This window comes from Lolium perenne, chromosome 1, assembly GCF_019359855.2.
Source record: "Lolium perenne isolate Kyuss_39 chromosome 1, Kyuss_2.0, whole genome shotgun sequence".
Lineage (NCBI taxonomy): Eukaryota > Viridiplantae > Streptophyta > Magnoliopsida > Poales > Poaceae > Lolium > Lolium perenne.
In genome coordinates this window covers 40873382-40944515 of record NC_067244.2, presented here as the reverse complement: position 1 = coordinate 40944515, position 71134 = coordinate 40873382, and the positions used below count along the sequence as shown (strand labels likewise).

The 71134-nt window shown below is 42.4% G+C and overlaps 5 protein-coding genes and 1 long non-coding RNA gene across 7 annotated transcripts; 3 read left to right on the top strand and 3 right to left on the bottom strand.

Moving 5' to 3' along the window:
* Nucleotides 1–19864: 19864 nt before the first annotated feature.
* Nucleotides 19865–23734, top strand: LOC127347588 (SUN domain-containing protein 1). The gene is made up of 3 exons (XM_051373758.1): nt 19865–20053; nt 21380–22452; nt 23199–23734. The coding sequence occupies exons 2-3, from the start codon at nt 21394–21396 to the stop codon at nt 23505–23507; spliced, it is 1368 nt and encodes a 455-aa protein (XP_051229718.1). The 5' UTR covers nt 19865–20053; nt 21380–21393; the 3' UTR covers nt 23508–23734.
* Nucleotides 23735–25748: 2014 nt separating this feature from the next.
* On the top strand, nt 25749–29778 carry LOC127347580 (protein FAR1-RELATED SEQUENCE 5-like). Its single transcript, XM_051373749.2, has 9 exons — nt 25749–26154; nt 26234–26328; nt 26547–26642; nt 26730–26915; nt 26994–27219; nt 27307–27996; nt 28094–28550; nt 28637–28924; nt 29014–29778. The coding sequence occupies exons 7-9, from the start codon at nt 28398–28400 to the stop codon at nt 29668–29670; spliced, it is 1098 nt and encodes a 365-aa protein (XP_051229709.1). The 5' UTR covers nt 25749–26154; nt 26234–26328; nt 26547–26642; nt 26730–26915; nt 26994–27219; nt 27307–27996; nt 28094–28397; the 3' UTR covers nt 29671–29778.
* A 9909-nt stretch (nt 29779–39687) lies between these two features.
* Nucleotides 39688–46283, top strand: LOC127347571 (uncharacterized). The gene is made up of 10 exons (XM_051373741.2): nt 39688–40325; nt 40443–40595; nt 40675–40829; nt 41856–42131; nt 42253–42380; nt 42739–42856; nt 42954–43046; nt 43154–43222; nt 43328–43418; nt 45839–46283. Exons 1-10 carry the CDS (start codon nt 39854–39856, stop codon nt 45958–45960), a joined length of 1677 nt encoding a protein of 558 aa, XP_051229701.1. The 5' UTR covers nt 39688–39853; the 3' UTR covers nt 45961–46283.
* Nucleotides 46284–46734: 451 nt separating this feature from the next.
* LOC127347564 (uncharacterized) lies at nt 46735–49178 on the bottom strand. Its single transcript, XM_071821413.1, has 2 exons — nt 48168–49178; nt 46735–47826 (listed from the first exon to the last, which is right to left on the bottom strand). Exon 1 carries the CDS (start codon nt 49176–49178, stop codon nt 48336–48338), a length of 843 nt encoding a protein of 280 aa, XP_071677514.1. The 3' UTR covers nt 46735–47826; nt 48168–48335.
* A 624-nt stretch (nt 49179–49802) lies between these two features.
* Nucleotides 49803–50566, bottom strand: LOC127334906 (uncharacterized). Of its 2 annotated transcripts, none has more exons than XR_007872531.1 (4): nt 50425–50566; nt 50184–50312; nt 49965–50094; nt 49803–49849 (listed from the first exon to the last, which is right to left on the bottom strand). It is a non-coding gene; the product is annotated as an uncharacterized lncRNA (long non-coding RNA). The 2 variants fall into 2 exon arrangements; XR_007872544.1 differs by having other exon boundaries at nt 50430–50566.
* A 5740-nt stretch (nt 50567–56306) lies between these two features.
* Nucleotides 56307–65058, bottom strand: LOC127347542 (putative protease Do-like 14). Its single transcript, XM_051373720.2, has 10 exons — nt 64477–65058; nt 63677–63829; nt 63440–63594; nt 62247–62522; nt 61999–62126; nt 60291–60408; nt 60101–60193; nt 59926–59994; nt 59729–59819; nt 56307–56588 (listed from the first exon to the last, which is right to left on the bottom strand). Exons 1-10 carry the CDS (start codon nt 64901–64903, stop codon nt 56500–56502), a joined length of 1599 nt encoding a protein of 532 aa, XP_051229680.1. The 5' UTR covers nt 64904–65058; the 3' UTR covers nt 56307–56499.
* Between the last annotated feature and the right edge of the window lie 6076 nt (nt 65059–71134).

The window sequence follows — 71134 nt, the reverse complement described above, 5'->3', positions numbered from 1 at the left end:
CAACAATATAACTATCACATAAATCATTCTTATCATGAGTCTCATGCATAAAATTATTACTCTCCACATAAGCATAATCAATTTTATTAGTTGTAGTGGGAGCAAATTCAACAAAGTAGCTATCATTATTATTCTCATCTTCAAATATAGGAGGCATATTGTAATCATAATCAAATTTACTCTCCATAACAGGCGGTACTAAAAGGCTACTATCATTATAATCATCATAAATAGGAGGTAAAGTATCATCGAAGTAAATTTTCTCCTCCATGCCCGGGGGACTAAAAAGATCATGCTCATCAAAACCAGCTTCCGCAAGCTTAGAATTTTCCATATCATTAGCAACAACGGTGTTCAAAGTATTCATACTAATATGTTCCATGGGTTTTTTAATTTTCGGATCAAACCATCCATGTCTTAAATCAGGAAATAGAATAAGAAGCTCATTGTTGTCCATTATGCCTTACTAGTGTAAACAAGAAACAAAAAGATGCAATTGCAGGATCTAAAGGAAATAGTTTCGAACACTCACACAATGGCGCCAGGAAAGTACTGTTACCTCGAACCGGAGTATGAGTGCCTTTTACCTTTCCTCCCCGGCAACGGCGCCAGAAAAGTGCTTGATGTCTACAGGAGCTTCTATTCTTGTAGACAGTGTTGGGCCTCCAAGAGCAGAGGTTTGTAGAACAGCAGCAAGTTTCCCTTAAGTGGATCACCCAAGGTTTATCGATCTCAGGGAGGAAGAGGTCAAAGATATCCCTCTCATGCAACCCTGCAACCACAAAGCAAGAAGTCTCTTGTGTCCCCAACACACCTAATAGGTGCACTAGTTCGGCGAAGAGATAGTGAAATACAGGTGGTATGAATGTATATAAGCAGTAGCAACGGCGCCAGAAAAGTGCTTTGCTGTCCAGGACTGGCGTGTAGTTGATGGTGGTAATATTGCAGACAGTACAAATCCAGTAAAACAGTAAACAAGCCGCGATAGCAGTATTTAGGAGCAAGGCCTAGGGATTATACTTTCACTAGTGGACACTCTCAACATTGATCACATAACAGAATAAATAAATAGATGCTAGACTCTACACCCTCTTGTTGGATGATGAACACCACTAACTGTGTAGGATTACACGAACCCTCAATGCCGGAGTTAACAAGCTCCACAATATTCGATGTTCATATTTAAATAACCTTAGAGTGCACGACAGATCAACATAACCAAACCAAGTACTAACATAGCATGCACACTGTCACCTTCACACTACGAAAGGAGGCATAGATCACATCAATACTATCATAGCAATAGTTAACTTCATAATCTACAAGAGATCACAATCATAGCCTACGCCAAGTACTACACGATGCACACACTGTCACCATTACACCGTGTAGGAGGAATAAACTACTTTAATAACATCACTAGAGTAGCACACAGATAAATTGTGATACAAAACACATTGCAATCATAAAGAGATATAAATAAGCACTTCACTATGCCATTCATAACAGTGAATAAGTATTCTATGAAATATAGCCTAAGAGACCCACACGGTGCACACACTGTCACCTTTACACACGCGGGACAAGGAGTCTCCGGAGATCACATAAGTAAAATCCACTTGACTAGCACAATGACATCTAGATTACAAGCATCATCATATGAATCTCAATCATGTAAGGCAGCTCATGAGATTATTGTATTGAAGTACATAGGGAGAGAGATGAACCACATAGCTACCGGTATAGCCCTTAGCCTCGATGGAGAACTACTCCCTCCTCATGGGAGACAACAGCGCTGATGAAGATGGCGGTGGTGTCGATGGAGGAGCCTTCCGGGGGCACTTCCCCGTCCCGGCGGCGTGCCGGAACAGAGACTCCTGTCCCCCAGATCTTGGCTTCGCGATGGCGGCGGCTCTTGAAGGTTTCTCGTACCGTGGCTTTTCCGTATCGAGGTTTTAGGTCGAGGGGCTTCTTATAGGCGAAGAGGCGGCGTCAGAAGGTCAACGAGGCGACGACACGCTAGGGGGGCGCGGGCCACCCCCAGGCCGCGCCGGACTACCTCCTGGGCCCCCTGTGGGTCCACTCTGGCGACTCTCGGGTGTTCTGGATGCTTCCGGGGATTCTAAGATGCTGGGCGTTGATTTCGTCCGATTCCGAGAATATTTCCTTACTAGGATTTCTGAAACCAAAAACAGCAGAAACAAGAACTGCCCTTCGGCATCTCGTCAATAGGTTAGTTCCGGAAAACGCATAAATATGACATAAAGTATGCATAAAACATGTAGATATCATCAATAATGTGGCATGGAACATAAGAAATTATCGATACATCGGAGACGTATCAGTAGGGCTTGTGTTGAAGGCAAAATGCATGACTCTCCGCACCCAAGCAAGACCATCATCTCTTCCAAGAGGATCTTGGAGCTCCTTCATGTGGATCTCTTTGGTCCCGTTACTCATGCAAGTCTTGGTGCGAAGAAACATTGCTTGGTGATTGTTGATGACTACTCAAGATACACTTGGGTCTACTTTCTCAAGACGAAAGATGAGACTCAACAAATATTCATTGACTTTGCTACCGAGGTGCAACGCCAACACAACCTCCTCATTATGGCAATAAAAGTGACAACGGCTTCGAGTTCAAGAACTACACACTCAATGATTTTCTTAGTGATGAGGGGATTCGTCATCAATATTTCCGCTGCTTACACCCCTCAATAAAATGGTGTTGCGGAGAGGAAGAACCGGACTCTTATGGATATGGCAAGGTCTATGATGGCGGAGTATAAATCCCGCTATAACTTTTGGGCCGAAGCCATTGATGACCCACAAGTATAGGGGATCGCAACAGTCTTCGAGGGAAGTAAAACCCAATTTATTGATTCGACACAAGGGGAGACAAAGAACACTTGGAAGCCTTAACAACGGAGTTGTCAATTCAGTTGCACCTGGAAACAGACTTGCTCGCAAGGGTTTATCAAGAGGTAACAGGTTTATAGCAAGTAGCAGTAGTGAAATAACAAACAGCAGAGTAACAGAGACAGCAGTAGTGATTTTAGTAAACAGCAGGATTAAAATACGCAGAGGCACGGGGACGGATGACGGGCGTTGCATGGATGAGAGAAACTCATGTAACAATCATAGCAGGGCATTTGCAGATAATAATAAAACGGTGTCCAAGTACAAAGCAATCAATAGGCATGTGTTCCATATATAGTCGTGCGTGCTCGCAATGAGAAACTTGCACAACATCTTTTGTCCTACTAGCCGGTGGCAGCCGGGCCTCAAGGGAAACTACTGGATATTAAGGTACTCCTTTTAATAGAGTACCGGAGCAAAGCATTAACACTCCGTGAACACATGTGATCCTCACATCGCTACCATTCCCTCCGGTTGTCCCGATTTCTGTCACTTCGGGGCCATCGGTTCCGGACAGCGACATGTGTATACAACTTATAGGTAAGACCATAAACAATGATTATCTTGATGAAACAATAACATGTTCAGATCTGAGATCATGGCACTCGGGCCCTAGTGACAAGCATTAAGCATAACAAGTTGCAACAATATCATCAAAGTACCAACTACGGACACTAGGCACTATGCCCTAACAATCTTATGCTATTACATGACCAATCTCATCCAATCCCTACCATCCCCTTCGGCCTACAGCGGGGGAATTACTCACACATGGGTGGGGGAAACATGGCTGGTTGATGTAGAGGCGTTGGCGGTGATGGCGGCGATGATCTCCTCCAATTCCCCGTCCGGCGGAGTGCCGTAACGGAGACTTCGGCTCCCGCGACGGAGTTTCACGATGTGGCGGCGTTCTGGAGGGTTTCTGGCGACTTCGACTTCTCCCTGTGCGTTTTTAGGTCGAGGCCGATAAATAGTCCGAAGGAGGGCGTCGGAGGCCGGCCGAGGGGGCCACACCACAGGGCCACGCGGGCCCCCCCTGGGCCGCGCCGCCCTATGGTGTGGGGCCCTCGGGCCTCCACTTCAATTGCCCTTCTGGCTCCGTTAGTTTCCTGGGAAAATAGGGCCTTCTGCATAAATTCCGAGGTTTTTCCCGAAAGTTGGATTTCTGCACAAAACGAGACACCAGAGCGATTCTGGAAAACAGCGTTAGTCCGTGTTAGTTGCATCCAAAACACACAAATTAGAGGCAAAACAATAGCAAAAGTGTTCGGGAAAGTAGATACGTTTTGGACGTATCAACTCCCCCCAAGCTTAGCTTATTGCTTGTCCTCAAGCAATTCAGTTAACAACTGAGCGATAAAAGAACTTTCACGAACACATTTGCTCATATGATGTATATATTCTCATGCTATGGCTAATACTCGAGCAGTTCATAATGAGATACATGCAAATAAGATCATCTAACAGCTATGTCAATCATGGAGAGGTACCAACAATTAATAAGAAGCATCATGAATCATGTATATAAGCAAGATTGCAATGTTCATAAGAGAGTATGATAAAGTGGTATCTCGCTGGCCTGTATTTGGTTGGCAAAACATAAATGCCCGGGCACCTCTGGAGTTCATAGAAAGACTAGAAGTAGTGATTGTCAAAAGATAAATGCATCAAAGTTATACCACAATCAATCATATTTTGAGACAAGCATATTGTACTAAGAATGACAGTTGTGCTCTCAAGATAGTGCTCAAAGAAATAATGGAGACACAACATAAAAGTAAAAGATTGACCCTTCGCAGAGGGAAGCAGGGATTAACATGCGCTAGAGCTTTTCATTTTTATAAAGACACGAGTAAAATTATTTTGAGAGGTGTTTGTTGTTGTCAACGAATGGTAATGGGTACACTAACTACCTCGCCAACCGGACTTTCAAGAGCGGCTCCCATGAATTATTGCATATTTATTTGGCACTCCTTCCAACCTTTCTTTCACAAACCATGGCTAACCGAATCCTCGGGTGCCTGCCGACAATCTCATACCATGAAGGAGTGCCTTTTTATTTAGTTTTATTATGATGATGACACTCCCCCCAACCTTTGCTTACACAAGCCATGGCTAACCGAGTCCTTCGGGTGCCGTCCAACAATCACAAACCATGGAGGAGTGTCTATTTAAGTTAATTAATTCGGGACTGGGAATCCCATTGCCAGCTCTTTTTTGCAAAATTATTGGATAAGCGGATGTGCCACTAGTCCATATGAGAGTCCGTCAAAAGTAAATGACAAGGTTGAAAGTTAAACACCACATACTTCCTCATGAGCTATGAAACATAAACACAAATTGAGAAGCATTTTGAAGGGTTTAAAGGTAGCGCATGAGAATTTACTTGGAATGGTTTGAAATGCCATGCATAGGTATTTATGGTGGACACTCTGGAATAACTTGGTTTTCATGTGTTTGGAAGTACGAGCAGCGTTCCCGCTCAAGACAAGTGAAGGCTAGCAATAGACTAGGAGCGACAAATCAAGAGAGCAGAATCGTCATAATCATGCTTGCGGCAAAATAAATTAACGGAGGCATAAAAGTGATACAAGAACTCTGAAGCAATATAGATCATCGAGGCTTAATTGACCTTTTTGTTCAGTCATATGCATGCGTGAGCATGTGCCAAGTCGATATAAATGAATTATTCAGAGGAGGATACCACAATGCCATACTTACTTATGAATAAAACAATGCAAACAAACATACATTACATGCTACTCATATTAATAAATTGGAGCTAAACATGAGAGATCATGAACTACTAGACTTTCTCAAATAACATATACCTCACACGAACCAACTAAGCATGCTCACATGGATGAGTATATGTGCAAAAATGAAAGCAAATAGAGTTCATACCAGCCTCTCACCACAATCAGATTGTCGTAGATCGTCATTATTGCCTTTTCACTTGTGTAGCTTGGATAATATGAAATGAAAACCACGCTCCAGCCACCGAAGACCATTGAATTCATAAAGAACTTTATAAACTAGAGAAGAACAGCAAATATTTTTGGTGTTTTCGAATTGCAAATAAGAACAAGAGGGAACGAACAAACAAAACAAAATCTTTTTGGGTTTTATTATAACAAACTAGCAATAGCAAATAAAGTGAAACAAATGCAAGAAACCAAAGCAAACAAATGGTGAAGAGAAACAACAGAAATATTTTTGGTCTTTTTGTGTTTTGGGAAGGAAACAAAGCGAAATCAAGAAATAGCAAACTAAAAGAAACACAGAAAAGCGAGATGGCAGAAATCTGCCAAAACCTGACAGCAGTACAGAAATCGATTTTTAAAAAAATCTTACGTTGCTCAGATTGAAAAGTGTTCAACTAATGAAAGTTAGATAACAACCTGGGGAACCTGCACAAAAATTTGCAGCTCAAAATGACGTTCTGGCTATTTTTGACAATTTTTACGGTAACGTTCCAGAATCTGTTTTCAGGCAGCATTTCCCCAAATATCATCTTCCTCTCATTAGAAAACCACTCAAACGAACAAAACAAGTATGTGCGAGTATCCAGCAACCATAATATGCAAAGAATGAGTGATGCCGGTATACCTCCCCCCAAGCTTAGGCTTTTGGCCTAAGTGGAGTTCAACCCCAACGAGGGTCGTTGTTCCTCGCCGGTGGGTAGTCCATGGAGTAGTCATAGTAAAGCTCCTGTGCAGAAGAAAAGCGTGGAGGCTCCGCATATCCACCATGTTGATGTGAGGAACTTGCTGCATCGGATGATGAGTCGAGGTGCTCCTCGACCTCTATGTCGTCTCTTGCATGATGGCCTCCTCTCTCTATGTGTGCATCCAGTGCACCTTCTGTGACCGACCAATCTCCCCTGGAATCAAGGTTAGACAGAACAGGCGCAGGCAATCTGACTAGTTTCTTAGTTTTCTTAGTTATTCTCCAAACTTTCTTATAAAATATTATCTTATAATACAGGTTACCCAAGTTGGAGGAATCTGAAATAAATTCATGTTTAATCATAGAGGCTATGTCAAGTTTTTCTATGGGGAACGGAATATCAAAATGATGAGGTTCTACATTATGAAAAGCTAGTAAACGAGAGGCGATGAGACCTCCACAAATTCCACCTTTCTCACGGTTAGTAGCAAGTCTATAAGCTATTAATGCCCCCAAATTATAAGACCTACTATTTTGCAGTGCTGCAGCTAGAAAAGCCAAATCCGGGATAGAAAGTTTACCACCAATCCTTTTAGCGAGAACGCACTTGGTAATAAAATAGGCAAAGTAGCGGATAGCCGGGAGTTGAATACTAGTGATTTTACCACTTTCACCTGAGAAACTCCTTCCATTGCAAATCATCTTGTAGAGATCCGAGAGTTCTTGCGGCGATCCCTTTATCTTCTCACATGATCCCCATTGCGGTACTCTAATTGCTTTGCCTGAAAGCACTAAATGGCAAGTTGACAGCTTTATTGTAAATTTTATACTGGACCGTGGGGTTAGATCGCGACCAATTGAACTTGAAGTCCTGCACAAAATACATAGTTAATTTCACATATTGTCTTGGCTCTCCTTCAACAAAGTCACTCAGCCCTGCACGAGAAATTAGAGTTTGAACATCTTCAAATATCCCCGCGCTTCTCATGAAATCCGCGCACGGGTAGTAAGAGGGGTAAACTCCCTCTTCACGATTGACTATCATAACTTGTTGGACTTCCAATTCTTGCTGGTTCAAGTGATATCTATTCCACTCCATTTTCTGAAATTTCAACAACCAATATAGAAATTTGATTTGGTGACATATAATTGAGGGAAACTACCATAGGAACTTGCTAGAGTACTAATCATGCATCAAAACTAGTTTCTACCACTTAGAACAAGCATGCAAGCTCACTAAACATGTTACCTACAGCAGCAAAATATTCAAGATATACTCAACCAAACGAAATTCTACTTGGATGGGTGGAGGAGTCACATACCGAAGAGCAAATGTGCCAAATTTCAGACAGAAATCTGGGCTGAGCAAAGAGATCGAAAAATCTGGAGTTCTGAAGCAAAAACGCGAGAGAGAGGAACTTGGTACGAGTTTTTTCGGGAGAGAGACTGTTCTGGGCGAAAGAGATGACAAAGTGGGGCAGAGGGGGACCCACACCACATGGTGGCGCGGCCACCTCCTTGGCCACGCCGGCCTGTGGTCTGGCCCTCTCGGTGCCCCACAGTCATCCTCTGGTGCTCCCAGTGCCTCGTCGAAAAATAGGACCAACGGTATAATTTTTGTGAATTTTTGAAAACTTTGAAAAACGCACATTTCTGGGTATTTAGTTTATTATTACTGGCCAGGAAATTTTTTGAAATCTTCAAATAACTAAAGAACTTTGCAAATTAAAAGTGCTACAGCAACTAGAGCAAGTGGAGGAAGAAAGAGATGTTGTTTACCCTCTCTATGCATACAAAAAGTATTTGTTAACAAGGTTGATCAAGTCTTGCCACCAAATAAATTTTACATAGCATAAGAAGAAATAAACCTCAAATCAATCATGTTACCTTGAATTGTATTGATATGGATCCAATCACGAGAGTTTGATATTCTTCCTTAGGCTCATATATAGGACAATCAATAGTTCCCACTTTGATAGTTCTCACATTAGAAATAGTATTGACTCCACATACTTTATCAATCTTCTTGGGGAAATAAACGGTATGCTCCCTATCATCAACATTGAAAGTAACATTTCCTTTATTGCAATCAATAACAGCCCCTGCGGTGTTAAGAAAAGGTCTCCCAAGAATAATAGACATATTATCATCTTCAGGCATTTCCAACACAACAAAATCAGTTAATATCAAGCAGTTAGTAGTAACTTGAACAGGAACATTCTCACATATACCAACAGGAATAGCAGTAGATTTATCAGCCATTTGCAAAGATATATCAGTAGGTATCAACTTATCTAAGTAAAGTCTCTTATAAAGAGAAAAAGGCATAACACTAACACCAGCTCCCAAATCACATAGAGCAGTTTTAACATAATTATTCTTAATAGAACAAGGAATAGTAGGTATACCTGGGTCGCCCAACTTCTTCAGAACTTTGCCATTGAAAGAGTAATTAGCAAGCATAGTGGAAATTTCCTCATTGGGGATTTTCCTTTTGTTAGTAACAATATCTTTCATATACTTTGAATAAGGTGGCAATTTAATAGCATCAGTCAAAGGGATTTGCAAGAATAAAGGTTTCATCCAATCGCAAAATTTATTATAGTGTTCTTCTTCCTTTGATTTTAATTTCTTAGCAGGAAAAGGCATTTGCTTTTGCACCCAAGGTTCTCTTTCATTACCATGTTTCTCAGCAATAAAATCTTCTTTAGTGTACTTTTTATTTTTAGCATGCTTTTCAGGTTCTTCTTCAACCTCTTCTTTATCAGGAGTATCATTCTTATCATTATCATTATCATTATCATGTTCATTACCACTTTCGGTTTCAGCATCAGTAAATAGAAATACTATTAGGATCATTAACAGGTTCAGAGGATTCTACAACATTTTTATGTTTCTTCTTCGTTTTCTTCCTAGAATGAGCACTAGGTTCAATGCGTTGAGAATCTTGTTCAAGTCTTTTGGGATGCCCTTCAGGATATAGAGGATCCTGGGTAGAGACACCACCTCTAGTTGTTACTTCATAAGCATGTTTCTCTTTAGAATTATTCCCTAACAAGTCATTTTGCACTTTAGTGAGTTGATCAATTTGAGTTTGAATCATTTGAAAATGTTTAACAAGCATCTTAACATCATTGGAGGTTCTCTCCACAATATCATGCAATTCACTAATAGCTTGAGAATTTTCCATTAAATGATTCTCTACTCTCATATTAAAATTTTCTTGCTTAACAATATAATTATCAAACTCATCTAAGCATTGTGCAGGAGGTTTCGAATACGGAATATCTTCCCTAGTAAAGCGTTGAAGGGAGTTTACCTCAATCATGGATGAAGGGGGAATTATCTCACATATATCTTCAATAGGAGGTAGATTCTTCACATCTTCAGATTTAATACCTTTCTCCTTGAGAGACTTCTTGGCTTCCCTCATATCTTCATCATTCAATTTAATTAAACCCCGCTTCTTCAATATTGGAGTTGGAGTCGGTTCAGGCGTAGTCCAATCATCATGATTCCGGCTTATTTTAGCCAATAATTCTTCAAATATTGCCTGGAGTTCTTTTCCGAAAACACAACCAGCACAACTATCCAGGTATGCCCTAGACTCAATGGTTAGTCCACTATAAAATATATCAAGTAAATCATGCTTTTCCAAATCATGCTCAGGTCGAGCTCTAATAAGAGAGCAGAATCTCGACCAAGCCTCAGGCACTTTCTCTTCATCTCCCACGATTAAAATTATAAATTCTCTGCAAAGCAATATGTTGAGCACTAGCAGGAAAGTATTTGCGGAAGAAAACATCAAGCAATTCTTTTGGACTTTTAATAGAATTAGGTGGCAAATTATTATACCAAGTTTTAGCGTCATCCTTTAATGAGAATGGAAATATTTTAGCAACAAAGTAAGTACGCATCTTAACATCATCAGAAAACAAGCTACTAAGAGTAGATAGCTCAGTCATGTGTTCAACAACACTTTCTTTTTCAGTACCACAAAAGGGTGTTTTCTCAACAATAGCTATATGAGATAGATCAAGAGAAAAATCATAATCTTTATCCCTAATGTTTATAGGAGATGTGGCAAACTTAGGATCAGGAGACAGTTTATATCTAACAAAGATGTTCTGCAAGCAACTTTTTAATTTTTCTTGCATCAGTAGTAGCATTGCATTTTTCAATAAAATCATCATTAAGCTCCACATAATCTTCCTCAGGATCATCACTAAAATAACCAAGTTCATGTGAACTAACAGGTGTAGTAGCATTAGGAGTTTCAGTATTTTCAATTTGTCTAGACCTAGCAATTGTAGCATCTAGAAAAGATCCCAATGAACCACTATCATCAAGCACAGCAGAAACATTATCAATATTATGAGAGTGTTCAGATTCAGCAGATGTACCCGCATGCGAAGCATGTGGCGGTGAAACAAGTTTATCAATCACAGATGGTGAATCAAGAGCAGCAGAGGTATTCAGAATTGTACCTTTTCTTGTAGTGGATGGTAATATGGCGATCTTAGTATCGCGAGGTTTACCCATGATGGAGAATTTGCAGCGAACAATATTAATCCAAGTGAACTTCCAAATAAAGCTATGCTCCCGGCAACGGCGCTTAGAAAATAGTCTTGATGACCCACAAGTATAGGGGATCGCAACAGTCTTCGAGGGAAGTAAAACCCAATTTATTGATTCGACACAAGGGGAGACAAAGAACACTTGGAAGCCTTAACAACGGAGTTGTCAATTCAGTTGCACCTGGAAACAGACTTGCTCGCAAGGGTTTATCAGTAGTAACAGGTTTATAGCGATGAGTGATAGTGAAATAACAAAGCAGAGTAACGAGATAGCAAAGTAGTGATTTTAGTAAACAGCAGGATTAAAATACTGTAGGCACGGGGACAGATGACGGGCGTTGCATGGATGAGAGAAACTCATGTAACAATCATAGCAGGGCATTTGCAGATAATAATAAAACGGTGTCCAAGTACAAAGCAATCAATAGGCATGTGTTCCATATATAGTCGTGCGTGCTCGCAATGAGAAACTTGCACAACATCTTTTGTCCTACCAGCCGGTGGCAGCCGGGCCTCAAGGGAAACTACTGGATATTAAGGTACTCCTTTTAATAGAGTACCGGAGCAAAGCATTAACACGCCGTGACCACATGTGATCCTCACATCACTACCATTCCCTCCGGTTGTCCCGATTCTGTCACTTAGGGCCATCGGTTCCTGGACAACGACATGTGTATACAACTTATAGGTAAGACCATAAACAATGATTATCTTGATGAAACAATAACATGTTCAGATCTGAGATCATGGCACTCGGGCCCTAGTGACAAGCATTAAGCATAACAAGTTGCAACAATATCATCAAAGTACCAACTACGGACACTAGGCACTATGCCCTAACAATCTTATGCTATTACATGACCAATCTCATCCAATCCCTACCATCCCCTTCGGCCTACAGCGGGGGAATTACTCACACATGGGTGGGGGAAACATGGCTGGTTGATGTAGAGGCGTTGGCGGTGATGGCGGCGATGATCTCCTCCAATTCCCCGTCCCGGCGGAGTGCCAGAACGGAGACTTCTGGCTCCCGCGACGGAGTTTCGCGATGTGGCAGCGTTCTGGAGGGTTTCTGGCGACTTCGACTTCTCCCCGTGCGTTTTTAGGTCGAGGCCGATAAATAGTCCGAAGGCGGGCGTCGGAGGCCGGCCGAGGGGGCCACACCACAGGGCCGCGCGGGCCCCCCCTGGGCCGCGCCGCCCTATGGTGTGGGGCCCTCGGGCCTCCACTTCAATTGCCCTTCTGGCTCCGTTAGTTTCCTGGGAAAATAGGGCCTTCTGCATAAATTCCGAGGTTTTTCCCGAAAGTTGGATTTCTGCACAAAAACGAGACACCAGAGCAGTTCTGCTGAAAACAGCGTTAGTCCGTGTTAGTTGCATCCAAAACACACAAATTAGAGGCAAAACAATAGCAAAAGTGTTCGGGAAAGTAGATACGTTTTGGACGTATCAGCCATCTCCACCGCTTGTCACTCCTCCAACCGGCTCTATCTCCGCAAGGGCTTGAACAAGACTCCATATGAAATACTCACCGGGAACAAGCCTAATATCTCATACTTCAAGGTGTTCGGGTGTAAGTGTTTCTACAAAATCAAAGGGGTCCGTTTATCTAAATTTGCTCCTAAAGCTTTGGAGGGTATATTTGTTGGTTACGGTGCCGAGTCTCACACTTATAGAATCTTTGATATAGCCTCCGGGATTATCATTGAATCTTGTAGTGTGAGGTTCGAAGAAAATGATGGCTCCCAAGTGGGGCAAGTTGATGTATGTGCAGGTGATGAAATACCTCAATATGCCATAGTAAGAATGGGTGTGGGATTTTTCCGCCCCGTTGAGGGACACGGTGTGGCGTCTCGGGAAGGACTATGCTCTACCACGGTGGAGCCCTGATCTTCTCAACATCAACAAACCCCATCAAGTGAAGCAAATGATGCACCAACCCAAGAACAAGAACAAAACCCTCCCTCTAGTGTGCAAGATCAAGGACAAGATCAAGGGCAAGATCAAGGACAAGATCAAGGACAAGATCAAGGTCAAGATCAACCAAGAATTCATGATGGTTCCGGCGAGTATCCATTTGATATTTGTTCCGCACCAAATGATGTCCAAGATCAAGCACATGATGTTGAGCACTCACAAGAAATTGTAGTTGCTCAAGTTGAAGGTCAAGACGGGGACCCAAATGATCAAGTTGATCAAGTGACACCTCCAAGGCCAAGAAGAACCAAGGAGGAGATCGAGGCCCGTCGTCTAGCAAGAAGAGAAAGGTAACTTGAGCGTCTTGAACACACACATGACAAGGTTCTTGGTGATGTAAGGGCAAAGGTTTCCACAAGAAGGCAATTGGCTAATTTTAGCAACCATCATGCTTATATCTCCTTAGTGGAACCCAAGAAAGTATTTGAAGCCCTTGAAGATTCGGATTGGATGGAAGCTATGCACGAAGAACTCAACAACTTCAAGCGCAACAAAGTGTGGACCTTAGTAGAGAAGCCAAAGGAGTGCCGCAATGTTATTGGCACTAAATGGATATTCAAGAACAAGCAAGATGAGTTTGGCAATGTTGTGAGGAACAAGGCAAGATTGGTGGCTCAAGGGTTCTCTCAAGTTGAGGGAATTGACTTTGGAGAAACCTATGCTCCCGTGGCTCGCCTTGAGTCCATCCGTATCCTTCTTGCTTATGCATCGCATCATAACTTTAAGTTACAACAAATGGATGTGAAAAGTGCATTTCTTAATGGTCATTTGCATGAAGAGGTTTATGTTAAGCAACCCCCGGGGTTCGAGGATCTCAACTTCCCTAACCATGTCTACAAGCTCGATAAAGCTCTTTATGGTCTCAAACAAGCTCCTAGAGCTTGGTATGAGCACCTTAAGGAATTATTGGTAGACCGTGGGTTTGATGTTGGGCTAATCGATCCCACTCTTTTTACTAAGAGGGTCAATGGGGAGCTTTTCGTTTGCCAATTATATGTTGATGATATTATCTTTGGCTCTACTAACAAAGCTTTCAATGATGAATTCTCAAAGCTTATGACCGATAGGTTTAAGATGTCTATGATGGGAGAGATGAAGTTCTTCCTTGGTTTTGAGATCAAGCAATTGAGAGGAGGAACCTTCATCAACCAAGCAAAATATCTCCAAGACATGCTCAAGAGGTTCAAGATGACCGAGATGAAAGGTGTTGCCACTCCTATGGTTACCAAATGTCATCTTGCACTTGATCCCAATGGTAAAGAGGTGGATCAAAAGGTATATCGCTCCATGATTGGATCCTTGCTTTACCTTTGTGCATCTAGACCGGACATAGTGTTGAGTGTTGGTGTGTGTGCAAGGTATCAAGCTTCTCCTAAGGAGAGCCACATGATAGCTCTCAAGAGAATCTTTCGATATTTGGTTGATACCCCAAGATATGGTATTTGGTACCCCAAAGGCTCAAGTTTTATTCTCAATGGATACACCGATGCGGATTGGGCGGGAGACAAGGATGATAGGAAATCAACCTCCGGGGCTTGCCAATTTCTTGGTAGGTCCTTGGTGTGTTGGTCATCTAGGAAGCAAAATTGTATATCTCTCTCCACCGCCGAAGCCGAATATGTTGCCGCCGCAAGTGGATGCACTCAATTGTTATGGATGAGGCAAACTTTAAAGGAATACGGTGTCATTTGTGACAAAGTGCCTCTATTATGTGACAATGAAAGTGCTATCAAGATTGCCTATAATCCGGTGCAACATTCAAGAACGAAGCATATTGAGATCCGGAATCATTTCATTAGGGATCATGTTGCCCGTGGTGATATTGAGCTTATCTATGTTCCTACCAAAGATCAACTTGCCGATATATTCACGAAGCCTCTTGATGAAGCAAGGTTCACTTATTTGAGGAATGAGCTAAATATCATTGATTCAAGGAGTATAGCTTGACCATCTTGCAAACACACCTTCGTCTCAAAACTTTATTTGGTTTAGATGTGGGCATGGAAATAGGGGGAGTGCGGTTTAAATTATTGAGCTATCCCTCCCCCCATAATGCCAACATTAAGAAATCATTCTCTTTATATCATATGTTGATATGTGAGCTTCAATGATGAGTAGTGGCTTGGGCCCAAGATATATCTTCGCGGTGCCATGCCACAACACTCATATATGGTGGCCTAGGCCACCACACTCTTCTTTGTGAAGAGTTGGAGTTATTTGGATCTTATCGCCTTTTATTTGACAACTCCATGTTCTTATGGGAAATCACTCTAGTTTGGCCTTATTTGCTCATATCTTGCAAACTTGAGTGATCATGTACCATTAACAGTTTGTATCTTCTAAACCTAAGCCTACTCTCCCCTATAAGCCACTTCCATCTTGCTCATTTGTCATGTTTGGTAAAAACTTGGAGTTTTAGGTTTTTCGGTCGGATGATCTAGGTTGCCCCATCTTATTGCTAATATGCATCTTATATGTGACGTGATACATTATTGCATCACATATGGGTTTTGGCAAATAACCAACTAAAGATAGGCAGGATTTCTGGTGTTCTGGAAAATTCCAGAAAACCGGATAATCCGGCCCCCTGGCACCCCGGATAATCTGGCCCGGCCGGATTATCCGCCCTAAACTAGGGCCGGAATATCCGGCCTGGGCAGGTCTTGAAGGGGTTGAGGACGAGGCCGCGGGGGCAAACGGTTCAGAACCAGCCCCCACGCGCCACTCTCTCCTCTCTCTCCCCTCAAGGTCGCCGGAACTCCTCCTCCTCGCCGGAGACGCTCCGTCCGGTCCCTCTCGGAGTTTTTGGGTGGATCGGGTGCCTCTCCTCCCTAGCTACCTTCTCCTCCAAGCGGTTTCCACAATGGATGTGGGTATGATTCACAATCTCTAACCCTAGATGTTGTGTTTTATATGTGCTATTTTCTTGGTGGAATTGGTGTCTAGTTGTTCCAAATCAAGTGTAGTGTACTCATCTTGCATGCTATGAGGCCGATCTGGTCTTAGACAAGTTTTTGATTGGAAAACTGCAAGTTTCGCAGGGCCGGATTATCCGGCCCCCGCGCAGGCCGGATTATCCGGCCAGGCCGGATTATCCGCCCCCAGGGGACACCGGATTATCCGGCCTGGAGCTTCATCGCCGCTGCAGTTTTGTTTAAATCTATCATGTCTAGATTTGTACCGACTTATAGTATGTTTCTAGAGTATATTACTGTATCTTACATGACTTATGAGCATTACCTTCTCTTTGCTACCCGCCTTTGCTTCTCACAGGTGGTGCTTCTCGGGGTGGCCGGAGACGCCCTAGGCATGATCGCTCAAGTGATGAGTTCGCATCCAATGCACCTCGCAAGTCCGTCGCTTCAAGGCGGAAGAACAAGGAAGTGAGGGAGAACTACAAGACCATGGACATTATCTCTTATTCCGCTATCCGCATGAAGAACTGGTATGAAGACCTCCCAAGAGATGAAGAGATTGAGGGCAGGAGATACTGGTGCATGGAGCAGGAGTTCATCTACAAGGACATCTATGAGCCCATGAAGAATCCGAGACCCATGCAAGCTATAGATGTGGACCTTCTGGCAGTCAACAATCACTTTGAAGATGCAATCTGGGTAGCTGGCAGGATGGGCTTGAAGGATATCATGAAGATTCAATGTGACTATAGCCCAGAGTTGGTGAAGCAATTCTTTGCCACATTGGCAATCAAGAAAGATGATGACCGCACTATGGAATGGATGACGGGCTCCACTCACTGTAGTGCCACTCTGCGCCGATTTGCTGGTTTTCTTGGAGTTCCTGCAGAAGGTGGTCGTCGCCTTCATGGACCACAGAAGACAGATAAGAATGCACTGGTTCATCTCTATACCTCAGCGGGAACAGTTGGTTCTGCCAAGGGACTGCTTCCTATCTACAGTCAGTTGCTCCGGTTCTTTCGGGCCACCATTTGTCCAAGTGGTGGTAACAATGATGCTCTCCGGGGAACTCTTGTGGATCTTATGCACCTCAGCTTTGGGTGTGCTCGTGATGTCGATGAGGAACGGGACTTCACTCTTGATGTCATGGACTTCATCTTCCATGAGATCCATGATGCCATGGTCTCCCGGACCACCATACCTTATGCACCCTACATCCAGCTTCTCATCAACAACTCTGTGACTTTGGGTGGTGAAGACTTGAGTGGGTACCCTTTGGTGAAGCACAATGTCAAAAGGCCTACAGGCTTAAGCCAGTCTCTTCTGCTGTACCTGCACCTGACTCTTTCATGGGTGATGCTCGTTCTAGTGGTTTTGCTCCTGCTCGCCATCCTGATGTCCCGGCTATGAGGAAGCAAGTGAGCCGTCTTAGTTGGTTTCAGCGTCACATCCTTTGCATGAACATTGAGATCCATAAGGAGAACTATGCGGCCAGCCGAGAGCGTTCTGAGATTAAGCATACTCAGGCGGTTATTCTACACAAGCTCAGTGGTGATCAAGGACCCCGCCTCAGCCTCCAGCTCACCAAGGTTACAGTGGATGGCATTCTGCACAGGTTCCATGGAGTGATCTTGATGATTGCCTTCAAAGGTCCAACCTCACTCGCCGCTCTCCGGATGCACCTGACACTGAAGATGAAGATGAGGAAGCGGCATACCAGTCCGATGATGAAGATGCCTCCGAGTGATTCCCATGGGACGTGTAGCATCGCGCTTGTCCCCTTTTTGGCGTCTCGATGCCAAAGGGGGAGAAGTGTTCTATTAGGACTCTCGGGGATTTGCATGGTTTGGGCACAAGCATATGCGTTTATCATTCTTCTATTGCTTGTGTTCCCTCTTATTTGAACTATTTGGTTTGCTTGTGTGTTCCGTTCAAAACTATATGCTATGTGGTGTGAGACATTGTTATGGTTTTCGGATTTCTATTTGTTGAGATCAAGGCTATTATGCTATGTGTGATGCTATATCTCCGTATTATATATCTACACATGGGTATGATTTCTTGCATCCTATCTCAACTTCATATTTGTCGATGTCTATTGTTAGAGCTCATGTTGGATACCTCTTGTGTTGAGGCACCTCACTCCTATGTGTTGTGTATTTGTATTCAAATGCAAATTACTTATATGCACACATGTAGGGGGAGTGCCTCTATGTTTTGCCATCATGCTTGTCTCTATAGTGATTCTCTTGCAAATCCGTATATTGTCATCAAACACCAAAAAGGGGGAGATTGAAAGAACATCTCTCACATTATGTTTTGTGTGTTTGATGTCAATATATGTGATACACTAATGTTTGTTTAAGTGGTACAGAGATTTCATATATGTCAAAAGGAAGCAGTAAAAAGTTGGTCAGGCCGGATAATCCGGGCCGGATATTGTGGAAATATCCGGCCCCCAGTTTTCGGCTAAGTCTTTGAGGAAAAACAAGTCAGTATAGGGGCCGGACATTTGCCCGGATATTGTCCCGGTTTTGTCCCAGGGCCGGAATATCCGGGCCGGACATTTCGGAAATATCCGGCCCCCTCGATTTTGGCTAAGGACCTGAAGAAAAACAAGTCTGGCATGGGGCCGGACATTTGGCCGGATTATGTCATAGTTTTGTCCCTGAGGCCGGATTATCCGGGGGGGGGGGGGGGGCGGATTATCCGGCCCTTACTTAGGCCGGAATATCCGGCCCCCCGGAAGCTGCAACGACTCATTTTCTGGGGGGGGGGGGGGTATAAATATCCCCCTTCTTCTACCTTGGTTGCTTGCTCAATCATTGGACAAGAAATCTGCCAAGCCACCTCCATTAGAGCCACCTCAAGAAACACAAGATTTGCAAGATCTCCTTCCTCTCCCAACCAAAGCTCTTGATCTTTGGAGATTCGAAGGAGAAGACACCGATCTACATCCTCACCGAAGCGTTCTTCATTTCCCCCTCTCTTGTTTGAGAGATCTCATGCTAGTGTTCCTATTTGGTTCCCTAGTTGATTTGTGTTGATGTGTTGTTGTTGATTGTTGTATTGTTACAGATTTGGGAGCCTCCAATTCAGTTGTGGATGTGTGCCCCAATAACCTTGTAAAGGCCCGGTTTCCGCCTCGAGGAAATCCCTTAGTGGAAGTGGGCTAGGCCTTCGTGGCGTTGCTCACCGGAGATCTGAGTGAAGCCTTCGTGGCTGTTGGTTTGGCTTTCGTAGCAACCACACTCCTCCAAACGTAGACGTACCTTTTGCAAAGGAAGGGAACTACGGAAATCATCTCCGTGTCATCGCGTGCTCCACTCTCGGTTACCTCTATCCTATTCTATCTCTTATATTGCTTAGCTATATCTTGTTTAGTTGATAGCCTTGTCATATAGGTAAATTCACTTAGTTGCATATCTAGAGAATTTACCTTTGTGTCAAGCCTAAATTGAAAAAGAACTAAAAATTGGTTAGCACCTATTCACCCCCCCCTCTAGGTGCGGCATACGATCCTTTCACACCGGTTGCCGACTGATTATTTGATCTAGTTCTCGAGCCAGCCCGTTACAATCCATCATAGATACACGAAACCGTAGGAGCGATAGGGGCTCCCTCCCTTGTAGCGTCCGCTAGCCCATCGGCAGGTGTACCCGTTGATATGCGAGAGGGAAAAGAACAGCTGACTACTCCATCCCACTCCAGATCTTATGGTAAACACGAGTATTACCGATGCGAGCCAAGGCGAGACCAGGCTACCAAACGGCCATCTTATTTCGAGGAGCACGGTCATCTTCCTCCCTCCCACGCACCATACCCGTCGCCGTCGGCCGCCACTCGCCTCGTCTTCCTCCTCTCTTCCGATTCCCTCCTCCACCCAAATTCCGCCCGCTCGCAACTCTCGCCCCCTCGCTCCCCACAGTCCGCCGAGCCGGCGGCGGCGGCCACACCCGCCAGGCACCGTGACGCCGACCGGTTCCTTCCTCTGCCGGTAAGGAACCAACCAACCAATCCCCCTACTTGGATTGCTGCGAGAGTAGGTTTTGCTCCACGGATTCTCCACGTTGCTGCTCCAGCGAGCAACCGAGATCCGTACCTGTCTGTCGCCGACTCATTTGCCTCGGGGCTGATCCAACCCCTCACGTTTCGGGTGGTTCAGTTAGGCCGTTCTCCCTCTCCAGGGATCTATTCTGGGTTTGGCCGTATCAGCAGCGCAGGCGCCGGCGGGGATTGTTTACGGAAATTTAGGTGGTTCTCTTGTCTTCCCGTGGTGAGAGGAACTTCTTGAAAATTGGGGAATTAGGGTTTGCGTCGTGTGGAACTGTAAGGCAGACTCTGCTGAACTAGGTCGCTCTAGGTTAATTTTGTACGGAGTACTTCTTTTATGGTGTCTCTTACTTCTTTTTTGGTGTGGCTACTGGGTAGCACTTCGAAATTTGCCGCAGAACGTTGGTGGAGGATGCCACAGTTTACTACAGTACATTTCTTCAAATTTTACTGCTGGGTTTATTTCTTGTCTGATAGGATGTTCAAGAATATTTTCTTCACATTCTGCCTTTAGGGCATGTACAACGGGGACGTTTAGAGGGGACGCTAGGATCTCTATCCCGTCCGTTTTGGCTGATTCCCGGTCGATTTCAGGAATTTTCTTTGCGTCGACGCAAAACAGAACGTCGAGCGCTTAACAATTCGTTTTTTCTCCACTTGATTTCCGCGAAGTACGGTCTCTAATTTTGCTAATATTGTAGCGCAGAATCTGTTAAGTTTTTACGTGCGCTTGGTGTCCTGGCGTTGTACGGCTAGGGTGCTAGCTCTTTTCCTTTAATCTTGCAAGCGTCGATCCGTAGCTTTTAGCGTTGGAGGCACAGGCTCTTGCACGGATGCTAAGCATTAATTTTTCCTCAAGCGCCTTGCGCTGTACATGCCCTTATGTGTGATAGCGTAGTCTGTTCCGACTTCACCATTGGCTCTGTTCTGCACATATTTAATTGCTGGATCTACAAAGAGAAAATTAAGGGAATGCTGCTATCTCTAAGAATTCATGTTATGCATGTGAATACCAGCTTTCGTTTTGGGCTGACTATATATGTACACACACTTAGCAGCAGATAGATTATTCCCCCATTATTCATAAATTGCCAACAAAGAAATATATGGGAAGGCTGGCTATAGGATCGATCCTTTGGCTGTATCCTTCATGTTACTCTGCACTGATGAATGGACAACTTTCTTCATGCAATAGCACCATTTTTCTGTTGCCTTGCATTCCATTTGCATTATCATTTCGAGTTTTTAATCTAGCTATGTTCTGCTGCAGTGTAACAAACAGCAATGTCGGCTTCAACTGCTGCGATACCGGCTGCAGATACAAATGGAAACCATGCACTAAGTGTGGATTCACATTCCAGCCAAGATGTTAGGCGGCGAACGGTTGTTGCAAAGAAGGTAGCCGCGCCTGAGGTTCTTTCTGAAGGTGGAGTTAATGGGGTCTCGGGTGAGAAGACCGCTAGCAAGAAGGATGTTGCTCATGCGGTCCGTGGGGAGTCAGCTGTTGACAAGCCAAAGTATTCATCCGAGGCAAGGAAAGCTGCATTTCCTTCAGCAGCTACTCCTGAGCATCGAAGGAAAAGCGCTAGTAAACAAGGAAATGCCAAGTGGGAAACTGCCCTAAGTGTGCTTATGAAGCTTTGCCTTCTTATTACTGCAATTGCTTGGATTGGGCAGGTTCTCTGGAGATGGCAGAATGGAGATTTATCATTTGCCACACTTGATATGGAGAGCAGGCTATCCAAGGTGGAGGGGTTCAAGAAGACAACCAAGATGCTTCAGGTACAACTGGACATTTTAGATAAGAAGCTAGGAGATGAGATCGGCAAAGCAAAGATGGATATCACAAAGCAATTTGAAGACAAGGGCAATAAGTTAGAGACAAAGATGAAAGCGTTGGAAGGCAAGACTGACATGTTGGATAAGTCACTTGCTGAACTGAGAGACATGGGTTTTGTCTCTAAGAAAGAATTCGATGAGATTGTGAACCAGGTAAACAAAAAAGGGGGTTTAGATGGTACTGGTACTGAGATAACCTTGGACGATATAAGGTTATTTGCCAAGGAGATAGTGGAAATGGAGATAGCAAGGCATGCAGCAGATGGCCTTGGAATGGTTGATTATGCATTAGGATCTGGTGGCGGTAAAGTCGTCAAGCATTCAGAACCTTTCAAGAAAGCTAAGAGCATTCTTCCTCGTCGTAGTGAAGCTTACAAAATGCTGGAGCCAAGTTTTGGGCAGCCAGGAGAATGTTTTGCACTGGAAGGAAGTAGTGGATTTGTGGAAATCAAGCTCAGGACAGGAATCATTCCTGAGGCAGTCACTATAGAGCATGTTGATAAGGTAAGGTTATTTATCGTATTACCATAATCCACACAGTGTAGCTCACTATTTTCCATGTGACATACATCAGTTTCACTTTTGATGCCATGAATCGACTATTAGAAAGTTTCGGAAAATCTCATTATTTTTTGATTTCATCATCAGATAACATTACATTTAGCTTGGTCCTGATAGGGTCTAGGAACAAGTAGACTGAGATTATACAAAACAAAAGTATGAAAACTAGTTTGCATTTTATGAAATTAACTATTAGGAATAATCTGGTAGACTATGCAGGGAATATATATGTTACACTGGGAGCTGTGTAGTGTGAGGTTCTTGAATTAACGTGTGCTAGCAGTGTAACTGTTCTGTATCTATAAGAGTGGTTAAATACTTCTCGTGTTGAATGCACTGCTTGGTTATTTACTCTTCTTTTTAAGAATATAATTTTGATAATCTTCTTTGCTCAATGGCTATCTAGCTTGAATATCGTTATTTCTAGTTTCACTTTGAAAGTATAATCCTACCGTTCATTAAGAAACTGACTGATTTACAAGCCATGCGAGAAAGAAATCATAGTAAAAACAAAGCATGCTTAATTTGTCGTGTTTCAGTTTACATGGCTTCCACTTTGTTGGTTTGTTTCCTTTCTGGCCTTATTACTGAACAATTATTATTTCTGCCCTGTCTTTTACTCCTTTGAATCAGTTTTCTTCTTCATTCTGTTTGTAATATCTTATCGGGATCTTGAATTGTGCATCCAGAGTGTGGCCTATGACCTGTCTAGTGCTCCCAAAGATTTCCAAGTCAGCGGATGGTACCAAGGACTAGGCGATGATTCAGATAAGCAACAACCTACGGCTACAAATTTAGGAGAGTTTACTTATGACATTGAGAAGAGCAATGCCCAGACCTTCCAACTAGACAAAACCACCACTGATGCACAGGTCATCAACACGGTTCGGCTTGACTTCTTCTCGAACCACGGGCAGCCAGATCTTACATGCATCTATCGCTTCAGGGTGCACGGCAGCGAGCCTGGCTCTCTTGGTACCACGGCATCGAAGGCTTGATCTAGGTTGTAGGAACTACATGCCTGAGGCCATGTGACCTTTCCCTTAAATTTGAGTACTTCAAACCCATGTAATGTATACTAGGTTATGGTTGATGTTAATCTGTAGTGTAGTGGCATTATGCTAGCTAGACGGCCTATTTGTTCGTATCAGGCAATTGTGGTTGCTATTTGCGCTGCAATTGTTAGCAATATTGTAATTTAGCAATTGTGGAGTTTTATTTGTAATTTTCTGTGTTGTATATCTTGATGTACTACCTCCATATCGGTTTACAGGGAAATTATGTATTTCAAGAAAAAAAGTTGGCTACTAATTTGATCAACAAAATATAAGATATATATCAAAAAGTTAAATTATATTATTAAAAACCTTTTTTGAATACGAATTTAATGAAATAATTTTTATGATATATATTTTATATTTCGTTGATCAAATTTATAGTTAAATTTGTTTCTCAAAATACGGAATTGCCATGTAAATTGGTATGGAGGGAGTAATCCTTTTATCTGCTCCCTCCATTCCAATAAATAAGATGTTCTTATTTTCCATGTATTTTCTTTAACTAAGAATTTCTCAGCTGGACCCCAAGGTGTGGGACCTCAAATAGGTGTGGGACCTTAAATAGCGCGGAGTGAACCTTGAGAGCATCTCCACCGGTGACCCCAATAGCATTTTGGGTGACCCGATAGGATTTTGGGGGCTGACATCGAAACTGAGCTCGCACCGGCGCGCCTCAAAAAGCGCTAGCGTTTTTATCGAGTTCAATAGAAGCGCCAGCAACCCAGTGTCGGCCCCTTCACGAAGGGTGCGAATCGGGCGCGTCGATGACTCGCGACATGATGGTTTTGCCCCTTGTCAGTGAGAGAACGCGGCGGTTCACATCGGAAACCACACGAGAATGTTGGTTGTCGGCGTTAATGGCCTCCGGCACGGAAACCGAAGCGATGACTGGCCACGCAATGTCCACCCACCTTCCCCACGCGCCTTCAATGTGCGTCCGTCGCCTCCCTTAAAACCCCACCGGCGCGTACTTCCCTTCTTCCCCTTCTTGCAACCCTAGCCGCATTGTCGCAGACGCCGCGCAAACAACCACCTCTCCCACGCACCCCACCGACGCCATGTCGTACAACGATGAGGCCGGCGGCAGCGGCGTGCTCCGCTCGCTGCAACTCACCTACGATGAGGCAGATGTACTGTACTAGCAGCGCATCCCCGTGCCAGTATAGTATAAGCTGCCGCACGGTTGGCACGTCTCCAACGCTGGCTTCGCCGTGCCACCGCCGGCAGGACCAGAGATGCGCGCCCTCATCAAGGAGCGGCGGAACCATCTGACGCCGGTGGAGAGGAACCTACCGCGCGAACGACCGCTTCAACAACGTCGGCCGTCGTGCCTGGTGGCCCGGTCGCGACGTCGACGCCATGCTGCAGCAATATGGCTTCCGCCAACGCACCCGCGGCGATCCGCCGCGCGTCCCATTGTACTTCCCGTAGGCGGAGCGCATGGCGTCAGAGGCACCGCCTTTGCAGAGCACCGACAAGGACTACGACGTCCGGGAGCTCGCGCACCGGATCATTAGCAGCCGGCGACCGCATGCGATCAGCCGCGCCCGTGCCTCCTTCCGGAGGAGGAGGAGGAGGAGGACGACGACTGGTCCTTCGGGACATCCAGCGACGACAGCGATGACAACAACAACCTCGACTTCAACTCCTTCGACGCACGGTGCCGCTAGATTTTCGTTTTAGTTTTTTTAGTTTAAATTCAAGTTACTTTTGTATAAATTTTGTTCGAATTTTGTATGAATATCGTTTTCAAAATGTCATTTTAAGTTGAATTTCTACTGGGGCTGCCGTATGGGGGCAAGTGGCGCCCCCCATACGGTAGTACCACCGCCACTGCTGGCGCCTATTTGGAGGACCCCTTTTCTGTCAACTCTCATTCCTATCTCATTTTATCTCTCTTTGAACTTGTTCCTCCCTTTCTACCTCAACTATCAAACTCTAACTCAGACACTCAGTTGTATAGTTGAGGTTTGAATCAATGAGAGAACTAAGGAGAGCGGCGATTTTACCGGCGCCTGTAGGTGTAGTAGTGACATCAACCATTGAGCGATTGCTTTTTGATTCGTGCTCTAATTCCCGGGCCCAGACCCTTTGTTTGGCTTACCGTTTCGGAACCCGGAGTAGGAATCGTAGAATACGGCTGGGCGGCCGGACGCAAGTCAGATACATCCACTTACCTGGTCCATCCCCAACACACCGGCTTTCTCTTCCCCAAGATCCTCTTTCTCTTCCCCGGCGGTTCCTCGGTCAGAGGGCGACGCGGTGGAGGTTGGCGGCGGCGCCCCGTTCTAAGGGCGGCGAGGGTGAAGGTCGGCGGCGGCGCCCCGGTCAGAGGGCGACGCGGTGGAGGTTGGCGGCGGCGCCCCGGTCTGAGGGCGGCGAGGGTGAAGGTCGGCGGCGGCGCCCCGGTCAGAGGGCGACGCGGTGGAGGTTGGCGGCGGCGCCCCGGTGGAGGTTTGACTGCCTCAATCGATCTCGCACAAATCTTCAGTCAACCTAAACGTAGTTTCTCAAGCTTTAGCAATCGGTCCTAATAGTAATTTTTGGGGATTCACTGCCAACCTGATTCGGCACCGCGTTAAAAATGGTAAGTTATAAGCTTTAGATTCATAGATCAATTTGGTGCTTTGTTTCCTAGACAGTAGATAACAAAATTTACTACCCAGGAGGATTGTATGGAGACAGAGTTTGTGCCCCAGCCAGGATATTTCCTGGGCCTGCTAAACAGTGTACAGAATACTTGTAATCCAGAAATTAATGGGTAAGTAATTAACTAACCATTACTAAAAATCGAAATTAGCCTATTGGCCAACTCGGTCATAATTTTGTTTTACATATGTTGTAAGATTAAGTAGTTAGAGAATACTATAATCCAGTTCTTTTAATTTTCTGTTTACATTGCAACTTGAAGCTTCGCATTTATTTTTCCTTTCCCTTAATGTTTGTTCTGTTTTTTTTCCGATGCTACATATGTCTTAGAGAGGTATGCACTAATCCAGCGGATAATGAATGTCCAAGCACCGAACGAAATGAATCTTCTGATATCAACGAGGTTTTGTCGCTACCTAATATGAGGTACATGAAAGTGTCAATGTGGAACAAATAAGTAGATATGAACTTATTAATGAAATGCATGGATCTTATAATGTTCGTTTCTTGAAGGGTTTCAATTGATGATCTAAACGATGCCGAAAATGAAGTCCAATCAGAACCTGCTGTCATAAGATCCACCAATGAACAAACTGGTGAATGCTCAGAACAGTACGAACAAAACGATGAAAATATTTTCTCCTCTTTCAAGCAGATGGACACCGGGGAAGTGTCCTCCGCAAATTCATGTCTAATGGAGTAAGATGAATACGATCATTTTGTTCAAAGTTTCATCGGCTAGACTATCTTTCTAATTCAGTTATCAAACTATTGCAGAGGCGAGACGTCTGGACCCATGGAACAATCTATGAGAGAGTACTGTGCCGATAAGACCACTCAAATGTTTAAGCCTAGGATTGGAATGACATTCGATTCGTTGACAGAAGCATACCAATTCTACAACTCGTATTCATGGGTTGTGGGATTTAGTATTAGGTATGGCGACAGCTATACCTCAACCAAAAAAGTGAAGACCATGCAGGAATTAGTCTGCCAGCGTTCTGTGAGTTCGAATCCATACTGTTAGTGCTTTTATTTGCTGATAATCTATATATCAGCATCTGACTAATAGTAAGTAACCTAAATGCAGGGGAAACCAAGAACGCTAAGCAGTCAACCACCCGGTGTGGCTGCAAAGCTCGTTTCAAAGTTTGCTGTAATGAGCAATCAAAATGGTATGTGAAGTCCTTTTCAGAGGACCACAACCATGATTTAGTGGATAGTTGTGGTGAAAAGAAACATCTTTTTTCACATCAACACATTGACAAGCACACAAAGGATATGATTAGGTATCTTAGGGAGAACAATGTATCATTGAGTCGTGTAGACTCCATTATGGGTAGCTGGTTTGGTTCAGCGGAGAAAGTTCCTTTCTCAAAGAAGACCCTTCGTACTGTTTGTTCTCAGATTGCGAAAGAGTCCCTTCAGGATGATATTACGAAGACAATGGAGAGTTTCCGGGCTATGATATCAAAGGATGATAAATTTGTTTTTTCTGCTCAAGTTGATGATGACAACCGTCTTCGGTCATTAATGTGGACAAGTGGCAGGAGCAGGTCTTTGTACGAGCACTTCGGTGATGCAATTACATTTGATACTACTTATGAAACAAATATATATAAGATGCCTTTTGGCATGTTTGTGGGAGTTAGCAACCATTTTGAGAGTGTTATATTTGCTGGTGTTTTGCTTACAAATGAGAGGGCAGCGGATTTCAAATGGGCATTCAGCGAATTTGTTACAATGATGGGTGGCAAGGCTCCTGTGACAATGTTAACAGGTATGCATACCCCATATCAATTCTACTGTAATGATCATCCATCCAGTGTCTACGCAGACTAAATAACAATGTTAAAAGAATAATTATTTAACTGCAGACCAAGCAAGAGCAATGGCGATTGCTATTAAAGATGTTCTGCCTAAAACCAATCATAGATGGTGCAAATGGCATGTCCTCCGAAAGGCCCAAGAGGTCCTTGGGCATGTTTACAAGAAGCATCTTACATTCAGTGATGATTTCCACAAGTTGGTCAATCATATGCTCACGATAGAAGAGTTTGAGGCTGGTTGGCATGCCATATCCGAGAAGTACGACCTGCAGAAGAACCCTTTCATGATTAGAGCTTTCGAGTGTCGTGAAAAATGGGCTAAACCATATTTCAAAGGATTTTTTGTGCAAGGATGACTAGCACCCAGCGCAGCGAGAGTGCTAATCATGTGTTGAAAATTTATATTCCATGCAATTCTTCTATTAACAGATTTGTGGCTCAGTATTCAAAACTTATAAACGATCGAGAAAGTTCAGATCATGAGTGCGAGAAGAATACGAAACAGGTATAGATTATTGCTTTGCTAATCATAAAAACATCCAGATTACTGTATTTCGATCTTTAATCTAATTCTGTGTACTGTTTTTGTAGAAATCCATCGAGCTGCAGGTTGGGTATCCTATTGAGAAACATGCATCACTAATATACACAAGGAAGGTGTACCAACTTTTCAAGATGGAATTGTTGAAATCTACCAAATATGTTATTGTTCCCAGGAAAGAGAATAATATATTCGAGGTCAAACATGTTCAGGCTGAGCTTAGAGATTCTTGGTGCAAAGTAAACTACGTGATTGATGTGCAAGATCCAGTTGGTTTTTATAAATGTGAATGCGGTCTGTATGAACATTTTGGAATTGTATGCAGCCACATCATAGCGGTAAACCCTTTTTTTGTATCTAATATAATTGGCAGACAATGATATAAAAAAAATGTATTCACTACATTGTGAACTTCTTTTATTTTCAGGTTTTCATTCATAGAGGAGTGTGCAGTATTCCTGATTGCCACATCATGAAGCGCTGGACAAGGCAAGCTCGTATGTCAAAGTATAATCCCAATCTTAGGAATCTTGCCAAGGACAGGATAATGGAGAGTAGGTCTTTTCGCCACAAGGTTGTTTATATGTCAGCAATGGAGCTAGTAAATCAAGCAGAGGTGGATGAGAAATCTTGTGAAATCGCGAACCGAAATATTGAGCGAGGGAAGAAGGAAATTGAGGAATATAGGCTGTCAAAGTTGAGAACTTGCCAGGTTGGTTATGGTGACTGTTCAGGGACTTCCAATGCAGCAGACGCAAATGGAGCTGATGATACAATGGATTGTACCGAAGTAGGTAATCCGGGGCTGGAGATATTTGACAGGTCAAAGAATATAGGCATTCCTGTATGTTCAATCAAGGCTCCTTTGATAAAGAAGAAGGATGGTAGGCCGACTAACCGTAGATTTCTGTCTCGCCTTGATGCCAACATTAAAAAGAAGAAACCCGCTGGCAAGGCGAAGAGATCAAAAGATCCTGGTGGTCTATCAGGAGTAGTCCAGTCAAGGTTCTGCAGCAAATGTAAATCGCTGGCGCACAACATAACAGGCTGCCCCAAGATGATGCTAGAAGATGGTCCTAACTAGAACCTGGTTATGTTAACTACTAAATAGATCAGATGTCCCAGTATACTTATCGAAAGCTTTGTTGGAAGTGTTGATGTATGTTATTTAGTATCAGTCTGTTCAGACTTTTGGGCTCCTCTCTTTTCTGTTTATGTTCACTAATATTGTGGTAGCAAATTCTCTCTATTTTTGGTGGCATGGTAAGAGTATCTATGTATGGCTACTCTAAGTTTATATGTATTGTGATTTATAAGTATGTATATTAATCCTTATATTGGACTTTCTTAATATCAATTTTTGTTACTCTCATTACTTTTGTATGTTGTTGATATTGTTTGGCTGTATGGGCAGACAAATATTTGTTGTGTCCTACCACTATAATTTTGTGTATGCAAGGCCCACATATCTTGAACTATACATTTGCATCGAAATAAGACTAATTCATATTGTTTCACGTAGAAGCAAGTTAACATCCATTTGTAAGTTATGTGTACAATGACTGAAGAACTCAAATACTAGTCTAGTTACATGGTGATTTATTGAAATACCTGAAAAATTACCTGCTCAACTTGTGAAACATAATGAAATAGACCATGCATTTGAAACTAAATGTCGAAGATGCAAGGTGAACTAAAGCAGTTGAAGGATAGCATGTTGAATTTGAGAAACATGATGTTGTACCTAACACATTTTTTTCATAATTTGTAAAACAATAGGAAAGTTGGTAAAATGGAAGTACTAGAATATTTAAATTGTTATCCATGTTGTGAAACAAAGCAAATAAGGAAATTTAATTATTGAAATATTGAGAATCCATTTGGAACTTTTGCGAAGCATGTGAGACGAAATGAAACAATAGAATGATTCCGTTGATAACTTGTGAAAAAACAGCCTATGTCCAATGCATGAAAGACAGTGCATCCATTTGTAAGTAATGTGAAACATGTCGGATTATATGAAACAATATCCTATAATGGTAAACTTTTGAAACCATTGAATGATCACATGTTAAACTTGTGATACACATTTCAATATGTCACATTATTGAAAAACCCTACATTTTAGTTGTAATATATGATACCTCGACGGTGAACTGAAAGACTACAAGGTTTGCGTGGTGAATTTGTGAAACAAGATGAAAAAAGAGATCCATCACGTTGATGTTGTGAAACACGAACTAAGACATCCCTTTTTGAATTGATACAATACAAAGTTGAACGGTCAACTTTGGGGAATATTTAAATGATTACATGTTAAACTTGTGTAAGACATTCAAATAGCCCATGCATCATTGAAAGATATTAAATTCATTTATAAAATTGGGTGTGAAACTTGGATTTTGAAGTGAAACATTGTAGGATACCATAGTGAATTTGTGAAACACCATGTTAAATAAGCCATACATCATTAAAAATAATAAATGGACATCCATTTATTGAAACACAAGTGTACTGACCATGCAATGTGAAATGATAGTCCCATGGTGAGGTTCTGAAACACATGTCTAGTGCCCATGCATTGTAAAACAGAACAATAAAGTGCCATGCATTTTATAAACTCCGTTGATCCATTGTTGAAAATGAAGTAAATAGATTTTTGAAATGATCATCCATGAAACAAGGTATAAAACCCAATTCAATAATGATCCACAGTCGAGCCATTTGCAATTATCGTGTAAGAGCCCATTAATTTCCACATTTATGGTGTTGCTTCAGAAGTGTTTCTCAAAACTTTCATAAATGGAATGTTTGAGTTCAATACTGCAAGACCTATTTGAAGGTGTGTGAATATTGCATTAACAGCGAATTGTTTGATTTAGTTGCACATGTTTTAGAAATGAACAGAATTCATGTTTTTGTTGCACTGCATGGGTGACGATTAGAATAATCGACTTGTATAATTTCCACAATTATGTTCTTGGTTCACAAATATTTCAAAGATGGATGACATTTTCGATAGTTTCAGTGCAACTTCTAGGTTTCACATAACTTATAACTAAATTTAGGTTGTTTCACATAAGTTACATAAGTTAAACATTTTAACATGTAATCGTTTAAAGGGTGCAGAAGATGACGATTCATCCATGTATTGTATCAATTCATAAATGTATTGTCTGTGTTTCAATAATGCATGGCCTAATTTAATGTTTTCACATATTTAACATGTAATCCTTTAATGGTTTTAGAAAGATGACAATTGATCCTTCTATTGTATTAATTCAGCACGCATTTTTTCTCAATGCATTGGTGATCATTTGAAATTTCGACTTGGGAAATTAGCACAATTAGGTTGTTGATTCGCAAAAATTTCAATGCTGGATGAGATTTTCGAAAGCATGTTTCACCTTTGTTCCAATTTGAAGGGCGGTGTTTCAATAATGCATGCTTAATCGGATGTTGTTTCATAAATGCACCATCGGATCCATCAACCGTTCCAGTTAAACTTCGAGGTTTCACATTAATTTCGTAAAATGTATTGATTGTGTATCATTAGTGCATGGGCCAACAGAATGTGTTTCAGTTAACTACGACGTTTCACATTAATTTCACTAATGTATTGAATAAGTTTTAATAGTGCATTGGCTATTGTATCAATCCATCTATTGTATCAATTCGGCAAGCATGTTTCACGTTTCTTTCAAATTGAAGGGCAATGTTTCACTAATGCATGCATAAATATTATGGTGTTTCAACAAAGAACCATCGAATCCTTGCACTCTTCCAGTTAAACGCAGATGTTTCACAATAATTTCAGGAATGTATTGTTTGTGTTTCAATAGTGCATTGGCTATTTCAAATTGTTTCACAAATTAAACATGTAATCAGTTAAAAGTTTCACAAGATGACCATTCAGCCTTCTGTAGTATCAATAGTATGAATTCGGCAAGCATGTTTCACATTTGTTTAATTTTGAAGGGCATTGTTTCAATAATGCATGCATAAAAAGGGCAGTGTTGTAGTTGAACTTGGCGGTTTCACAATAATTTCAAAAATATATTGTTCATGTTTCAATACAGAATGGTCTATTTGAATGTGTTTCACAAATTTAACATGTAATATTTTTAAGGTTTGTTTCAATTTGCGAAGAATGTTACGCCTTTGTTTCAATTTAAAGGGAAGTGGTTCAATAATGCATTAACTAGTAGGATGGTGTTTAAGAAATGAACCATCGTGTCCTTCCATTGTTCAAGTTAGGTTTGATGTTTCACATTTATTTCATAAATGCATTTCTTAGGTTCCAGTAGTGCATGGTCTAATTGAATGTGTTTCAGAAGGTAAACATGTTTCAGAAGATGACAATTCATCCTTCTAGTGTATCAATTCGGCAAGCATGTTTCACATTTGTTTCAAATTGAAGTGCAATGTTCCCCTAATGCATGCATAAATAGGATGATGTTTCAGCAAAGAACCATCGAATCCTTGCACTCTTCCAGTTAAACAACGAGGTTTCACAAAAAAATCAGGAATGTATTGTTTCTGTTTCAATAGTGCATTGGCTATTTGGAATTGTTTCACAAATTAAACATGTAATCAGTTAAAGGTTTCACAAAATGACCATTCAACCTTCTGTAGTATCAATTCGGCAAGCTTGTTTCACATATGTTTGAATTTGAAGTGAAGTGTTTCAATAATACATGCATAAATAGGATGGTCTTTCAGAAATGAAACATCGTAACCTTGCAATGTTCCAGTTAACTTCAAAGTTTAACATTAATTTCATAAATGTATCAGTTATGTTTGAGAAGATGACAATTCATCCTTCGATTGTACCAATTTGGCAAGCATGTTTCACATATGTTTGAATTTGGAGGGCACTGTTTCATTAATGCATTCATTAAAAGGATGGTGTTTCACAAATGAACCATCGGATCATTGCAATGTTGGAGTTAAACTACGAGGTTTCACATTTATTTCACAAATCTTTTGAATGTGTTTCAATAGTGCAATGGCTATTTGAAATTGTTTCACAAATTTAACATGTAATCTTTTTAAGGTTTCATAAGAAGACCATTCATCCTTCTAATGTATCAATAGTGCTTGAATTTGAATGGAAGAGTTTCACAAGATGCCCATTAATCCTTCCGTTGTATCAATTGAGCATGCATGTTTCACATTTGTTTCAATTGGAAGGGTAGTGTTTCAAAACTACTTGCATAAATAGGGTAGTGTTCCAGTTGAATTTGGAGGTTTCACATTAATTTCACGAAATTATTATCTGTGTTTTAGTAGTGTATGGGCTATTTGAAATTGTTTCATAAATTTAACATGTAATATTTGTAAGGATTGTTTCAATTTTGCTAGCATGTTTCACATTTGTTTTTGTTTGAAGGGTTGTGGTTCAATAAATCATTCAGAGAATGGAAGGTGTTTCACAAATGAACCATCTGATCCTTGAACTGTTCAAGTTAAACTTCTAAGTTTCACATACATTTCATAAATGTACTGATGGTGTTTCCATATTGCATGCACTAGTTTACTTTGTTTCACAAATTTAACTGGTAATCGTGTAAAGGTTTCACAAGATGACCATTCATCCTTCTATTGTATGAGTTCGGCAAGCATGTTTCACATTTGTTTTGAAGGGCATTGTTTCAATAATGCATGCATAAAAAGGGCAGTGTTGTAGTTAAACTTGGCGGTTTCACAATAATTTTAAAAATGTATTGTACATGTTTCAATACAGAATTGTCTAATTGAATGTGTTTCACAAATTTAACATGTAATATTTTTAAGGTTTGTTTCAATTTGCGAAGAATGTTTCACATTTGTTTCAATTTGAAGGGAAGTGGTTCAATAATGCATGAACAAGTAGGACGGTGTTTCAGAAATGAACCATCGTGTCCTGTTCAAGTTAGGTTCGATGTTTCACATTTATTTCATAAATGTTTTTCTTGGGTTTCAGTAGTGCATGGTCTAATTGAATGTGTTTCACAAGTTAAACATGTTGCAGAAGATGACAATTCATCCTTCTGAATGATACAATAGAAGGATGGTGTTTCAGCAATAGAAGGATGACAGTGCATGGTCTAATAGAATGTGTTTCACAAGTTAAACACGTTTCACATTTGTTTCAAATTGAAGGGCAATATTTCACTAATGCTTGCATAAATTGGATGGTGTTTCAGCAAAGAACCATCGAATCCTTGCACTCTTCCAGTTAAACAACTAGGTTTCACAATAATTTCAGGAATGTATTGTTTGTGTTTCGATAGTGCATTGGCTATTTGAAATTGTTTTACAAATTAAACATGTAATCAGTTAAAGGTTTCACAAGATGACCATTCAGCTTTGTGTACTATCCATTCGGCAAGCTTGTTTCACGTCTGTTTAAATTTGAAGTGAAATGTTTCAATAATACATGCATAAATAGGATGGTGTTTCAAAAATGAAATATCGTAACCTTGCACTGTTCTTGTTAACTTTGAAGTTTAACATTAATTTCATAAATGTATCGGTTATATTTCAATAGTGCATGGGGTAATTGAATGTGTTTCACAAGTTTAACACGTTTCAGAAGATGACAATTCATCATTCGATTGTATCAATTCGGCAACCATGTTTAACATATGTTCCAATTTGAAGGGCACTGTTTCATTTATGCATATATTAAAAGGATGGTGTTTCACAAATGAACCATCAGATCATTGTAATGTTCGAGTTAAAATACGAGGTTTCACAAATATTTCACAAAGGTATTGTATGTGTTTCGATAGTGAAATGGCTATTTGAAATTGTTTCACAAATTTAACATGTAATCTTTTGAAGGTTTCAGAAGAAGACCATTCATCCTTCTAATGTATCAATAGTGCTCGAATTTGAATGGAAGAGTTTCACAAGATGACCATTAAAACTTCCGTTGTATCAATTCAGCACGCATGTTTCACATTTGTTTTAATTGGAAGGGCAGTGTTTCAATACTACTGGCATAAATAGGGCAGTGTTCCAGTTGAATTTGGAGGTTTCACATTAATTTCAAAAAATTATTATTGGTGTTTTAGTTATGGGCTATTTTAAATTGTTGCATAAATTTAACATGTAATATTTGGAAGGATTGTTTCATTTTTGGTAGCATGTTTCTCATTTGTTTTTGTTTGAAGGCTAGTGGTTCAATAACGCATGCATAGAATGGAAGGTGTTTCACAAATGAACCATCGGATCCTTGAACTGTTCCAGTTAAAGTTCGAAGTTTCAAATACATTTCATTAATGTATTTATGGTGTTTCAATATTGCATGCACTAGTTGAATGTGTTTCGCAAATTTAACGGGTAATCCTGTAAAGGTTTCACAAGATGACCATTCATCCTTCTATTGAATGAGTTCGGCAAGCATGTTTCACATTTGTTTAATTTTGAAGGGCATTGTTTCCATAATGCATGCATAAAAAGGGCGGTGTTGTAGTAGAACTTGGCGGTTTAACAATAATTTCAAAAATGTATTGTACATGTTACAATACAGAATGGTCTATTTGAATTTGTTTCATAAATATAACATGTAATATTTTTCAGGTTTGTTTCAATTTGCGAAGAATGTTTCACCTTTGTTTCAATTTGAAGGGAAGTGGTTCAATAATGCATTAACTAGTAGGACGGTGTTTCAGAAATGAACCATCGTGTCCTTCCATTGTTCAAGTCAGGTTTGATGTTTCACATTTATTTCATAAATGCATTGCTTAGGTTCCAGTAGTGCATGGTCTAATTGAATGTGTTTCAGAAGGTAAACATGTTTCAGAAGATGACAATTCATCCTTCGATTGTACCAATTCGGCAAGCATGTTTCACATATGTTTGAATTTGAAGGGCACCGTTTCATTAATGCATGCATTAAAAGGATAGTGTTTCACAAATGAACCATCAGATCATTGCAAATTTGGAGTTAAACTACGAGGTTTCACAATTATTTCACAAATCTGTTGAATGTGTTTCAATAGTGCAATGGCTATTTGAAATTGTTTCACAAATTTAACATGTAATCTTTTTAAGGTTTCATAAGAAGACCATTCATCCTTCTAATGTATCAATAGTGCTTGAATTTCAATGGAATAGTTTCACAAGATTAATCCTTCCGTTGTATCAATTGAGCACGCGTGTTTCACATTTGTTTCAATTGGAAGGGTAGTGTTTCAAAACTGCTTGCATAAATAGGGTAATGTTCCAGTTGAATTTGGAGGTTTCACATTAATTTCAGAAAATTATTATCTGTGTTTTAGTAGTGTATGGGCTATTTGAAATTGTTTCAGAAATTTAACATGTAATATTTGTAACGATTGTTTCAATTTTGCTAGCATGTTTCACATTTGTTTTTGTTTGAAGGGCTGTTGTTCAATAAAGCATGCAGAGAATGGAAGGTGTTTCACAAATGAACCATCTGATCCTTGAACTGTTCAAGTTAATCTTCGAAGTTTCACATACATTTCATAAATGTATTGATGGTGTTTCCATATTGCATGCACTAGTTTACTTTGTTTCACAAATTTAACTGGTAATCGTGTAGAGGTTTCTGGAATAATGTGGGGGGCACATCTGTAACCAACAACAACAACCTGGAAAGGAAGAAAAGTTGAGAAGGACAGTCTTTCGTATGGAGAAGATGCATGTTTCAGGAAATTATTGGCAAACATGGAATGTACCCTGTGAACTACTGTTGTAGTTGTTTTGGGCCTTTTGGGACTGCAGTTTTTGGCGCCGCTAATTTTCCGTTTTCTTGAATTGAGAGTCGAAGTTGACACAGCATCTGTCCCTTTTGCTGATCCTACCATTAACCTGGGGGATGTCCGCCGTGTGGTGTTAGACTTCTGAACATCTTCGTCCATGTTGGAACCTGTGGGCAAGATATTTAGAAGGGATTAACAAACATTTAGAAATCCATTGAGTCGGTAGAAAGCAGTTAATAAGACGCAGCGAAATAACTAAAAGGGAATGTTTGCGAAGTTTTAAACTTCTGTTTGATATCCATCCATAGGTTCATGTGATTAGTGAATTGTAACCGAGATAGAGAGGGAAATGGTTATATTTTAGGATTAATTTGAAACTCTGTTACTGAAAATAGGCATTTGAAAGACTAAAGTGTAGGTACAAGATGATGACGAAAATATCTGTACAACTATCATATGTTGGAAACAGTTTTAATTCAACCATGGTGGGAAGCAGGGAGATATCTGTACTACTATCATCTGGTGGAAACAGTATTGATGCAACCAATTTGTAAAAAAGATGTGGTTATTGTACTTCCTTAGCTGTTATGCATAACACAAGTGAGTTCAGTCACTACACATAGTTAGCATGGTAATAACAGAAACAAAATGAAATTATATTCCCTGGTTGTGTAATCTATATCGATCATTTGGTTTCCTTGCATATGTTGGACATGTACTTAAATATTTTGCCTTCTCTGGAATTTAGGTGAAACACATAAAGCAGAACACCAGTGAGACACATAGAGGTGAAGGACATATAGTAGAAAAATTGAAACAAATTGTTTATTTTATCCTTCTATATACATAAAACAGCCAGTGATGTTGGAGATGTACTTAAATCTTTTGGTTTCCGTTCATGAAAATTCCATTAGTTTAAAATCAGTTTTGAAATAGTTCTGTTTATTTTAAATCTATTTGGAAGAGATTTCCATTAGTTTCCATGTACCAAAAAGGCTTCACGGAATTTTATCGGGATTTGTAGTATGTTTATTTTTGGAATTTCCTGTTTGCTATACTAAAATTAGTGAGTGTATGAGAGCTCATATTTAGAAGAAGATGATTCTCCAGCTGGTACTGAAGAAGTCCAAAAATATCCTGTTCCATATATACATAAACCAGCCAGTGATACATAAACTAGCCAGTGATGTTGGACATGTACTTAAATCATTTGGTTTCTATATTATATCATTCTATATACATAAAGCAGCAAGTGATGGAAGTGTAAAAAAGGTCAACAAATACAGAACAACAGCTAGGTATGCTGAATGAAGAAAACAAATAATGTGTAACTTTGCACCTGTCATGAATTTATGATTGCAAATACAGCTAAGGTAGAGTAATCCCTAAATATATGATACGAGAGTGAATAGAAATTAAAGGATCTGATGACACAAGTTCCCAGGAAAATCTGGCAGCTCCCAGGAGGAGTACCAAATTCGTGCAAGTGCCGCTATCCAAATTCGATCAAATGAGGCTATCCAAATTCGTGCAAACGAGGCTATCCCGAGTTCCAGTAAAAATCCAAGTGCAAATCGTCCTAAATCAGAGTACCTATTGCGAATCGTTCCAAATCGAATTAACTAAATATGGCAAACAGTGCGAATCGTCCCAGTTCGAATCGTCCAAAATCAGAGTATATAACCAGTCTTACCTTGTCCCCGCGACTGGAGAGTGCGGCTCGCCGGCAAATGGCGCGTCGGCGACACGGTGGAGCAGCGGCGGACCACCAGGCAGCCGGACGTCCGCCTACCGGAGGTGGAAGCGAAAGCGGCGGGGCGGCGTCAGACAATCTCGCCGGCGCCGGTCGAATCTCGGAGCTGGAAGAGAGAGCACCGGCAGTGGGAGTATTGAGTAAGAGAAGAGAGAGAAGCCATCAACAGATGCTGGAAGAGAGAGCGGCGGCGGCGACCAAAGTAATTGAAACGCGGCCGTATCTAACCACGAGTGTGGACTGGAATAATACGATAGGCTGCAACAGTGCGCCAGGGAATACGGGAGGGACGGGGGGAATGCCAGAGTCAGGCCGGGAACGGTGGCACTAATCTAAAAGCAAGCGGGCGGTTCGGACGACGCCGGCACCTACCGGCGCCTGTAAAAACAGGTTTTCGGAGAACTAAGGGTGTAGCAAAAACGATATTATCTATAGTATCCTATCCGGGACGAACTTCGTAAATTGTAATGATTTGATTTGATCAATTAAGTGCTGACATTCTCAAAAAAAAAAAAAAAAAAAATACCGACAACCTTGCCACCTTGGTAGCAATGAAGACACGTCGGGCGAATCATCTACTGGTACGAAATAAAACGAGGGCACTCGCGAAAAATCCACAAAAACTGCGCAAAAGATCAAATTCCCCCTTGTCGTCTGAGGGCTGCTCCGGTCAAGGGTTTGCTCCCGCCACCAAAATTTCACTTCCCCAGCCCTTCCGCACGGCCGCGGCGGAGGCACCGGCTCGCGAGCGTCCCCGGCGATCGTGAGGGGCCACCGGCTTGCTCCTCGCTAGGTCAACAATGCCGCTCGCCGCCACCCAAGAGGGACAAGCGTCGGTGTCCAGAGCCCCCGCGCGCCGCCGCGGCCGCTGCTCCACCGCAGCCGCCGCCGCTGCGCTCCGGCGCGGCCGCAGCTCCACCGCAACCGCCGCCGCTGCGCCCCGCCGCGGCCGCAGCTCCGCCACAGCCGCCGCCGCTGCCGCCATGCCCGCGACGACGGCCCGGTCGATGGCGCTGGTGCGTACGCGGCGGCAGTCCTCGGGCTCCCAATCGGCACAGCGAAAGAAGAGAAAGAGAAGGGCGGGTTCGAACCAGAGATCAAGCAAACGGAAGAGAACCAGCGAGGACGAGGAAAGAGAGGAGGAGGTCTCATCTGCAGGCAGCTCCCCGATTCGCGTTCCGCACATTCCCGATGAGGTGTATCGGAGATTTGACGATCCTGATACATGGAAAACCATTCAGAAAGCACAGGCGGACTACGACGCAAAATTAGGTGTGCTGCCCCTCGATTCCTTATAATTTCTGTTGGTCCAAGGTTTAGAAGATTATAATTTCCGAGATTGAGGTGTGATGCACGTTGGTGTTTACTTTGCGTGCTTATTTCTTGCAGCTCGCCGTATGACATATCCCACGCTTAATGTGCACATGATCAGAGCTTCTATGTGCGTGCTTGATGATCCAGAGCTTGTTCCGGACCATGAATCTGCAAGGAAGGCAGTGCTTCATGCCGCTCAATCTGTTGTTGGGATTTCATCCTCCGTAGGTGATATTAGTGATACCTTGGCTCTTTATTTAGGAGTATCGTGAAAACATGTTATTTACAGATTTTCATCGATTTGTAGGTGGTAAGCCGCTAGCACGTGGCTGTGGTTTCTGGATTGATTGGGACAAGAAGAATAAAATGGGAACTTTCTTGACAACTTCGCGCTTAATTTGCACCGAATCTCCATCCTTTAACTGCTGGTTAGGACAAGAAGAGTATGATCTTGATGCCGAGGTGAGTTCTTTAAGATAAGTAAAATGATGGGTTCATATCCATAGCAACTTCCTTTTGTGATGGGTGAAACCATAAACCCCTTTAATAAGTGCAATGAAAAGACAAAGGCTCAGTCTGCTTATCTTGATATGACATGATAAAGGTCTTAACACTTATTAACCATCTTATGTCGAACTTTTGAGGGAAATCTGAACCTAACATGATTTTCTAAATGAATGTGAGTATTAAGATAGGATGGCCACATAAGGTAGCACTTTGGGTTGGAGCAATCATCAATGGCAGAATCATACATCTCGCTACTTGGAAAGGAATCCTGTGATCCAGGTGTGATAGCTTCCATGTTGCCCAATATCACTCGGCACAACAACATTAATTGCATCGCTTTTCCTCAACATAACATAGACCGATGCTGCCAAACAATGAATATGGTCAAATATTAACTAATGGAATGGAATAGTCAGAATAGTTGAGTAATTCTTAGCATACCCGTCTATGAATTTCTTTTAAACATCGGAATTTGAAACTACTATCTAAAACTGGGCTAGGGTTGAAGTTTAACTGTTTTTTAAAAAGTTTGGGTTTAACATATACGGTTTTCATAGCTCAGGGATCAAATCGGACCTAGCTACCATAGTTTAGGGTTTAAAAGAGACTTTGTTTAGATATTCTAGTGCATATGGGTTTGAATACTCTAGTGTATGTATGGGTGCCGTGTAGTTTGCTAGCATTACCATGCATTGTCCAGTTTGTTGTATCATATCTTATGTACAATCGTTGTTGTCTATTAAATGCACTATTCTGGTGTTAGCGGTAATGGCCATCTTGCATGTTTGGTACTCAGATTGTACCGACTTGCCTGTCCTATTTTCTATCTATCTGCTTTGCTTGTAGCTAATCTCACTTTAATTCTAGCTGGTTTCTACCCAAATACCTACCACATCGGTGTATGATAAATTTATTTGCAAATTGATAGTTTATGTTTGTAAGTTTAGAAACAAATAAATCTTTGATTTTCACATGTTGTAGGTACTTGTTCACCTGCAGGGTGACATCACTGAAAAGGCCCACCTGCAATATCTGCAGAAGCACTACGATTTAGCCTTCTTCAGTGTTAAAGTAGATCAGCCTGTTTATATACCCTCTTTCAATGATGGTGTGAAACGGGCGAACAAAGTTTTTGAGCTTGGCAGAGATGAAAGTTCGTTTTTAAGGATAAGCTATGGTGTGGTGAAATACTTGAACCCAAACTTATTTGAACGATATCATTATATGTTTGTTCAGGGTGCAGATCCACAACCTGAGGTACAAACTGTTATCTTGAGATCAAATTGTACATTATCCTGCTATTTTCGACATTGCAATTTTGTTTCATTATTTTTGTCAATTGTTATTGGATTTGAATATTTTAAATACAATTTTATAGTATGGCAATGGTGGGCCGCTGATTGACTTTGATGGAAAAATTGTGGGAATGGTTAATGGCAACACAAGAGGGTCGTTTATACCATCTTCCATTTTAGTCAAGTGCCTGCATCTATGGAAGAAATTTCAGTACGTTTTTCTTCCTTTAGTTATGTTTTAGTGCTACTAAAATATCAGTACTTACTATTTTTCCTCTTCGATTAGTTCTGTTGCACAAACTTAGTTCTTTCGTCTATTACTCCTTGATTGAGCTGTTCCATTTAGATTTGTTTGAAGTTGTTAGCGAATATCCTTTACCTGCTGTAGACATATAGATCAACGTGATCTAATGGTCAGAGAAAACAATGTTTGTGAATCAAAATATATATTATATTTGCATTTTCATGATACGGATATTATTTTGGTTGAACTGAAACGGTCCATTTTGAAGGGGTTACAGCTCATGTTTGCTCATTTTTAATGTATATCGTATGATTTTTCTATATAGGCGCATCCCTCGGCCTCACCTTGGAATGAAGTTTTGGTCAATCGAGTTTATAGACCTTGCTCTTTCTGAGAATATATTGCGCATGTGCAATATTGATGATGGCCTTATCGTTAAAGAGGTGTATATCTGTTTATGTTGTTTATTTTCAGACTCCCATTAGCTTTCTTGTGAGTACTTATCTATCATGCATATTGAGTGGCTATTGCGAGTCTTAGGTGTCAGAAGGATCTCCTGCTGAGAAACTTGGGATACGAGCTGGTGATGTCATTAAATGTTTTAATGGAGAGCGCATCTCTACCACTGTTGAGGTAGATGTATTATAGATTTGTTAGGTTGAAGTAATATGAAAATAAGACTAATGTTACATTCTAGTCTGTATTCTATTGGCTTACATAATTAGTGTCGCTGTTGTCAGTTAGAGAATATGTTGCTGAGCAAATGCGAGGATGAAAGTGACAATCTTAATTCTGAAGTGGATGTCGAGGTAAGTTAATTTTATGTTTTGCTTTATTCATATAGTTCCCTCTATAAGAAAATTAGGTTTAGTCAAATGTTGGTACTAAGAAACATATGATGTTTCCTTTTTTAGCTTGAGGTATTCCATATACGCAAGTTTCTCTGGAGAAACAGAACATTGACTGTAAATGTGTCTGATGATGGTGAAGTTGTTGACCCAGGAGGTATGCATCCTCTATCAACCTATTATATTTGAGCATCTCAATTACTTCATTTTGTAAATGAATTATCCCACATTGGCCACTATGCCATTACTTTTTGTTACACATATGCCATTAGTCACCATCCCTTGCTTTTGCCACTGCGTCGTTGGTCAGCGCTAGTTAGACCCATCCATGCACTATGCAATAGGAGGGCCGCGGGAAACATTGAGCATTTTTGGAGTTTTTTTATGGGGTGCCATTTGGGTTATTGATGATGTGAGAATTTGCTAAGTAGTATTTTGCAGTAGAGATGCAAACTTAAAGTTCTTGCATGTCAGGTTGTATTATTTTTGCAGAAATAGCCCCAAAGAATGCAATTATCTCGTAAATAATAATATTTTAGGCCTCACAGAAATGGCAGAAATTTATGTGTTATAGTACTTTAAAAAAGTAGGTCCCAAGTACGTCTGTGAAGATCTCAAAAAAAAGTACGTATGTGAGAAAACATTATCTAAGAAATGGCAGCTATCAAACAGAGAAAGCACCAAAAGTTCTAGAAAATAAACAAGCATTAGGTAAGATCTCACAAGCCTCTACTGGAGCTCTTGTCACTACTTTCTTACCACTCTTCCTGGAGCTGCATCAATTTTACAAATCAACATAAATTCATTAGTCTCCTGTAGCTAAAGTGATGCATTGGTTTTATAGAACATTAACTAATTTTACTAAAGCTACAGAAATGCATTTGGTTTACATAACAACATTTTTTTTCAAAATCTAAAGAAATATGTGTAAAGGATACGGAGAGTACCTAGCAGTGCTTGCACCAAAAGAGGGAGCAGTCTGTTCATCTTCTGAAAATTCTTGGTCAACTGGCTCTTTGCAATTGCTCTTTATATGGCCAAACTGTCCACAATATTCGTACTTCCTCTTCCTAGGACCAATGCCCAAAATCTGCTTTGGACTTCTGCACAGAGTAGATGTCATCTACATGTACTTAAATTTCGCTTGCAGGTTCTTAAGTGAACTGATAATGAAAAGAGCATTGACAGAAGGAAGGCCTTGTCCCTACAGCTACATGTTCTCTTCTTATTTTGAACTAGACGCCTCTGTTAAATCCCATCTTTCTCTGTTCCATACACTTCTGCCTCTGAACTTCTGCTTATAACCAGTTTTATCTTTAGACCTCTAGTCCTTTGATTAACGCCCATCATAATAACAGGTGGGAAAAGTTTATGACCTTCAAATTTCTTGGTTGCTGTCCGTTGCCTAAGTTCCATTTTCTACGTTAATTGTTGCCTAGCATCCAACAAATCAACAATGGGCAGGGCTTTTAGTTTCTTGCTCTTGCTGTTCAAGGACTCTGCTAGATTGTTATTTGACACAATCAACAGACTTCATTGAACTTGTTTCTACTTTCTAGACCGTAATTTTGGGTGGTCCTCATCCATTTATTTCCTTACTTTAGTTTGCACATATTTCTCCATGTAGCCATGTAGGCATCCATAACACCATACGCTACCGGGGCACTCAATGCCACAAGCAGCTGCCAGTTTTCCTGCTTGCCTATGAGAGCAGTTCAGTTACAGCCAAGCATGACCCCTGCACCTCTGATAGAAACCCTTCCAGTACTGCTTCAGTGACGACATTCTCTGTCGAAGCACCTTTCTCTTTGATTTTTTCATAATCAATAACAGTAAATATTCCCTTGGTGACACCTTTTCTTGCTCTGACCTAAATGTGTGTGGCGAATGGAAACCATCTTTCCTGTGCTCTTGTTAGTGTGTCTCCTTGCCATAATATTGTTTCCGGTGTGAACTTTTATATGTTACTTCTCTTTAAGTTTCTTCTGCAAAGTTACAGTGCCAAAGGAAAAATATTTTCTTAACCAGTCCAATATTGCATCAGCAACTCACTTTCTTGTAGCTGGCTTCATCTCTCACTTTTTTTAGAACTAGAGCAAATACTCCCTCCATCCCAAAAAGAATGTCGCAGATTTGTCTAAATTTGGATGTATTTGTACACAAATTTAGACAAATCTGCGACATCCTTTTTAGAATGGAGCGAGTATGATTGTTGGAATTTCCAATGGCTTGGAATAACGAGACAAAGAAATTATTAACACACTAGCTAAATGCTCGAGCTTTGCTACATAAGTAGTGTTTTTAACTTTCCATCCACTATTTTTGTTTCCACAATAAACTCGTGCTTTGAGACGTGGGTTCCATATTGAGATCCTTTTTCTGTTGTAAATGCATTTCCAAATCCAAAGACTGTTGCATGGTGAGAGGAATCAATGGCAAATGTGTAAACTGAGAAAAAGCAATGGCATGGTGCAAGTTAGAGCGAGAGACTAATGGCAAATATGTAATGCTCCCTTTCATAGTCGTTTGTTGTGTTGCAAAACATGTTGCTTAACTCAGATGTCTTTCTTTGTGCAGTTCGTTACCCTTTTGGAAAAGGGACCTCAATTTCCTCCGTGTCACCAAGTGAGCCCAGTGAAAAGCCAGGATCAATACCGTGCCACTTGACCGAGCAAGACCGAGGGAGACACCATGGTTGATACCGAGTCACCTGCTTACTGCTAATGGTGGTTTTAGGGTGAAGGACGAGTGTGAAACCGTCCAAGCTTCTGCTAAATGAATAATTCATGTTGCATGAATATGAGAACTGTCATATGTGAGCTCTGGTCAACCTGCACGTTGGGGATTTATCGTACCTTTAACCTGTCTCTCATCTGGAAAGAAACTTGTCTCGTCTAGCAATGCTACTAGTTATTCTTGTCTCGTTTAGCAATGCTACTAGTTATTCGAGTGAGTGTAATATACATATATACAGATCTGTCGCCTGGTTTGATGCTTAATTTTGTAATACTCTTCGAAGCGAGGCAAGTGATCACTCTTTCATCCCACTAGAATTATTTTAAGATAAAGAGAAGGGGTAGATGAGAAAATATCAATTGGTATTGCCATAGTGGTTACCCAATCTTGCATATTTCGCTGAAATGCGGACCCAATATGGGATATGAATCAGTGGGACGAAGCAGCCTACCCGATAACCCAGGCCCCCAGCTTGATCAGATGCTCCAGATTGCTTCCTGCTTCTATCCAATGGGACTAAAATGCACCTCCCGCTGATAACCTGCCTGCTTCATAGGGGGCAACTCTGGGGATTCGCTAGTGGCAAAGGAACACATGCAGGTCCACTCCAAATTCAACCTTGTTCAGATCACATCAACCGAAACCTTGTTCAGATGATCAATGGCACGCTTTGTACTGAACATCAGTTCACCATTACTGACAATCACAAGAATCTTCCAACAAAAAGTAAACACATATTATATACAAGTAGCAATGCATTCCATGGGATAATCAGTTCCAGCATACATAATGTCCAGATGAAACGCAGCAGACCGTGCAGGAAATCAGACACGAAGCCAAGCATTTACTTCCTGAAAATAACATCTACGCCTAAGTTTGGTCCAGTGGAAACCGAATACATTTGCTTAACTGGTAAACAGAGAGGTAAGTGCGAGCTCTGTGACTTCTCAAAAGTTCAACAGCAGATGGTAAAAGTTTCGATCCAAGTTTTTCAGGGAGTGTGCATATAGTTCTTCTGATTGATAAGGTCGATCCAGCTTCCGTAACAAACTTGTGTTGGCTAATATGTGTGACACAATCATTTTGCTGTCTCCGCTAGGATGAGCACTGCAGTTCAAACAAGCTTTTCTGTCAAACAAAATACAATAGAACACTGTCAGATGACAGTTTAAGGCAACAGGAAATTAGTTTGACACGTAAAGAATGTTGGCAATTGAACTTCACAAAGAAATATATGAGAGGATATTGCCAAAGGAATTGAACTTCAGCTTACAGTGCTTCCTCATTCTTATCGAATTTATAGCAAAAGTAAGATAATGAATGGAGTCCATCTGTGCAATTCTCCTAAACCACAAGGTGGTACTCACACCCATAAGATGTATTACAGAAAATTACACCATTCCTATAGGTTTTTATTTGCAAATCCACCAGTTAACAATCTAAAGAAAGAGTCAACTAGAATAGGAATACCAAGCCACACATAAACACAAACGATAGACTGGAGATTTATAAGATATGGAAAGAATCAGACTATCATTTAACTAGTACTCATCATTACCAGCGAGGATCACAAAATGGAAAGCAAACTCTAAATTGAGGAAAACAGAGTAAATTATGGCATTCTAATTTCTAAGATGACATTCTAAGGCAACAGAAAATTGATCTAAAACAAACTCACAGCTGATCTATTTTTGCAGTTCACCATCATATATAAAGAATAAGATCAAAATTAATATTGCAGCAACCAATGTATGATTTGGTTCTTACCAGAAAGAGAAGTGAACCGGGCATTTTCTGCAGAAAAAAAATAGGATGGTGTTAGTCCTGGCCTGCAGATCCACCAATTAACAATATAAAGAAAGATTCAACTACAATAGGAATGCCCAGCCACACATAAACACAAAGGATGGACTGCAGAGTCATGAGATATGGGAAGTATCAGACTATTATTTAACTTGTATTGTACTCACCATTACCAGCGCAGATCACAAAACAGAATTTTAGGCTCTAAATTGAGGAAAAAAGATAGTGAATTATGGTAATATAACTTCTAAGGTCACATTCTGAGACAACAGAAAATTGATTTAAAGCAACCTCACAGCTGATCTATTCTTGCAGTTCCACACAGATATTAAGCAAAATCAATTGTTGTGTATGGTTGCTTACTTACAAGTAACAAAAGTGAAGATGGCATGTTGCATACAAGAAAACATCATGGTCAAATCACTAGTCTTCACCTGCATGTTATTCATGAAGAAAATACTGTCAAACATATTTATAAGATGACTAAAACCTAAATATATCATTAAGGCTCAATGCACCAGAAAGAGCGATATCGTTAAGGCTCAAGAAGTAAAAGAAACTTACGAATGACCACCACGCCTCGATGCGCCAGAAAGAGCATGATATCATTAAGGCTCAAGAAGTAAGAGAAAGCATCTCTAAACCCCCCATGTAACATACCAATGACCTTCCCATTGCCATTCACCAAAGGAGCTCCAGAGCTGCCCAATTCACTTCCTATCCTGACTTCCATGAGATTCATCCTATATCCAACAGGGTTTTCCTGGCCTAAATCATCGAATGATCTTGAAGTGTGAGAAACACGACCTATTACTGCTGTCCTATGTCGTAGTGGAGGCCATGATACCATCGCGCACACATCAAATGCAGCTGGCTGGGTTGAAGGGAAAGTAAGATGGGGGTGGTTTCTCATGCAGATCTCGTCCAGGTCCACCACATCTTCCCGAGGTACTTGTATGAGCAACAAATCATCTTCACAACTAATGCCAATGATCCGACCTTTGGCATAAACCCGCTGAGGATGTGCGTTTTGCCCAGGCCTGCGGAAGCTCAGCTCAGAATGGTCACATAGTACCTGTGTAATAAATACCCTATTGCAATCATGGGTGGACACAGGATCAGTAGCTGAGTAAACATGTTCTATAACGTGAGCGCATGTCAGTATCTTCAGGAGATCTGGCCCATTTTCAACAACAAACCCAGTTGCACAATGACCATCCCCATTGAGAAATTCCTCTCTTTTTCCTTCCTCGACATGGTTTGCTGTCTTCATAAGATCATTAATTGCCCCATGTTTATCATGCCTGGGTAGGATATTGATAAAGAATATTGAATCCTTGGTTTTCTCATATAGCCATTTCTCATTTGGCGCAGCCATCTGCTGCAACAAGAAAAGTAAAAGGCGAAGGAATTAAAAAAATAGATATAAGATTACGCACGGTGCAAACGAAATCCATTCTGCTGATGACTAAGTCATGGCTGTCCATAAATTTGTAGCAACCCATAATATTTTTATATTTATCGATGTTTTTATTTTGCTTTTGCACTTCCTGTTTTACACTACAGTTTGTTGCATTTCCATTATAGTATATGCGACGAACCAAAGGCTATAAGTACAAACAATGCAAACGTTATCAGGTCATGACCAAATCGAAGCTAATTTGATGGACTTCTGAAATAAAATGGCAGTTGATGTTGCTGAAACAAAATATCTGTCACAACTCACAAGCCAGGTTGTGACCAAACTACCAAAGCTAGCTAAGTTAATCTGATGGGCTTCTGAACCTAAATGGCAGCACATGTAGCTTAAACAAAACAAATCTCACACAAAAAATGCATCATCTGCTCCCTAGGGGATCAATATTTGGACTACTTGATTCAAAATTGTCAGATGATCAGAGTAAGCTTTGCCGTTAGGATAAGTTGGTAATATATACCTTGGCGCACACAACCTTGGGCCACTTCACTAAGCGGTGTTGGTCCTTGTTAGGCGGCAGTGCTCCCAAACTGCTTCGGCCTCTTCTCGAACAATGGGTTCGTCACCTTCTTCTGCAAGCAAACCAGCCCAGACGAATCAGATTGCCGTTTCTTCTTCGCCGGCACCGGCACCGGCCTTGGCGCCTCGCTTCGGGAGACGGCACGGGGAGGAAGAGAAGAGGGGTACCTTAGTCGTCCCGCTCCGGAGTTCGCGGGTCCACCGCGCGTCGCCGCTGCTACCGCTTCTCAGGTGGCAGCGCTCCGCCGATGCCGAACAGCTTCGGCCTCTTCTCGAACAGCGGTTTCGTGGCCTTCGTCTGCAACGAAACCACCCCAATTCGAATCAGATTATAGCGTCTTCTTCTCCGCCGGGAGACGGCACAGGGAGGAAGAGGGGAGGGAGTACCTGAGTCGCCGGCTCCCGAGTGCGCCGCGACGCGCGTCGCCGCTGCTACCGCTCCTTAGGTGGCAGCGCTCGCTCGCCGATGCCGAACAGGTTCGGCCTCTTCTCGAACAGCGGTTTGTTCGCCTTCGTCTGCAACGAAACCACCCCAATCGAATCAGCTAAGCGTCTTCTTCTTCGCCGGCACCGCTGCCGTGCCGCCGCGCTTCGGGAGATGGCACGGGGAGGAAGAGGAGAGGGGTACCTGACCTGCGTCGCCGCTACGGGGTGCGCCGCTCGTCGCCGCTGCTACCGAGTGCGAGGGCCCGCCGCGCGGCGCTCCCGCAGTCCGGCTCCCCCAAGCCGCCGCAGCGCAGGCGCAGCCCTAGCTGGACTGGACTGCTCCAGGAATGGTGTCTTCGCCACAAAGGCATCCAATGGAGACTTATATATTCATCAACGGAAACGTGGACTGTCGTCGGATCAGAAAAGTGCGGTCCGGATCCATTTGCGAAAGCCAGGCTGGCTCCATATCTAAAAAAGAAGAAGAAAAAGACCAGGCTCCGGCAAGCGTGGAGCGAGGCTGACGGGTGGGACCAGTGGGTGTGCTGGTGCCAACTCACGTGGAGGTTGTGCTTGTGCGAGTTTGAACTTGCGGGGCGCGTCCGCATTTTCCCACATAGCCGCACCATGTGTGCATATCCGTTTCAAAATTTAAAAAGTGCATAACTTTCGTATCGAGCGTCCAATATCAAAATCGTTTGTTACCTTTTAGAAGTCGTTTGATATTCATCATTTGGGTCTGAAATTCTGAAATTTATTTTAAAATTTTCATAGGTGAGCTGTTTAGTTGCCATAGAATTTAGCCGTTATTTCATTTAGGAAATCCAGCAAAATAAGGCCATGGGTAAACACGATTCCGAGCTGAGACCTGTCATTTGCGTTTCTCTGTGAAAGCCATTTACAAATTTAATATTGAATTCTGCTGTCATTTGCAATTCCTGCGGCAAACAAACAAGTGTCCATTTCTGGAATTACAATGTAAATGAAATGAGTACATGTATTCATTTCAAAATGCTACAAACGAATTGAAAGCCTGGCTTCCAAATGACTTCTTAGTGTTCTTCTTTTTTAGATAAAATAAAAGCCACTCAAGTGTTCGGCTTTAACACAACAAAAACAAAAGAAAAAAACATGAAATCGAGGTGGAGTTGTTGATGCTCTCTAACGCGAAGGAAGCACCATGGAGCTACAAAGGAAGATCATGTGGTAGGACTATCGTCAACAAAGTGAAAACGACCTCGCCTGCACCAGGAGAGGCAACCCATCGCCTGTCCGTTCTCTTACATGACCACCGCGCGCCACCATCACCTCGGTGTCCGAAGCTCTCCGCGGGGACACAAAGTAGTGAAATTCCTCGCTGTCACCTTCATCGGCCGCGGCCCAGGCTTTCCCAGCGGTTGCCTCTAGTAATGACAAGGGGAGAGAGGAGGAGGGGATGGGCTAGGGTTTTGCCCACGAGTTGCCCAAGAGAGGCGACGCGAGGGTCGTTTTGTGATTTGCCTCCTTACCGTAGTGTTCTTGCTATGATATTTTCAAAATTAGATCACACACAAACATTTTTTGATACCTTTTTCTTTAAAAATAGCTTTCTATCACGGTAAAACAAGTTAGTGGTTAAAACATGCTTTGCTAGCTAGATGTTTCTTTTAGAAAGTATATTCATAAGAGGGTGTATTTTTTTAAATAATACGATTTATTTATTATTTTCCAAGAATATTATTCGTTTTGAATTATTTTTAAAAATATGACTCAGTCCGGCCACCGACCGGTCATGCCGACGCCGACCGCACCTGATCCGCCAAGCCACGGCCGACCGGACCTGCATGCATGCATCGATCGAACGAGCATGTGTCTTGTGTGCCACAGCGCGCGACCGGACATGTTTTATCAAGGGAATCAGGTGCATGTACGCTAGCTACCCATCGACCATATGTGCTGCAGAACGACCGGACGTGCTAATCTAGCATGCATGTTTTGTCAACGGAATCAGATGCACGTACCTAGCTAGCTACTCATATTTTGTGTGGATGGAGGTAATCGGTCACCAGTGCGCCGATCGGCAGGCGTGTGACCGATCGGACATCACAGACCGAGTCACAAAGTTCAATTTTCTTGGAAACGCGTATTATTTTCAAAAATTAATAAATAAAACATATTATTTAAGAAAAACGTTTAATAAGAGCATATCCTTATCGGACATTGTATCGAAGGTTTTATGAAAAGGATCATAATTTTCTCTAAAGAACCAACAAGTTGGCCATTTGCTTCGATTAAAAACAACCCCCACTCTCCCCCATCTCCACACTCATCCTCACATTTTATTTTCGTGTTTGTGATAGAGAAGCAAGTTTATAGTACAAACTTGATTTTTGACACATAAGTGCTTTTAGAAATTTAGAGCATGCGTGATGAGGGGTACCTTTAGGGTTTCCAAGAGGGGGAGCGGAGAACACGATCAACACCGAGGGGAAATTATCATGCAAACTCACATCACACACTACTTTGGCCCTCATTGGTCCGATGCACTGAATCAATAGAATCCACAAAGAAAATACACAAAGGTACAATTCCTTGTGAAAGACTGCCAAGCACTATTCTTTTAAGAATATCAAGTGGAAGAGAGTTTGCTCATGAAAGGGATCCAATACAAGAAGATGCCTTGGATAGAACTCAATAGGTTGAACCCAAGGAGAGGGGTCCCCACTTGGGATAAAGGTACATGCTTATTTCTAATCTCAATATCATTCTAGGGTTAACAAATGAGGGTGAGGGCTTATATATAGCCAACCACAAAATAGGGTGGTTTAGATTTTAAAAGGTTATTTCCTTAGGTTACATGGGCCTTGACGTAGCTTCCATCAATGCAGGCCTACTTATGCCGGAGATTATGGTCTTGTTTGCTCTAAGGCTAGAGACTTCAGACCATCTCCAGGGTTGTCTGTGTGAGTTGTACCACGCGAGATCGAGGGTTCAAAATCGTGGGATGCAAAGACTCAGGATCTGGAGGGTAGAGACTCTGGAGTAGTAGGGACGAAGGCTCCGGTGTAGGGGGCGGAGACTCCAGTGTCACCACAGTTGTTCCTTCTCTTCTTCTCCTTGTCTTGGATTCTTCTCCACGGATGGGGTGCCTTGCTGAGATGGATGTAGTCCTCGAGAATCGTATTTAATCACACATAGCACATCAGAGTCAAGTAGTATACCATCCATCCAAAGGTGTGTCGAGCATGGCTCTGATTCCTGCTTTAGTCATGGGTCCACTTGGGTGACTTGGGAGGCCTTGAGGAGGTGGTGTCCAAAGGCCTCGAATGTGATCCTCCTCATCTCCATGATAGGATGTGAGATCCACCAAATTAAATGTGTTGCATTGTTGTTGATGCACTTGAAAACCTTGAAAAAATCGTCACCTCGTGCCCGATCTTGGAATTGTGTTCTTGTGGCAACGTATCCTTTTAATGATGAATCCACACGAGGTCACATTATTCTTCAAATAGCATCTCTCTTTTCTTCTTGTTGAGCCTTGTAGCTTGTGTAAGTACTTGTTGCTCAATCATGGCTTGTGTTTCTTGGTGTAGTTTCTTCATGTATTTGGCACGCTTGGTGATGTCCATTTTCACTCTCTCATGTAGCAGTATCGAAAGAAGATCAAGTGGCATTGCAGGTGCGAACCCGTAGACGACCATGAAAGGGTTATTTAATGTAGTTGAGTGTTTGGCACACGGTTGTAGGTAAACTTGGCGTGTGGATGCAATCCTCCCAAGTTTTGATATTCCTCTTTACGAGCACACGTATACAGTAGCGTCGAAATGCTTCTATTCACAACTTTGGTTTGACCATTGGTTGAGGATGAGAAGCCGGTGAGATCAATAGTAGCTCGATGCCGAACTTAGCCATGAAGATCTTTCATAGGCAGCTCGTAGATTTGATCTCCCAATCGGAAACGGTCCTCTTGAGGAATCCATGTAGTCGAACGGTGTCACTACGCAGTGTGAAGCAGTATCCGTTGTATGGAATGGAATAAAACGAGCAATCGAGGATCAACCAAGGACAATAAATGTAGAAGCACGTCCATGCGGTCGATGGTCCAAGCGAATGATAAGTTTCTGTACCGCAGAAGCGGCTCTGTTGCTTGTCGATGTCCGAGCGCTAGACGAGCTAGCCGGCGATGAAGATGAGCCCAGCGTCTCGCGCATACAGGCCGGTTTCGGTGGCGCCGTGGCATCGTTCGTTATGATGCGCGCGGCTGGCACCGCTCGAAGTCTCGGCTTCTCCGGCGCTCGTTTGGTCCGATGGCCGTCCATCGTCGTCCAAGCGATACTCACCTCCCCCGGGCGGACGATACGAACGCCGAGGCCGAGCAAGATCATCCATCGTCGTTGCCGGGGTAATGCTGTCGATCAACATCGATCTTCCGCGGGTCAACTGGTTGAATGTTGATCTCTGCTAGCCTTGCCGGTCGATCGGGTACTTGCCGACGCCGCCACGGCGTGCGTCTTGCTGGTCCAGTGAGAGGAGCTGCTCGGTGCTCACCGCACCCACCGCTGCGGATGGAAGTGGTTATCCCGCGGTGTAACTAGGTCAACTTTGTAACTAGGGCAGCTGCGCGAGCATGCTCCTGGCGGCGACGCTCCTCGTGCTGGTCACCATCCTGAACCACTGACTGACAGCTCTCCAGGTCGCAGCTCGCAGCTGCTGTCCGCGCTCAGGCAGTGGCACGGGTTGGTCACCGCGCTCACACGTTCAGGCCTAGCATACCAGAGTCTGACGATGCGTTGGCGACGTGCAGCTTTGAGTCCAGCACGGGACTGACTGGTCGTCGGCGAGGAGGAGGCACGGCAGCAGCGCCATCCGCCCGCCCTGCTTCGCGTACGTCCACCCTCCAGTCTCACCGGGTAGAACACCACATCATGTCGCCGTTCTCGCCCTAGCCAGTCTAGTCCACCGGCGACGTACTGGTGGAGGTCTGCCCGAACTGCTCTACTCGTTCTGTGAAGGAGATGCAGCGTCATCTCACCTGAAAACAGGCCCAGTTCAGCAACCCGGGTTCGAGTCTCGAGCCCGCGGTTGTTTCTCGCAGCTCTCCTTCTATAAAAATATGCCTTGGGTGCTAGAGCCCATAGGTCTCGTTTTTTTTTTTTCTGAAAACAGGCCAGTTTGACTACACTACGGCATGTGCCGATGGCCAAATGTCAGGCCGGCCGTCGGCACAGCTTGCAATACACCGATGGCCACCTTCGGCGCAACTTCAGCCATCGGCACAACACGATGTGCACCGAAGGGCATACTTCTTCCTAACTTCACATTATCGTGATAACTCATGAGAGTTGCTTTGTACTAGCTAGACGATGACTCATGCTATATGTAGGATGATCTATGTACGATGACTATGTACGATGATCTTGTGTGCTACATTTGTACTAAATTTGGGATATGATAATATATTTGTGCTATATCTGTGATATATGAGCTATATCTGTGATATATGAGCTATATCTATGCTATTTTCTGTATTTGTGCTATTTTATGTGCTATAGTTGTGCAATTGGAGCAAAATCAGGGGACAAAACTGTGCAGTGGCTGTGCCAAATGGCAGGGTGGTCTGTGCCGACGGTGACACCGTCGGTACAGCCAGCCCAAGTTCACGCGAATTTTCCAGTTTGAATGTGGCCGGGTTGGCTCCGTTTCTAGGGAAAAAAAAGGAGAAATTGTGCCGACGGTGGTAACGTGTGACGGCCGTGGACGTTGCGGCATGGCGAACCTACCTGGTCTGCGCCGACGGTGGTACGTCCAGCCATCGATGTACTGTTGTGCCGACGGTGATGACGCAGTCCCCGACGAGGCTACACCGATGGTCACCGTCGACACAACTTTGCCAATGGCCGTGGATGTTGTGCCGACGGCTAGCGGCCGTCAGCAGACGTGGACTCTCCAAGTAGTGAATTGCCTACCAACGGTGTTAGCTCGGTTCTGATTTTCCCTTTGATGCCCCAAGAAAATCTAAAGCAAAGAGAAAGGGGGCAATGACGTGTATACAAAAAAAACCATTGCCGTGTCTCCCCTACTTCTATCAGTCCATCAAACAAGACATACATCAAGTGTTAGAACTCAACCAACATACAGAAATGTGACAGTTCATATTCAAGCACAAGGGATTAGGAATTTAGCAGAAACTTGGAGGTTTCACACTTTCCGTTCACCAAAGCCATGTCTCCCTCAACTCCATAAAGCCACCATTAGCTGTGACCAGGCGATTCGGTATCGACCATGGTGTCTCCCTCGGTCAAGTGGCACAGTACTGATCAGTTGTTTCACTGGGCTCACCTGGTGACACCAAGGAAACTGAGGTCCCTTTTCCAAAAGGACAACGAACTGCACAAAGAAAGGCGTCTCAGTTAAGGAACATGTTCTGCAATACAACGAACTACCAAAGGGAACAATACATATTTGCCATTCTGTCTCTCGGTCTAGCTTGCACCATGCGATTGCTATTCCTCAGTTCTAAGAATTTGCCATTTAGTTCCTCTCACCATGCAACAGTGTTTGAACTCGGAAATGCATTTGCAACCACAAAAGAAAGAACCTTAACAAGGAACCACCATCTCAAGCACAAATTTATTGTGTACATTTTGAGATTTTTTTTTATTTGCATGAAGTTAGGGATTACGATGACACAAGCATTCAAGCACCTCGGGCAATAAAAATATTCAATGGCAATGCACAAGCATTTCACTTATGTAGCAAAGCATGAGTATTTAGCTAGTGTGCTAATAGTTTCTTTGTCTCGTCATTTGCAGGTTAAGGGGAACCCCCACCATCATATCTGCTCTAGTGCTCAAAGAAGTGAGAGGCTGAAGAAAGTGGATTGCTGACGCAACATTGGACTGCTTAAGAAAAGATTTTTCCCTCGGCAACTTTGCAGAAGAAAATTCAAAACAAGTGACATATCAAAGTTCCATACCGGTGCCTATTTTATGGCAAGGAGGATACACTAATAGGGGCGCAGGAAAGATGGTTTCCATTCGCTACACATTTAGGACAGAGCAAGAGAAGGTGCCACCAAAGGCAGTGTTTGTTGTTATTGCTTATGAAGAAATATATATAAAAAAGTGCTCCAATGGAGAGTTTGTGTCACTGAAGCCCATACTGGATGGGATTCTATCTTAGAGGGGTACAGGTCATGCTCGGCTATAACTGAAATGCTCTAAGAGGCAAGTTTAGAGGACAACTGACAGGTGCTCATAGTATTTGGTAGCACAACTGGTTTGTCCCTAGTAGCCTATGGTGTTATGGGTGCAGAATCCACTGAGACATGGACTTGGTTCATAGAGACTAAAACAACATATTGGTCATCGAGCTGGTCTGGTCATTCACAGAGATGCATGTAAAGGGGCTGGAGACTACAGAGAATAGCGTCTCTGGGGGAGTGGGGTGCATGAGGCACACCTGGCTGCGAATTTCCGGAAGAAATTCAGAGGGCCTTTATATTGTATGACAATCTATGTTCTGCTGCAAAAGCCTACATCCCAAAAAACATGCTGCCTACATGAAGAAAATCTGTGCAAAACCTAAAATATAGAAATAAATGGATGAGCACTAACCAAAATTATGGTCTACAAACAAGTTCCATGAGGTCTGCTAAGTCGAGTGTGTCAAATAACAATCTAGCAGATTCCTTCAACAGCAAGACAAAGAAACTAAAAGCCCTACCCATTATTGATTTGTTGGATGCAAACATGCAATTATGCAACAATTAATGTAGAAAATTGACCTTAGGTAAAGGATTGCAAGTTTGCAGCCAAGAAATTTGAAGAACATAAAATTTTCCCATCTGCTATTACGAAGGACCTTAATCAAAAGACAAGAGGTCTAAAGATAAGATTGATCAGAAGCAAAAGTTCAGAGGCAGATGTATATGCAACAGAGAAAGATGGGACTGAATGGAGGCATCCAGTTAGCAATGCTAAGAGAAATTGAAGTATATGTAGATGGCTTCTACTCCGTGCAGATGCCCAAAGCAGCTGTTGGGGCTTGGTCCTGGGATAAGGAAGTGTGATAATGTGGACAGCTTGACCATATATAGAGAAAATGCAAAGAGGCAGTTGGCCAAGAATTTTCAAAAGATGAACAGAATGCTCCCTCTATTGGTACAAACACTATATGTACTCATTGTATCCTTTAAAGGTATTTCTTTAGATTTCGTAAAATCGTTGTTCTTGTGTAAATCTAATGAAATTCTGTAGCTCTTGATCAATAGGAGAATAGTGCGTTTATTTCCTGGAAGAGTGGTAAGAAAGTAGTGACAAAAAGTCAAAGGAAAAGATCCGTAATTTGTCAAGTAACAAGACCACTTACATCACCCTATGGTCAGATTGCAACAGCAGCTGCAGCAGAGACTACTGCCATGTAAATTGCACTATTAAAAAAAACAGCCGATTCAGCGACTAATCGGCCGATTAATCACTACTCAGTGCGTCACTGATTAGCTGATTAATTGATTTATCAACCGATTAATCGCTAATCGCCAGCCGACCGAGAAGAAACCGATAACGATCCTCAACATTGGTAAATTGCGGTTTCAGACTTGTAATGGCAAGTATGCAGTCCTGCTGCTTTCGAAATACGTAATTATGCAGTCCTAGCACTTTTGAAAAATTGTATGACAAGTATGTAGTCTTGATGCTTTTGGAAGTAGAAACTTGTGAGACCTGACCTCATTTAATGCTAGTGATGTAGCCTACTGCTTGTTATTTTCTAGAATCTTTAGTGTTTTCTTTATTTGATAGCTGCTATTTCTTAGATAATAATTGTGTCATAGCTATACTAGGGACATACTTTTTTATAGAGTAATACAAGAGATAAATTTTTCCCATTTCTGCGAGGTCTAAAATCTTACTATCTCCATTCCAATGAATAAGGCTTTTTTCTGAAAAGTCAAACTATGTAAAGTTTGACCAAGTTTTTAAAATAAATTATTAACATGTACAATACAAAATCAATACCGTTAGATGCATCATGAAATGTACTTTCATATGACATCTATATCAGTATTCTAGTTTTTTTGCGGGCGAATCATCTTATAGTTTTTAATAGATTTCTAAATGTTTGGTCAAAGTTTACTTACCGTGATTTTTCAAAAAAATAAAGCCTTACTCTTTGGAAAGGAGGGAGCACTATTTATGAGATAAATTACATTTTGGGGTATTTCTGCGAGAGTAATACAACCTGACATGCAAGAGCTTCAAGTTTGCATCTGTGCTGGAAAATACTACTTGGTAAATTCTCACATCATCAATCAATAGCCCAAAATGCTCAATGTTTCTTGCTGTTCTGTTAGCACATAGTGCCTGGCTGGGTCTAACTGGGTCTAACTAGGGCTGACCAACAGTGCACAGTGGTGAAAGCAAAGAATGGTGAGAGAAGCTAAAGGCAAATGTGTAACAAAAAGTAATGGCAAATAAGTGAAAGTTCATTTACAAAATGAAGTAATGTAGTACGTTTACGATGCATACCTCCTTTGTCAACAACCTCACCATCATCCGACACATTTACATGTAATGTCCTGTTTCTCCATAGAGACTTGCGTATGTGAAATATCGAAAGCTAGAAAGGCAACATCATATATTTCTTAGTGCCAACATTTTGCTAATCGTAATCCTCTTATAAAGGCATGAACTATATGAATAAAGCAAAACATAAAATTAACTACCTCGACATCCAGTTCAGAAATAAGGTTACCACTCTCATCCTCACATTTGCCCAGCAACATATTCTCTAACTGACAACAGACAATAAATTATGTAAGCCAATAACATACAGACTAGAATGTATTGTGTATTATTATCATATACTTCAAACCTAATAAATCCATAGTATAAATCTACCTCAACTGTAGTAGAGATGTGTTGTCCGTTAACACACCTGATAACATCACCATCTCGTATCCCAAGTTTTTCTGCATGCGAGCCTTGTGACACCTAAGGCTCGGAATAATCACTCAATATGCATAATGTATAAACACTCACAATAAATCTAACCGGAGTCTACAAACAAATAACATAAACGTATAAATACCTCTTCAACAATAAGGCCATCATCAATATTGCACATGTACAATATATTCTCAGCAAGAGCAATGTCTACAAACTTGATTGACCAAAATTTCATTCCAAGATGAGGCCGAGGGATGCACCTATACAAAAAAAAAATCATCCAGTATACATTAGAAACGAGTAAACATGAGCTCCACCAAAATTATATCTAATGTATCATAAAAATGACAATACTAGACCTAATTTATCTTTTTACCACTGCTAGACCAAATATTTTTATCAGCAAATATTTTTTCTCTGACCATAAGACCATTTTGATCTATAAAGCTTACACCAGGCAAAGGGTATTCGATAATCACTTCAAAGAAGTCAAAGTGGAAAAACTCAATCAAAGAGTAACAGACTAAAGAACTAAGTCTGTGCGACCTGCCTTTAATCAGTGTTGTGAACCTTGATTCACAACAGGAAAACTGCCATACTGAACACAGCCAGAATGGCAGCAAGGGACTGGTAAACATAGGTTTAGATGAAAGAATAACTTCAGGAAATTAGACTGATTTTTCTTGCTTCTCTAACATCGATACATGACATCCTTATATGGTGGATGCTTAGGCCCTTAACCTTTTCGAACACGATATATATACAATGGATTAGACTCCTTCAATCCTAGATATCCTAGTACAGTGCTATGCCCAAAGGACTCCTGATCTCTCAATATTTAGACTCTCTGCTGGTAGTCCACACTCCAGAACATCAAGAAAAGGCTGGAATTGGATAGCTATTGATGAAGCTACGGATCACCACCAAGGTTTTTGAGTCGCTGGCTAATCACCTAGTCGATGTAGGGAGGGTGACTTGCTGCAGCGACTTGACTAGAGAAGCAAGTCGCGCTACTCAAAGGCTAGCTTTTTTTTCGAGGGCAACTCAAAGGCTAGCTGGCGACTAATTTCCATCTAGGAGCCAGCGAGACTCGCAGCTTGGGTCTGTGAGGCCCAATGCCAGAATTTTGTGGGAGGGGAGAGGAGGGGAGGACGGAGGCGGCATTTTAGCACTCCCATTCTGGTTTAGGACACCACCGGCCATCAATCTACTTTGCTGCTGGTGTCACGTGAGAGAGAAGAAAGCACGGGGAAGGAAGAGAAGAATGTTGCAGTGTGAAGAAGAGCATTGTCCCAGTTGCCTCCTTCTAGTTGGAATGGACGTCATATATTGCTTGGAGAAGTATGGAAGCACTGGATGGCTTAAAGAAAGCTAGGATTGCTTATTGGGCCTTCATGGGCCATATGTACCCATACCTTATCAACTAGGATTCTTTCTTCTGCCTAGAGCTCATCCAACAGCCACCAGGAGCTTAGCTTACCTCCTCTCCTTCATGCTGCTTTACCACTACAACTATGTCTTGGACCTTCCCTGCTGCCACGACCTCTCCTTTCTCCTCTCATCCTCTATTGTAAAAACTCTTGACTAGTTGGGTCGAGTTGGTGTGATTAGTCCTGATTAGTCACTGACTAATCAACCTAGTATCCTAGCCAATTGGTGGGAGACTCGACTTTGTCTTGGCGGCTCAAAAACCTAGATCGCCACCATCAATAGGTGTTTATTTCTAGCTCAATAGCATGACAGTGCTAAATGTCTTTTCTGTAGTCCAGACACTGAGTGCAACTCTCAAACAACAAGCAATAAATATTTTACTGCCGCTACAACAGAACTAAATGAAAAAAAGAACGTACTGAAATTTCCTCCATAGCTGCAAGCACTTGACTAAAATGGAAGATGGTATAAAAGACCCTCTGGTGTTGCCATTGACCATTCCGACAATTTTTCCATCAAAGTCAATGAGTGGCCCTCCCTTGCCATACTACAAAATTGTATTGAAAGCATTCAGACACAATAATAACAATTGACAAAATAAAACATCAAAATAGCATTGCCAACTAGTAATGTACAATTCAATCCCAAGATAAAATACAGTTTGTACCTTAGCACGTGGATCTGTACCATCAACATGCATATAGTGATATCTTTCAAGCAAATTTTCTCTCGAGTATATTACCACACCATGGTTTATCCTCAGAAACGAACTTTCATCTCTTCCAAGCTCCAAAACTTGGTCAGCATGTTTCACACCTTCATTGAAAGGGAGTCTACGGACAGGTTGATCTACTTTAACACTGAAGAAGGCCAAATCATAGTGCTTCTGAAGATACTGCAGGTGGGCCTTTTCGGTGGTGTTACCCCGCAGGTGCACAAGAACCTACAATAGTGCAAAATGCAAGATTTATGTGTTTCTAAAAATTACGACATAAACTATCAAACTTGCAACTAGTTTGTCATACAGCAATGTCGGAGGTACGACCTGTCCTTTTATTTATGCTTCCGAGAACACACACTAATACCCACACTTAGCAGCTGATTACTAACATTCCAACTCCCCGGAAATTTCTCTTAATTCATTTTGGTAACTAATTAACTTCAGTTGAATGGTTGGGAATGCATTTCCTCCTAATAGACCATGATAAATATAAAATATGTGACCGAACTCTTTCAATTAGGAAGCTAGGAACATTGAGATGTTCATATCTATGCATATCATAATAAATTGGAGCAGGAAATACTGAGTTGTTCACATCCTGCTTGATTATGATAGCCTGCCTTTCCAAATAACTTTTCCCTAGTGTTCGGCTAACCTGAAAATTGCTGCTTTTGTGGCTATTCTTCCACAACAGGTTATAAATAAGTTCAGTGCAGCATAATTCAGGAATCCCTAATTAAGCCTTAACCATTGAGAGCAGCAGCCAACAAACATTACTCTGAAGGATTAAACATTCAAAACCAGCCAGTTCCTGGGTGGTTAATTTTACAATTCAGAAGGGACATTCAAATGTCAAATTATTTAGATAGCTGAGAAAGAGCAACATAAAATTGGGTGTTTATTACCAAATCATGGAACTCACACGCTATTTCTGGTTTTCTTAGAAGGGAACTACTATGTTTGCATTGTTGATGAGCGAGCAGCAACCTAACAACTTTCGTGTTTCTTTGCTTAAGCAAGAGATACCTCAAAACTCCCAAGTTCAACAGATTGCAAGGATGTCTTAGTCAAGAAATCATAGCAGCATAAATAAATAACTTCTGCACTAGACCAAGTTAACAGTATCTTCAAGAACTCACCTCAGCATCAATATCATACTCTTCTTGTCCTAACCAGGCGCTCCTGGATGGGGACTTGGTGCAAATTAGACGTGATGTAGTCAAAACTGTGCCAATCTTACTCTCCTCGTCCCAATGAACCCAGAAACCACAGCATCGTGCTAGCGTCTTACCACCTACAAATTCATGAAAATTTCAGCAGAAAAATACGTTTTCACGATGCTAGTAAATGAAGAGCCAAGGTATCATTATTATTACCAACAGAGGATGTAAGTCCAACAAAAGATGGGGCAGCAAAAAGCACCGCCTTTCTTGCTGATTCACGGTCAAGAACAAGCTTTGGATCATCAAGCACGCACTTGGTACTTCTAATCATGCGCGTATTGAGTGTGGGCCATGCCGTGCGGCGAGCTATAAGAAGATAAACATACAAAGTAAACACCACTATACTAAACATATCATATGACTTCTGAGGCATTAGAAAGATGATATGTCGCTATCTAAGGAGGGGAAATTGATACTTCGAGGATATACCGCTACACAAACTCGAATTTCAAGATATGTGGCATGTCTCATCAACATGTGCTACCAGCAAGAAATGTACTTGTCCTGAAACTTGGACACAGTGAAGTGGCATATCCCAAATATTGCAAGACAATTTTTTAAAATAAACTACTATAGTGTCCCTTCCAATCCATGAAATAATTTGATCCATGGACAACAGTACAACACCATGGCGGTTCAGGTCGTAATTCCAGGGGATTCAATACCTTACGACATAGAATGGGAGGTCATAGGTGTCTATACGGCAAAGTCGATTTTAGACAGAATCAGAAAGACATCTGGTAGCATCCTAACCATAGAATACGACCCTTCTAGGAATGCATACATTTATCTCATACACTAAGAGGATGATGACAAGAAATATATTTTGTATCGCTATAATTGGAGATACTGTTGTTTCTAGGACAGAAGTTCCGTTCTTGTCTATCCTTGGTAGTTGGTACCAAATGGTGTAAACGATAATGAAAGGAAGGGAGAGGGCTTGTAGAGCAAACCTAGTTTTGCATTGATATAATGTTGCGCTTCATCAATTGCTTTCCATATACCCGAATCACCATGATCATAGATCTCATCCGGTACGTGGAGCTCACGAAGTGGGGAGCTTCCTGCAGATGAGACCTCCTCCTCCTCCCTTTCCTCCTCCTTCTCCTCCTCCTCCCTCTTCTCCTCCTCCCTTTCATCGTCCTTCTCCTCCTCCCTGGTCCTCTTGCGCTTGTTCGATCTCTTGTTCCCAGCCGCCCTCCCCTTCCTCTTCCTTCTTTGTGCCGATTGGGAGCCCGAGGATTGGGGCCGCGTACGCACAAGCGCCATGGACCGAGCCGTCGTCGTGAGCATGGCGGCGCCGGTGGAGCTGCGGCCGCGTCGTGGCTTAGGGGCTCCGGACCCCGACGCCTTTCCCTCTTGAGTGGCGGCGAGCGGCATTGTTGACCTAGCGAGGAGCGGGTCGGGGCCGGAAGCAAGCCGTCGACCGCTCACGATCGCCGGGACGCTCGCGCGCCGCTGCGTCGGAAAGGTTGGGGAAGTGAAATTTGGGTGAGCAAACCCTTACCTGATCAAACCCACGGGTCCTTGGGGAATTTGATCTTTGCCCAAGTTAGAGCATGTCTGACAAGCCTCCTACTTTTCTGCCAAGTAAAACGCGAATCTTGTATAAAAAAATGCTCATAGCTATTCACCCTGTATATTTTTTTTCTGAACAAGACCCTGTATATTTGAAAATTTTAAAACCCCGGAAAGTTTGCTCATAGTTCATAGTTCATAGATAGTTGATCATACATACGGATCATGCATACATACAAAATTGCGCATCCTAAATGGATCGCGACTTCTAGTCGGAAAAATCGATGATGTAAGCGTTCGCCTCCGCCTCCCGCGCCTCCATCTCCTTCACGGCAGCGATGGCCGCCGCCTTCTCTTCTTCCTCCGCCCTCTTCTTGTCGACATCGTCCTTGAGGGACGCGGCCAGCGCCTGCAAGAAGAGGGGGTCTCCCCCCTCCTCCGCCTGCTCGCCGGCTGGCGGCGCAAATCCGCCACTGGTGCTCGCCGCCCACGCCGCCTTCGAACGGCGGTTCCACTCCCAATCGGCGCACCATTTCTCGAAGGCGGGGCCGCTCATCGGCTTGGGCGGCGGATCCGCATTGTACCAGAGCCCGCCCAGCGCGAACTCGCGGAGCGACGCCGGCATGTGCAGGGAGCCACCGTACCTGCACGCAGCGCGCCGGCTCCCGGTGGCGGACAGCTTGCACTGTCGCCGCCACACCTCCTCGAGCGTGTCCGGCGAGCGGGATCGCTTCGATCCGCTCGCGGGCGACGCGGAAGTGTTGCGGCGTGAAGACATGGCCAGCGGCGGGGGAAATGCGGAGGCACGCTTTGCGGAATTGCTCGCTGGAGCTTAGCGGGGAGGCGGCGGCGCACGGCGGAGCTAGGGCTGCGAGTGAGGGGTTGGCTGCGAGTGAGGGGTTAACCCCTCACTCGCACCTTCGCCCGGTATATGTAGGGGGCGGCGGTGCGGATTGGCTGGGGCCCGTATTCCACCGAAACGGGCCGGCCCGAATACGGGGCCTGCTAGACGGCCCAAACCGCGCCTGCCCCGTATCCCGCCGGAATTTTACGGGGTGGGCGCGTTTTAAGGGGCCTGTTAGACATGCTCTTACATGGACTTTTCACGAAATGCCCCCCTTTATTTCATCGTAGATGATTACTTCCACCTTTGATCCTTTGCCTATGTATTTATCCACCCCCTTCTAAAATATAATCCTTTTCAAAAGCTAATTTAAAGGGTTTTATATTGGGAACGAGGGTAGTATTTGTAGTGCACAATTTTCTTAAGTTGCTAAGATGGGGGCATTTGCATATTTGCCACACTATATTTTTTTTATTGCATATCGGCCCTATGATCACCACATGTCGGTGACACATGATGTGACAAATATGTAAAGCGTAAAAGGAAGTGTTGCAATTGCTAACTTACAAACTTATATGACTACACAAATCGTGGCAAATACTCACTTCATTGCTAACCCACCATATCACTTGAATAATTGTTGATTCTTTTTTTCGAGGATATGTCAAAGATGCACCATAGATTTATAGAAGAGAGCAGCAATTTACAAGAACATGCTAAGCGCCACGAGCAGCACAAGCACACACATCCACACCTCTCACTATCAGTTTGCACCCACCCACACCTACCATGATCCAAGTACTGAGTTCATTCCTAACCCCTACAGGCCGAGGACTCCATAGAGCATTGCAGTCGTCTATTGCTAAAAGTTCTGATGCTACACTGCTTTCATAGCGACCAACATGTAAGAATCACCAGGATGTCTAGAAGCCTTCTTTCTTTCATTCTTTGTGTTTGTCAGATCTCCAGCCACCACGGAAAGGATGGATTCAGTTCCTTGTGGTGGTATCACTAGAAATTACACATGATGCACAAACTCAAGCAATGTTGCAGTTTTTAGGAAAAGGGCAGCATTTCTTCAAGTTGTTTTTGGATCGTGATGACAACACGACGAACACATGCTTGGTAGCAGCTAGCAGTTCAGTTGGTGTGTTTGCACACAAGGATTCAGATTTGGTGCGGCAAGAAGAAGACCTTGTCCCATTACAAGTGCAAAATCCTGTGAATTCTGAAGCAAATAGGAGGAGAAGGAAACAGAGTACTGAAGAAGATGTTGCTGCTGACAGGATTGACCATGATGATTCAGACTTTGATCCAAATGAAATGGTTGATTCAGACTATGAGATAGATGCAGGCGATGATGATTTGTTTGAGGATAATGTTGATAATTCAGAGGATGGAAAAGTGAAGATTCCCAAGGGGCAAGGAATGTATAAGGCAAATGTTAGAGCATTAGAAGCAAAGCAAAAGTTGAAGTCAATGATGGAACAATCCAATTGGGAGGAATGCAAAGAAGAGGACGTTGACGAGGAAGGGTTATGGGCATGAAGGAGATTTCTGGTGACGAAGAAGCTCAATACAATCTGTTGTGGGATTATGCAGATGAGATAAGGAGGAGAAACCCTGTTAGTTCTTTGTTTGTTGCCATTGATGAGAATTCAAGGTTTAGGAGGGATTACATGTGTTTGGAAGCTAGCAGGAGAGGTTTTCAGCAAGGGTGTAGGCCTGTTATTTTTATTGATGGAACATTCATCAAGACAAGATACAGAGGTCAATTGTTAACTACTTTTGGAATGGATCCAAATGACTGTATATTCCCAATTGCAGTTGCAACGGTGGAGGTGGAGACACAACTAGCTGGACATGGTTTCTTGAGACACTGAAAAATGATCTTGGCATTGCAAATACAGGGCCACAGACAATTATGTCTGACAAGCAAAAGGGATTGATCAATGCAGTAAAGTAGTGTTCCCTGAATCTGAACACAGGTTTTGTGTTATACACATGTGGAAAAATTTCCAACAGAAATTCAGAGGTGATGCATTGAAGAACCAACTATGGAGGATAGAAAGAAGCAGCATAGTTGCTAGGTTTGAGGAAAATATGGCATACATTAAGGTGCTCAATCATGATGCTTGGGATTGGTTAGAGGAGCTTGATCCACGGACATGGGTTAGGGATTTTTAGAATGACCTGCCAAAGTGTGACATCTTGCTCAACAACAACTGTGAAGTATTTAACAAGTAAGAATTTTTGTGTTTACATTTTGCTTTTCCACTACTTAAATTTGCGTGCAATATTATTTACAACATTTTGCTACATTGTGATAGGTACATCTTAGAAGCAAGAGAGCTACCTATATTGTCCATGTTTGAGAGAATAAAGGCACAAGTTATGACAAGAAACTACAACAAGCAAAATGAGGAGATTAAATGGACATGTCATGTTTGCCCTAAAATAAAGAAGAAGGAAGAGAAGAATGTGGAATTGGCAAACCATTCATACATTGATGGAGCAGGGGATGGGCTATTTGCAGTTTCAGAAATGATGAGCTCCACTCCAATTGATTACATTGTTGATCTCAAGGCAAAGACTTGCAGTTGCAACAGATGGCAGAAGAGTGGAATCGCATGTCCACATGTTGTTTCTTGCATCAGGAAGGAAAGAATAGATTGTTGGAGATATTCCCAAGAGGCAATAATAAAATGGTTATTATAATATCTTTGAGTTTATGATAATGTTTACATACCATGCTATAATTGTATTAACCGAAACATTGATACATGTGTGTTATGTGAACAACAAGGAGTCCCTAGTAAGCCTCTTGTATAACTAGCTTGTTGATTAATAGATGATCATCGTTTCGTGATCATGAACATTGGATGTTATTAATAACAAGGTTATGTCATTGTTGAATGATGTAATGGACACACCCAATTAAGCGTAGCATAAGATCACGTCATTAAGTTATTTGCTATAAGCTTTCGATACATAGTTACCTAGTCCTTATGACCATGAGATCATATAAATCACTTATACCGGAAAGGTACTTTGATTACATCAAACGCCACTGCGTAAATGGGTGGTTATAAAGGTGGGATTAAGTATCCGGAAAGTATGAGTTGAGGCATATGTATCAACAGTGGGAATGTCCATCCCGATGACGGATAGATATACTCTGGGCCCTCTCGGTGGAATGTCGTTTAATGTCTTGCAAGCATATGAATAAGTTCATAAGAGACCACATACCACGGTACGAGTAAAGAGTACTTGTCAGGAGACGAGGTTGAACAAGGTATAGAGTGATACCGATGATCAAACCTCAGACAAGTAAAAAATCGCGTGACAAAGGGAATTGGTATCGTATGTGAATGGTTCTTTCGATCACTAAAGTCATCGTTGAATATGTGGGAGCCATTATGGATCTCCAGATCCCGCTATTGGTTATTGGTCGGAGTGAGTACTCAACCATGTCCGCATAGTTCGCGAACCGTAGGGTGACACACTTAAGGTTGGATGTTGAAATGGTAGAACTTGAATATGGAATGGAGTTCGAAGATTTGTTCGGAGTCCCGGATGGGATCCCGGACATCACGAGGAGTTCCGGAATGGTCCGGAGAATAAGATTCATATATAGGAAGTCATCTTATAAGTTTGAAAATGATCCGGTGATTTTACGGAAGGTTCTAGAAGGTTCTAGAAAAGTCCGGAAGGAATCACTAAGGAAGGAGGAGTCCCGGAGGGACTCCACCTCCCCATGGCCGACCAACCCTAGAAGGGGGAGTCCAAGGTGGACTCCACCTAAGGGGGCCGGCCACCCCCCCCCCCCCACATGGAAGGGGGAATCCCACTTGAGGTGGGAGTCCCACCTTGGGTAGGTTTCCCTACTACATGGAAGGTTCTTGTGTTGGGGTCTTATTCGAAGACTTGTAGTCCAACACTTGGGGTTCCACCTATATAATGAGGGGCATAGGGGAGGGGGCCGACCACCATAGAGCCACAAGTTGGCCGCACCCCCAACAACACAAGGTGGCCGCACCACCTAGATGGCCGGCGCCCCCCTCTCCCCAAACCCTAGCCACCCCACTACTCCTTCTTCCCCGCACGCTTAGCGAAGCTCTGCCGGGATTCTCCACCACCACCGACACCACGCCGTCATGCTGTCGGATTCAAGAGGAGCTACTACTTTCGCTGCCCGCTGGAACGGGGAGGTGGACGTCGTCTTCATCAACAACCGAACGTGTGACCGAGTACGGAGGTGCTGCCCGTTCGTGGCGCCGTGATCAAGATCTTCTACGCGCTTTTGCAAGCGGCAAGTGAACGTCTACCACATCAACAAGAGCCTCATCTTGTAGGCTTTGGAATCTCTTCAAGGGTGAGACTCGATAATCCCCTCATTGCTACCATCTTCTAGATTGCATCTTGGCTTGGATTGTGTGTTCGCGGTAGGAATTTTTTTATTTTCTATGCAACGAATCCCTACAGTGGTATCAGAGCCGTGTCTATGCATAGATGGTTGCACGAGTAGAACACAATGGTTTTGTGGGCGTTGCTGCTTTTGTTGTCTTTAGTTTGAGTACTTTGAATCTTTGTGGCATAGTGGGATGAAGCGGCTCGGACTAACTTTACATGGCCGCGTTCATGAGACTTGTTCCTCGTTCGACATGCAACTTGTATTGCATAAGAGGCTTTGCGGGTGTCTGTCTCTCCTACTATAGTGAAGATTCAATTTACTCTTCTATTGACAACACTAGTATCACCGTTGTGGTTCATGTTCGTAGGTAGATTAGATCTCTCTCGAAAACCCTAAACCACGTAAAATATGCAAACCAAATTAGAGACGTCTAACTTATTTTTGCAGGGTTTGGTGATGTGATATGGCCATAATGTGATGATGAATATGTATGAGATGATCATTATTATATTGTGGCAACCGGCAGGAGCCTTATGGTTGTCTTTAAATTTCATGTTGAGTAGTATTTCAAATTAGTTGTAATAGTTGCTACATGAGGTGAACAACCATGAAGACGGCGCCATGAACCTTGACGCTACGCCGACGATGATGGAGGTCATGCCCGTTGATGATGGAGATCATATCCGTGCTTTGGTGATGAAGATCGAAGGCGCAAAGTCTAAAGGGCCATATCATATCACATATGAATTGCATGTGATGTTAATCCTTTATGCATCTTATTTTGCTTACAAAGCAACGGTAGCATTATAAGATGATCCCTCACATTAATATCAAG

Coding starts and splice junctions, on each gene's coding strand:
- LOC127347580 (XM_051373749.2), top strand. CDS start 28,398: ATGACTAGCACCCAGCGCAGCGAGAGTGCTAATCATGTGTTGAAAATT. Junction 28,551..28,636: donor GCGAGAAGAATACGAAACAG/GTATAGATTATT, acceptor CTGTTTTTGTAG/AAATCCATCGAGCTGCAGGT. Junction 28,925..29,013: donor TATGCAGCCACATCATAGCG/GTAAACCCTTTT, acceptor TTTTATTTTCAG/GTTTTCATTCATAGAGGAGT.
- LOC127347564 (XM_071821413.1), bottom strand. CDS start 49,178: ATGGCTGCGCCAAATGAGAAATGGCTATATGAGAAAACCAAGGATTCA.
- LOC127347571 (XM_051373741.2), top strand. CDS start 39,854: ATGCCGCTCGCCGCCACCCAAGAGGGACAAGCGTCGGTGTCCAGAGCC. Junction 40,326..40,442: donor GGACTACGACGCAAAATTAG/GTGTGCTGCCCC, acceptor TATTTCTTGCAG/CTCGCCGTATGACATATCCC. Junction 42,132..42,252: donor GTGCAGATCCACAACCTGAG/GTACAAACTGTT, acceptor ACAATTTTATAG/TATGGCAATGGTGGGCCGCT.
- LOC127347588 (XM_051373758.1), top strand. CDS start 21,394: ATGTCGGCTTCAACTGCTGCGATACCGGCTGCAGATACAAATGGAAAC. Junction 22,453..23,198: donor CTATAGAGCATGTTGATAAG/GTAAGGTTATTT, acceptor TTGTGCATCCAG/AGTGTGGCCTATGACCTGTC.
- LOC127347542 (XM_051373720.2), bottom strand. CDS start 64,903: ATGCCGCTCGCCGCCACTCAAGAGGGAAAGGCGTCGGGGTCCGGAGCC. Junction 62,523..63,439: donor AGTATGATATTGATGCTGAG/GTGAGTTCTTGA, acceptor GCACTATTGTAG/GTTCTTGTGCACCTGCGGGG. Junction 62,127..62,246: donor GTACAGATCCACGTGCTAAG/GTACAAACTGTA, acceptor ACAATTTTGTAG/TATGGCAAGGGAGGGCCACT.